Source organism: Panicum hallii, chromosome 1 (genome assembly GCF_002211085.1).
Source record: "Panicum hallii strain FIL2 chromosome 1, PHallii_v3.1, whole genome shotgun sequence".
Lineage (NCBI taxonomy): Eukaryota > Viridiplantae > Streptophyta > Magnoliopsida > Poales > Poaceae > Panicum > Panicum hallii.
In genome coordinates this window covers 56895605-56963901 of record NC_038042.1, presented here as the reverse complement: position 1 = coordinate 56963901, position 68297 = coordinate 56895605, and the positions used below count along the sequence as shown (strand labels likewise).

The window sequence follows — 68297 nt, the reverse complement described above, 5'->3', positions numbered from 1 at the left end:
TGTTGGCTTACTCGCATGCATACCCTACTTCTTTAGTACCTTTTCTAGGTATGCTTTCTGCGATAATCCTAAAAACCCCTTTGTTTCTGTCTCGGTGAATCTCAATTCCTAAAACGAATGAGGCTTCACCTAAATCTTTCATATCAAACTTCGAGGACAAAAATTTCTTTGTCTCTAATAGCAGATCAATATCGCTGCTAGCAAGCAGGATATCATCCACATATAAGATAAGGAAAACAAATTTTCCATTCTTAAATTTCGCATAAATGCAGTTGTCCTCCTCATTTTCTTTGAAACCAAATTTTCTTACGGTTTCATCGAATTTTAAATACCACTGTCTGGAGGCTTGCTTTAACCCATAAATGGATTTCTTTAGACGACATCCCATCCTTTCTTTTCCTTCCACGACAAAACCTTTCGGCTGTGCCATGTAAACGTTCTCATAAAGATCCCCATTGAGGAACGCCGTCTTTACATCCATCTGATGTAATTCTAAATTATAATGTGCCACTAACGCCATTATAATTTTGAAGGAATCCTTGCATGAAACAGGAGAAAATGTTTCATTATAATCTATCCCTTCTCTTTGCGTAAAACCTTTCGCCACAAGTCGCGCTTTATATCTTTCTATATTCCCTTTGGAGTCACATTTAGTCTTGTAGACCCATTTGCAGCCCACTGTTTTGGCTCCTTTAGGAATTTCTTCTAAATCCCAAACATCGTTGGTACTCATCGATTTCATTTCGTCTTTCATGGCTTCCAACCACTCAGACGAATGAACGCTTCTCATGGCTTCTTCAAACGAAGTGGGGTCACCCTCCATCTGAATTTCCTCGCTATTATAGATTTGATAATCACTCGAAATAGCGGGCTTTCTTATTCTTTGAGATCTTCTCGGTGCCTCAGCTATCGGCACTTCTTCCACTTGGGGCTGCTGTTGCTCCCCCTGATGCGCGGCTATCGGTTCTATCGGATCCTGAAGGACAGGTTCCTCGTTCTGACTCGTCGCCGTAGCTGGAGAACTAACAGCAGGTGCTGGCTCCGTAGGTGACGCAGCAACTGGTGAAAAAACTAGCAACAGATGCTGACACCGTAGGTGAAGCAGCAACAGGCAACACGAAAAATGGATCTTGGATCATCGGAGTAGGTACGAAAACCCGCTTCTCTTCAAGATCAATCTTCCGAGCTACCGTGCTCCCCCTCATCATCTGATCCTCCAAAAAGACAGCGTGTCTCGTTTCTACGAACTTTGTATATCCGTTAGGACAGTAGAAACGATAACCCTTCGACTTTTCCGGATAGCCAATAAAATGGCAACTTACTGTCTTAGGGTCTAACTTTCCGATATTTGGATTAAATACTTTCGCCTCAGCTGGACAGCCCCACACATGTAAATAGTTTAGTGTGGGTTTTCTCCCTGTCCATAACTCGTACGGTGTTTTGGGCACCGACTTACTCGGTACGCGATTAAGAATATGAATGGCGGTTTTTAACGCCTCCATCCACAAATTAATCGGTAACGTGGAGTAGCTTAGCATACTTCTCACCATATCCATTAAGGTACGGTTACGTCTTTCAGCGACTCCATTTTGCTGAGGCTCGCCCGGTGTAGAGTACTGAGCTACTATTCCATTTTCCTGTAGAAACCTTGCAAAAGGTCCAGGAACTTGGCCATACGGGGTGTGACGACCGTAGTACTCACCTCCACGGTCAGATCTTACTATTTTTATTTTAAGATTTTGCTGATTCTCTACTTCAGCCTTAAAAATCTTAAATTTATCTAACGCTTCCGATCTTTCTTTGATTGGATAAATATATCCATAACGCGAATAGTCATCCGTAAACGTTATGAACGAATCATAACCGTCCACGGACTTTATGGGAAATGGACCACAGATATCTGTGTGCACTATCTCCAAAACCCCTGAACTGCGTTAGCTCCTTTCTTTATTTTCTTAACGTACTTTCCTTTAACGCAATCGATGCAATATTCTTCATTTGAAAAATCTAACGGATGGAGAATATTTTCTTTAATTAATCTCTCAATTCTCCCCCTCGAAATATGGCCTAAACGACAGTGCCATAATTTCGCTGAATTTTCGTTGTCGCATCGTTTGCGCTTATGACTTGCGTCGTTAGACGTGCGTTCAATACTTGTGGTATTGCTTACAGAATTTACAGTCTCATGCATAGGCAACATATAAAGTTTGTCTTGTCGGATGGCAAGACCAACACACTGACTTTCAAATAAAATCTCACATTGTTCTTTGCCAAAATGGCACTTATAACCATCATCTGCCAAACATGATACTGAAATTAAATTCCTAGACAAAGAGGGTACATAAAGAACATTATGTAACTGGAGTTTAAAGCCGTTCTCTAATTCTAACGTGAGTTGACAAACTGCTTCAACGTCGGCTCTAACTCCATTGGCGACTTTCAGCCATCTATCCCCTCTTTGTAGCATCGTCTTTGTACTTATACCCTGCAAAGAATTAGCAACATGAACAGTTGCACCTGAGTCAATCCACCAAGTAGATTTAGAATAACTTACGTACAGGGTCTCATCGATAAATGTGATAACATCCTCACCTTTCTTAATTAAATGCCGTAGAAAATCTGGGCAATCTTTCTTGTAGTGTCCCGTCTTGTGACACCACATGCATTGATCCTTTTCAACGTGTGGTTGATCTTTCTTTGCACCCTTGCCCGGGTGAGTCGAAGAAGAAGAAGAAGAAGTGAAACCCCGTTTGAACTGAGGTTTCCCTTGTGGCCTCGTGTTTTTATCTGAAGAGTTGTTTCTTTTGTTGTGCCTAACATAGTTGAGCGTGTCACCATGCGAGGCTTTGAGTCTTTCCTCTTCTTGCACACACATCGCAATGAGCTTCTCTAAGTCCCATGTGTCTGGGCTGATGTTGTAGTTAACAACAAAAGTCTCAAACTCTTTCGGCAGAGAAGCCAGAACCAAATGGACAACAAAAGCATGAGGAAGCTCCATGTCCATAGGTTTTAGCTTAGATGCCATATTGCTCATTTTCAGTATGTGCTCTCTCACACCACCGCCTGTGTACTTATCATTGACTAACCTCTGAATCAGAGTCTGAGCATAAGCTTTTGAAGAGCCAACAAATTGACTCTCCACTTTCTTTAAGTACTCAACTGCGGTGGGGCAATCTGGGATTGCTCCCCTGATACTGTCTATGATGGAACTTTTGATAACCATCAAACACTTTCTGTTGGAAGAGATCCATTTTGCTTTCTCAAGATCAAATTTCATTTGAACACTTGCATGTTCTCTCTGACGAGCCTGCCAAGCGGCAGTCGTCTCTTCCGGGTCCCTCACCAGTTCCGCAGGACAAGCGGGAAACGGTGAGGTGATGGCGAAATCGATATCTGACAGTGCGAGTGCCACTTCTAGCTTCTGTGCCCATACCCCATAGTTGGAACCATCCAACGGCGGTATGGCATTAATGAATGTCATGGCATTAGATCCTGAAATTTAAATCAAGAAAGGTGAGAACTCCTTTTAAAAAACAATAATTGCATATCTCAATTTAACGTTAGTCAATATTAAGATATACAATTAACTAGCTGCATTAATTCGAAAACACCGTTGGGCAGAATTAGAGCAAATGCATGGAAAACTTACTTAAAAGATTATAATACTGCTATTATCAACGTTGGTCAGAAAATAACAATATTATAACTATAGAAAACTGAAAACTGACTTGAAAATTGTAATATTGCTATTATCAACGTTGGTCAGAAAATAACAATATTATAACTGAAGAAAAAATCTGAAAACTGACTCCTTTAATTATAATATCTCGTTGGGTCTAAAATAATTAAAGGATATAACTTAATTAAATTGGCAGCGGAAAAAAAAAATAAAAGTTCTAACTATCAGAAACATTCTTACTTCTTTCTCTCTATAGAAATTATCACGTTGGTGAAAACTAAATAGAGATTGAATCATGCATTAAGTGGTTAAATGTGTTTCTGAGAAAATAACCAAAAATCACTGTGCACCCGAGCCAAACCAGCACAAAAATTCGGCCCAAAACGGCCCTGCACGGCCCGGCCCAGCGCGGCCAACGCGCGCGCGCGGCGCCCACCCGCGCACCAGGCCGCAACCTGGGCCTGGGCCGGGAAAGTGGCGTCCGCCTGGGCCTAAAGAGGCCCGCGCGTCCACGGATCGACCGCGACCGTCCGATCAAGATCGACGGTCGCGCGTCGACTTCGGCGGGTCAAAACCCCCGCGCGCCCGCGTCTCTCGGAAAACCCTAGCCCATTTCGCGTTTTCCTCCGCTCGCTCCACCCCCGGCCGCTCCCCCTGCCTCCTCCTCGCGCCGACGACGGAGGCGATGGCGCCGCCGCAGGCCTCCTCGCCGGCGTGCGCGCTCGCCTGTGCGTGAGCGCGCCGCCGTCGAGTGGGCTCGAGGCGGCCAGCTAGCCCGCGCACCACGGCACGGTGGATATCCGCAAACTCGACGGCTCGGGATCTCGGTCCAGTCGACGGCGGTGGGGTGCCGGAGCCCCTGAGCGAGCGGCGGTGCTCTACCGTGGAGCAGGTAGCTCCCGGTGGCGAGGTAAGCCCTCTACTTTTCTTGATTTGGGGCTAGATCCAGGGTTAGGGTTAGGGTTAGGGTTCGGGGAATGCACTGTGCGTTCGGGTTCTTTCACCCCGAGGGGTTTGATCCGTTTGTCTGGCTTTCTTTCGAGTTGATGCAATTCCCCTCCTTCTACTTGCTCTTTCTCTCTTACCCGAAACTAATTCCGATTAGTGAGGCTAACTGATACCATTGTTAGGAACTTTGGATCTACTAATCGTGTATTAGCCCGGTAATTAACAATACAAGTAGCATTGATTACTATTCTAGGTAGAAACAGAGAGGGAGAGAGGGAAACAATGCCGTACCCCCAGTGGACGATCCGGCTTCGAGGTTGTTGGCCATGACGTCGAGGAGGAAGCCAAGCGGAGTCGTGGACGAGGGTGAGCGGGCGGCGGTGTAGTCGAACAGTGCCGGCGGTGATGATGCAGAGGAGCCGGCGTGGGTGCAGAGGCGGCGGCGGCGATGGAGCTTCCCGTCGCTTCAGCGCCCACCCTTCGGGATCGAATCAATTAGGGTTTTAGGTGGGGATTAGGCACGGCGACGAACTTCGTGTGCCGTGCCCCGGCCCCCACCCTTCTTTTATTGTGGCGCTGCGCGACGGGGGCCCACCCGCCATTGGGTTAGCGGTGCGCCCCCGATCGGGGCGCGTAACCAATTCCGGATCGGTCGTTGGACCGATCCGGGTTGAAATCAAACTAACAGTGGAATCTACTCAAAAGTGCACGCCTTAGCCCTCCTCATCCACTCATTTCCACCAACGAGAATCTCCTCTCAGATTTGCTCGGAGCTGGAAGAAGATGATGAGTCTGGCAAACCTCAAGTCAAATACTGGGATACTGTGGCTCGTCTAGTAACCGAAGCAGTTATTGTGACGGTACAGTGAACCCCTGGTACGGTTTTCATCACGACAGCTAATGGGGCAGGTGCTTGTGCTTCAATGCTTGATTGTTTCACGGAGCTTTTGCAGGACACTGATTGTTTCACCGCCTTCACTTTTGCACCACCTTTTTCCGGCGCTGCACGCGACGAAGCGTCCCCATCAGGTGGATTTTGTTTGGCACGTTATCTTGTAATCAATAGGCGTCTACTAGCCCATTAGATATGACTATGCATTAAAGAACTCTGAAGCTTCTACTCGAAAGAAGGAAATGGATGATTGCAGGTCCATCCTTCTCATCTGCTGAACCCACCTTGCTTCGAAAGTTCGAATGCCGGCACACGCGGAGCTGCAGACTCGCGGTAGCAGCCCAGGCCACAACAAGCTCTCAGTGCTGCAGTTTTCTAGTATATAGGCCGGCATCACGTCACTGGAATACAACGGGGACGAATCGTCTAGCACGATGCTCACGGTCCACCAGGAAATCATGGAATCCATGTAAAGCGCACGTCAGCCCGCCACATCCACTCATTTCCATCAACTAGATAGAGCCCATCCATGGATATCTAAACAGGAGTTAGAGCGGAAATGGGGATTCTTCAAATTAAAAAAACCAAAAAAACAAACAACAACAACAACAGAGAGCGAGAATGGGGAGATGTGCAGTTATTACTCACGGGCTTTGCCAACATTCAAGGCTTGGAGCCATGTGCCGAGCAACTAAACTATAGTCTATAAACCTCTGGCCGTTCAAATTGGCGTTCTAGCCTTTGTCCCCTGCTCCGCTGGTGGTAAAAGGCCAAATGCATGTGGCGCGTCTCACGCCCACACGCAGCCGAGCTGACCTTCACTTGGCACTACGCCCGGCACCGGCGCTGCCCAACTAACCACAGATGACAGACGACAGTGCCATGCACACGCCGAAGCACGAAGCCCCTGCATACCACAACTCCACAAGCAATGGCGTCCATCCAAAGTGAGTTCTCGCTGCTGGCAACCCAACCCAGCTCATTATTACTCCCGGGGCGTTCTGATCGCAGCTGGTTGGCACTTGGCATGCACGCACCACGCACCAGTCAGCAGTCACCAGTGCTCACGAGCACGCGTCCGCGAGTGACTCGCCGCCGTACCGTATGGAGTATGGACGCACGGTTCGGCTCGCTTGGCGGGCGCGCGGTCCCGGCGGCGGGGAAGGAAGCCGCCGAGCCCGTCCGCTGTCGGAAAACGACCGGGCGCGCGGATTCCGCAGCCGGACGCGCGCGCCCGCGGCGGTGCTTCCTCCGCCGGGCCGACGGGCCGTGTGCTGTCGCTGGCGCGGATTCGCTCTCGCTCGGCGGGTTCCGGCGCCCGATCTGTCGCGGGCGGAGCACGGCGACGCTGACGGCGACAGGAGATCGATCGGTAGCGCCTCGCAACGCAGAACTGACCTGTCGCGCATGCGTCGCGTACGGCGTACCCCTGGTAAACTTGGTTCGGTGAGTGGCTCCGTTTTCACAGTCGGGGAGCTCGATTTGTTTGTTGCTGCTCTGTTCAGGTCAGTTGCTCAGCGCGCTGGTGCTCGATTTCAATGGGCGGTTTATGCGAAGTCAGACTCGCGAGCAATATTCGTTTACGGACGTGTCAGCGTGTCAGAAGGTCTTTACGGGTCACTGAAACACTACTTTGCACTAACATGTTTCTCTAAGCTAGCAAAGATTCATACTCCTTTGACTGTTCCCATTTTTCTAAATAAAACTCATTCTCACTACATGGATGACCAAACTAAAACATGGTGCATTGTTCGTTTCGAACGACTATTCCAGTACAGCGACTGAACCAGCAGTATGGCTGACTGATAATAGCAACCCAACGACGAACGATTTTCAGATCCTTTAGCTAAAGCTCCAACAAAATTCGATGATTCTTCCTGCGCCTTCAAGCAAAACTTCCCTAAAAAATCAGTTGGATGAGGCCTACCGTCGCAACCGGGCAGCCAACCGCGAGACTCCAATCGACTTTGGTGAGTCAACACCTACTAACCAGTGTGCTGACCTGTCAGCGTCGTCGGGGCCCGCACGGCAGCGTCGCCGCCCGGTTTGCACTCACACCCCCTCCCGCTCCCTTCGGCCTCCGCTACCCAGTTGGCGAACGGGAAATAGGTGAAGCTGGTCGCGTCCGCGCTCTCTTTTCTTCCCCAACATCTTGCAGCGGCGGCAACCCCCGCATCGCTTCCGACGGAAGCAAAAAGGGGAAGCCATCCGAAAGGGGGACGAGCCGCCCCACGAGTGAGTGACCCAACCGGAAAGGGAGAAAAGCCCTAGAAGAAACCCGCGTAAAGTGACCGGATCCAATGGCGGGTGCCTCGTGCTGCTAGATCTCGCGCCCTGCAGGCAATGGCGACGCGGCCGGCGTCGCGGCAGCGGAAGACGGGGTCGGCATCGGCGGCGGCGGCGAAGGGTCCGCATCATCAGCAGCAGCCGCAGTCGGGCTCGCCGACGTCGACCAACACCACGACCACGTCCTCGTCGCGTCTCACGCCGGAGCTCTCGCTCGACGGGCCCGCGTCCCCGCTGTTCGCCGGATTAGATGAGGACCCGGCGCCCAAGGAGAATGTCACCGTCACCGTCCGCTTTCGCCCGCTCAGGTTCAGCTCGCTTTGGCTACTGCAGTGGTGGTCCGTTTTGTTGCGGTTGGATTGGGGGAATGTGGACTGATTTGAGTTTTGGTCTCGGTTGTGAAGCCCGCGGGAGATTCGGCAGGGGGAGGAGGTCGCGTGGTACGCAGATGGTGACACGGTCGTGCGGAGCGAGCAGAACCCCAACGTCGCATATGCTTACGGTATGTGCGCGGTTTTCGTGTGAATTTGTGGTTGCTGTGGCACTTGCGTGCTCCTTAATCATTGGCTTCTTAGATTCATATTTGCTACATGCGACACGCCTTTTAATCCATATTATCAGTTTTCCCATAAGGCAGGAGCAACTTAGGTGATTCAGCTCATTGGTAGGTAAACACTGAGAATAGCCTGCCCTTGAATAGCTCAAACTTGTACCCTCCAATAACTTGCCCCATCCACTGGGAGACTTGGGCTTTGGGACAATTTGTGGTCATGCATCTGATATGGTTGTCTTGAAACTCATGCTACTAAGTTTTCATTCGTTGTTCTTGATATTGGTAGAATGACTGTTTTACATCAGACCATCAATTCACAAGAAATTCGTGTTGTGACGTGGTAGTCTTGTCATACAATGCATTGGGGGATGAATTTCATGTACAGGTTGTGGCTCCTGTGCTTTATCATAATATATATGCTGGGTGACTGGCTCATAATGTGTGGTTCTATATGGGTTACGTAAAAAATAAATCTTGTCATGACAATCCATCTTTTTTCATCTGTATTTAAATGTATCAATGTTCTTACTACCTTTTAGCTGCTGAGGCCTCTAGGTGCCACTTAATTATCTCACTTTAGTCTCCAAAAACAATTTAAATAGACAGTGTCACATAAGTACAAGGAATTCCAATTTACTAAATATATTTCTTTATTACAGTATGCTCCCTCTTGTGGGAGTGAAATTGTCATTTCGAGGTTTGCGCACCAAAATTATTTGTTCCGAACAAAGAAACTTTGTAATACTGGTGTCACATGTCTCCTATCTATATAATAAGTCATTTAAGAGAATCATGTTGCATCGCTGCATGTAGCAAGTAGAAATTATTATTTGGGCTTTAGTTCTATGGAAATAGGCACATTTCGCAGGCTACCAATTTGCCATCATCTTAAACTCTAATTGTGAACACAGGCTAATATTGTTTGATATCCAGATCGGGTTTTTGCACCAACTACTACAACCCGTCATGTATATGACGTTGCAGCTCAACATGTCATTAGTGGTGCCATGGAGGGAGTAAATGGTAAATGATCTCCTGTTTTACTGATTATGTTTTCTTCGGTATTTTATGACTTAGATCATAGCAACACATTGCTCTTTCTTTTTTGGATATTCTCTTAAAATATAAAAACAAGTTGATCTCTATTTACAGAATGTCATGTTATTATGATCTATCTTCTTCTTCTATATATTATTGTATCATAACAATATTACATTTGGGCAACAGACAATATAATCCTTTGCCGTGTTCATTGGTTGAATGCAACAATGGATCCTGAGTTTCATTGCATGCATGTATCTTTAATTCTTAAAGTTAAATATGGTAATATGGTAAACTTATATTGTTGCAGGTACAATATTTGCATATGGTGTTACAAGCAGTGGGAAGACACACACGATGCATGTGAGAAAACTTACATCACATTAAGCTTTCATATCTTTGCTTTACGTTAGCTATCTCATTCTTAGTCTATCACTGACTCTGTGTGCAGTCCAAAATGTGAATTCAGGAAAAAATGTGGGTAGCTAAAATATGACCGCAGATTGTGGTTGAGTAGGTTTTCTTTTCTTATTCAGTTATCTAAGGCTTATGTATCCCTATACCAAGTCTGCCATCCCCATAAAAGGAGAGGAAATGAAATTGCTTCACTCGCTAAACTGCTGTCATGCATGGCCATAAGCAACTTTCATTTCTATGTTGAAGCATATGATTCGCAACTTACTGTTTCATGAGAACATCTATCTTCCCTTATTTACTAGACTAGACTAATATTGAACAACATTCATTAGTTTCTTCACATTTTTATAATTTTTGTTAGTGTCTTGATATACTTGTTCTTTTGAGTCAGGGAGACCAAAGATCCCCGGGGATTATACCTTTGGCTGTCAAAGATGCATTTAGCATTATACAGGAGGTATTCTTTAAACACGAACCAGTCTTGTATTATGATATGGTGAAATATGCATAGACATGATGCAGCCAAATCTCTTATACTACTGCTCTGTTTCTCTTTGTAGACACCGAATCGTGAGTTTCTCCTACGTGTGTCATACTTGGAAATTTATAATGAGGTTTGTCAATGTAATCATTTTTGTTATCATCATAATGTTTGTAATTTGATGTACTTATGCTTGTTCTATAAATGTCTCTCGATGAGAGTTTATTCTACAAAATGAACTGTAACTCTTGATTATACTGTTCTGATTGACGGCTCATTGGTTTGTAGGTTGTCAATGATCTACTAAACCCTGCTGGTCAGAATTTGCGAATTAGAGAGGATCCTCAGGTGCCAATATATCCACGTCATTATAACTCTTTCTACAAAACTCGCTAAGTTTTCAAGCTATAAGAAACCAATGATTTCCCCAGTGGATGAATACTGCGCCTTTTTCCGAAAATGTTATACCAAGATAATAGTGCCATCCAAAGGTTCAAAGTTGCTTGTTCCCATTTGTAATGTCTTTCAACATATGCTGAAAACTGATACATGTAGGGTCTTTGGTACTTGTATTAGGTTAAATGTTAGTACATTCTTCCCTGGAAGTCTGGAACAGGAGTCCCTGAAACATGATATTTTATGAAGAGTTTCAACTGGTAGAATAATTAAAATCCGCTCCTAAATCTGTTAGCATTTAGGATGGATGCAATGTGTTGTTTTTTTGACAGGAAGGTGCCACAGAAGCTAAAATATATGTTCTATAGGATGGCGAGTCGGCGATCAAACCTGCGATGTTGTATGGTGCAAAATGTTGGCCTACTAAAAGGCAACGTGTTTGATAGTTAAGTGCCGGAGAAATGCGTCTGTTGCATTGGATTTGTGGTCATACAAAAATGGACCAGGTCATGATAGGCATAGGTAGTCAGATGAAGAAAAGTTTGTCACCAACACTGGTCGAGAGGGTTTGGACATGTCCAACAGAGCCCCCAGAAGCACCAGTGCATAGCTAAATCCTAAGGCGTGACAATAATGTTAGGAGAGGTAGGGGTTGGCTGAACTTGGCATGGGAGGAGGCAGTAAAAAGGAACTTCAAAGGGTGGAATATACACAGGTTTTTCCTTGGATAGGAGCGCGTAAAATCAGTTACTCACCTGCCTGAACCATGAATGGGCATAGATCTCCTAATAGTATCACTATTATTGATGCTTTATATCTGTATATATATTCATTTTCTCTTCCTTTTTCCCTTTTTGTTGGTGTTGTTGCAGTGTATTGTTTTGTACAGTTTTCTGATGGTTCCTTGATCTACAATTCTGCATTAACATTCTCAGGGAACGTTTGTTGATGGTATCAAGGAAGAAGTTGTATTATCTCCTGCACATGCCCTGTCCCTTATTGCAGCTGGCGAAGGTGATTTCCAAAATCTTTACCTGGTGATTCTATTTCAGAATGATCTTCGTGATAGGTCTAAACTTTCATGTGCAAAATGGTGTTGTAGCATGACGTTGAACTATTATAAGTAAGATTTAGGGGCAATTCTTTTCAAGTTCCTGAAAAAGGATCCTGTAGAACTCTTTTTTTCTCTAACATGCAGGAGAGCTGCGCATCAATATATTAAGAAGAAAAGAGTCTGTAACGCACCCTTAAAACAACAAGATGACTCTTTCTAAGGACTAAGTAAACGATCCTGTAGAGCTCTGAAACTTACTGAAAATATCTTCATAAAGACTCTAGTAAGGTGAAAATCTATATGCCAGTTCATAGTGTAAACAAATGAGCAAAATGCCACTCTAAAATAGCCTCTTGGTTGCCATTGCAAAAAAATATTTATTGAGAAAATGCTTCTAAGATGAAATACTTCACATGCAACTAATTTGTACAGCTCTGTTACAACCAGGTGTTTGGCCCCTTTATTGATAAGTGAGCCACCACCCAAGTGATTAGCCATTTGATTTCCGGGTAAAGGAGTTGCAGAAATAGTTTGTACAGATAGCGACACTCATGATTATAAGAATGCTAGCTTTTCAAAAATTATAAGATTTTTAAACATTGACCAGGTTTGCAGTGGATCAGGTCTGCCAAGTCTTTCATGCTATATCCACCCTTATAATCTACTTTGTCAGCCACCTACCTAAACAAAATCAAACCTGCTGAAGGTGGTGTGGGTGTTGGCAGTGTCACAAGAAGATGAACTAGTGGTGTAACTCTTGCTTGTTTTGAATGGATACAATGCTACCCCTCTTATATGGATGATTTGACTTGATTCATAAGGAACTATAAGTTTCTACCTTAAGTAGGAAAACCAGATGAGTGCCTCCTTGAAGGAGGTATTTCTGAGGTCTCCCCACACTCTTAGTGACTCGAAGAAAGAGAGAAAACACCTCTAAATTAAGGTAGTTACCCCTAGCACATTGAATAAATCTAAAAATAATCCTGCAACTCCTTATCCAATACAATTCCAATTTCGAATTAGCCCATAACCTTCTAATAATGATGCTAAGCCTGCACATACAGTGCCTGTAGTTCTTAGTCTACTATTTTGTTCCACTGAATCACTGATTTTGTTTGTTGATCAACATGTTAAGAAATACTAATTACTGTGTCCATTTTGATTGCAGAGCATAGACATGTTGGATCCACCAACTTCAATCTACTAAGTAGCAGAAGTCATACTATTTTCACACTGGTAATGAGGTGTAACAATTCTGTGTAGAGTAAATTTGTGTCTATCTGCTATTTGAAGAACAATGAAGCACTAATATTTGGTTTTGCATTGGCATATTGCAAGTCATTAATTGTATCTTCAAAGCATACTTAAATTGGAAGAGCTGTTGATGCTAGGGATGAACTTTTATGTCTCCTTTCATTACATGACAGACTATAGAGAGCAGCCCTTGTGGTGAGGCTAATGAAGGGGAAGCTGTCACCTTCTCACAGCTGGTGAGTTTGTCTCCTGCTACTTTTTAACTGTAAAATTACCACCTTAGCACTTAGTTAAATATACTAGTGCATTATTTATCCATTTTATTTTGTTTTGCATCCAACATGTCTTGGTCCTGGAAGCCAGAGCATAAATTGATTCTCAAGTTGTCTCACTCAATTGCAGAACCTCATCGATCTGGCAGGTTCGGAGAGCTCAAGGGCGGAAACCACTGGACTACGGCGGAAAGAAGGATCTTATATCAACAAAAGCTTGCTAACTCTTGGAACGGTAGGATTTAATACTAAAACCTATCATTTTGGTTGTTTGTCATGGTATTTTGATACCCAAGCATCAGCACACATGTTTTATCCATTCTAAACATGACCTGATATGACAGGTTGACTGACTAGATTTTTCATGAGTGCATGTACTACACAGTTGGATGATTTAAAATGTTTACGTCATGGTGTGTTGGATCGTTGATCAATGGAGTCCATCTGAGCATTCTGAATCCTTCATATGGATGTGTGGCACAGTTTATTTACTTTACCACAAGTTATTCTTAGGCTAGTCTCATTGTTTCAGTAAATCACATTTTTATGAGGTAAATATTAGGTAATTGGCAAATGTTTTTAAATTAAGTTTGATGAAAGAAGATTGTCATTTGCCCTTTTATCCCCTTTACCTTCAAGAATCTAGTTAAGCAATGCTCTTAATTTTAGTATCAGCTCTGTGTGGATATATGCTGCCTGGTATCTCGAATTAGAAATGAGCCCATGCTTCGCCCTCTTCAGGTGATATCAAAGCTGACTGATGGAAAGGCTACACATATTCCGTATCGAGATTCAAAATTAACACGACTACTTCAGTCATCCCTCAGTGGTCAAGGGCGTGTTTCAGTAAGTTGCTCATTGCTTGCTGGGAGCTACTTGTTAATGTTATCAGGATTTCTCATAATTTTTTTTGCAGCTAATTTGCACAGTGACACCAGCATCAAGTAATTCTGAAGAGACCCACAATACACTAAAATTTGCCCACCGTGCGAAACGCATTGAGATCCAAGCATCACAGAACAAAGTAGGCCTAACATTTACTTGGCAATAATTCGTAGACTGTAGTTTGTCACTGATATATACGAAATTAGTTGTTTCTGATATATGCTTCTGGATCTTTCTTTATGTTTTGCAGATTATAGATGAGAAATCCTTGATAAAGAAGTACCAGACTGAGATTCGCAGATTAAAGGAAGAGCTAGAGCAGCTGAAAATGGGTATTATTACTGGCACACCCTCAAAAGATACTGGGGAAGATAATATCATCCTTTGGAAACAAAAGGTGCTATGTTGTTTTATTTCAGTTGAACCTCTGCTTATGACATTATATTGGATGTAATTATTATTTTTCTGGTGTGCTGTAGTTTTAGTATAGATTATATGTATTTATAATGCCACATATTTGCTTTGCTGGTGTATCCTCAAATCCTCCTAACTATTGTTTTTCCAACATTTGAAAAGCTAGAAGATGGTAACGTCAAGCTGCAGTCTAGGCTGGAACAAGAGGAGGAAGCTAAAGCTGCTTTGCTTGCAAGGATACAGCGTTTAACAAAACTTATACTGGTTTCTACTAAGGCAACCCCGACTTCTAGATTTTCTCCACATCCTGGACCAAGACGAAGACATTCTTTTGGTGAAGAAGAGGTCTGGCTACGTATGCAGTATGCTTATGAAATTATTATGATTGGCCATTCAACTACCTGCTATATTCATTTTATCTGTCCATCCTTCTTTGGAAAAATTGGACGAATCCCTTATCAGTGTTTCTGTATAAACACGGAGTTGCTTAAGTTTGCCTGCTAACATTGCAGCTGGCATATCTTCCATACAGAAGACGAGATATAGTGATGGATAATGAAAGCAATGAATTGCTTCTTCCTGTTGAAGGGTTTGGTGTATCACTTGAAGATTCTTCAAAGGAAGAAAAAAAGAATAGGAAAGGACTTCTCAACTGGTTTAAACTCCGGGTATGCCAGCTTTGCAAAACATTGCATCTTGGACTTAAAATGTCCGCAAGCCAATACTGCATTGACTCATTTTTTTTAGCTGCTCTTTTACATATTTGCAAGTGGAATACCAAAGAGATTCGAATGTTGAATCCTGGTGTCAAATTAAAGAAATAATGAATCCATGTGCTATATTGATTTCCAGAAACGTGATGGAGCTTCTATCCTGACAAGTTCAGAAGGTGACAAGTCCAGTTTGACTAAATCAACCGCCCCTTCAACACCTATTGGGGAAAGTGTCAATTTTCATGCAGAACCAAGAATTTCAAATTCTTTGGCCGGTGAAAATGTATCAGCTGATCTGTTTAGCATTGGCCATGGGGAATTTCCTTCTGGAAGCATTCACGGAGAAGAAATTCCTTTGGTACGTTTTCTTTTTTAGACAAATATTATCAGATTGTACATGCCATTCCAGAATAAGAATTGCTGCCTCACAAGTCTTCTACAGAAGAAAAGATGTTCAGAAGTACAGTTTTGTCTTGGAGAGGCTGATTCTCGCGATTTCTCAATTACTGTTCTATATGTAGGGCATATTTATCAGGATGATAATTTTACTACCACAGTAGTCGCTGTTTGTTCATTGCTATAGGCAGATCCTAGTCTTTGTAGGTACTGCACCACCTTAGGAGTTTATGCATAAATTAAAAAATGATAAATATTCTTACTGGCAACATTGTGATGGTGCCCCCCTGTTCAGGATCCAATAGGATCAGAGATGTATGCATTTTTTATTTTGTTTCAAGAGATCCCATTACTTACATGCTGTAATATGTGATCTGGTACCAGACAAGTGGGAAAATGATAGACCATGTTGATTTATTGAGAGAGCAGTTGAAGATTTTGTCAGGGGAGGTGGCACTTCAAACAAGTGTTCTTAAGCGCCTTACAGAGGAAGCTGGAAGAAGCCCACAGAGTGAGAACATTCAGGTACTCCCTTACCTTAATGTTCATTGTGTGCTTTTACGACCTTTCCAGGATTTTAACCTTTTACCTTTTGGTATCGAAGATGGAAATGAAGAAGATCAGTGATGAAATTAAGGGGAAGAAGCGGCAGATAGCATCTTTGGAAAGAGAGATAGCTCATGCAACATTGGGAAGTCAAGGAAAGGCTGACGAGTTAGAACTTTCACCGGTAATGTTCTATATTTGTTTTGGTTGTCTGCTATCTCTTTACTGAGCATTTCTGTATAACAATTGGATGGTTCTTATTGATTTTGCAGTCTTATCCTGAATTACTTGAGCAGCTCAATGAGAAATCGTTCGAACTTGAGGTATATAGACTTTTCCTTGATCAAGTACTTCTGGATTGTGTCCGGTGTCCCTTTCACTGGAAATCGGGTTGCAATAGGTCACAGGCAGAAAAGAAATACCAATCACCTTTTTTGAGAGATAGATGACATAACACAAGCATTTTAAGATTTTTAAAGAAATTTCATCACAAATTTCATGCTTGCATATCTGACATTTCACAGACACAAGACACCCACCTTCTCAAAATTGAAAATTAGTATGCCTTTCAAATGGATTTAATTTGAGTTTGATCCAACACTTATTCATTGTTAAATGGTTTCATTTGATTGTATAAAATGTGTGATTGTTTAGCGTATTTTTAATGACCACAATAATCCGATTATATTTCATGGTCTTTTCATTCATTAGTGTTTGGTTATCATTTAAGATTTCTTATTGCAGGTTAAGGCCGCAGATAATAGAGTAATACAAGAACAGCTAAATGAGAAGGTTAGATGCGTGAGATCTTTTAGGTGAATGGTGAAATGATTAGGAGCCAGTTATGACAATTCTTTGATTTACCTCTCAGATAAGTGAATGCATGGAATTACAAGCTGAAGTTACTCATCTCAAAGAACAGCTGTCCCAAGCTCTTGAAGCTAAGGCTTTGCTGTCAAATAGCATGATGCAGAATAATAGAGGAGTTAACCATGAAGTTGAACGCCATGCTGATCAAGGAAGTGCTGTTCCAAGGGAGGTCTCTACGGAACCACTACAAAAACAGCAGCAGGTTTGCTTTCTCTGCTCTAGCTTCCACTTTCTTTACAATTGCTTTCTGTGTTCTAAGAGAGGTCTCTTCCTAACCACTACAAAAACAGCAGCAGGGGTTATAAGCTGTATGCTAAGAAAAAAAAGACAACTTAACTTGCAATTAGCCATTGTGTTAGTGCCTGGGATGTATTAATGGCTTCATTGACATTCAATATTCAAAGTATACACGGGAGGACTATTAATCATAATTCATAAATGCTAATGACTTGTTAGCAGTAAATATTCAAACTTCCACGAATGCTGCTGTTAACAAGCAGCTATATATAAAAAAGTTGGATTTATGGTAGAAAACAAAAGCCAACTCATTTCCACTGAAAATTTCTGCTGTCTTGTATTCTGTGGTGGTGAAGGTATTTGAGGCGAATGAATTTGTTCAAATAGGCCGTCTTTCATCCATGTTGTGTGGTCATACACTTCATTGCAATTGCAACCTTTACCACATTTTAAACATATATTTTTCAAAAATAATCTTTGGCATTCTTATTTGAGATGTTCAAATATTGTTTGTGATTTACGTTCTTTATTACATTGCTATCATTTTATTATGTCATTCTTATTTTTACTTACCTTACTTTTCCATTTTTTTGGCACTATGGTCTTCAGTCAATTGAGGTTGATGAGCTGAAGCAAAAGGTGTCTGAACTCATTGAAATCAAAGCTCAACTTGAGGATCGCAACCAAAAGCTACTGGAGGAAAGTACGTATGCAAAAGGCTTGGCTTCAGCTGCAGGCGTCGAATTGAAAGCATTGTCAGAAGAAGTGACCAAGCTGATGAACCAAAATGAGAAGCTTGCAACTGAGTTGGCGTCACTGAGAAGTCCAACTCCACGCAGAGTTAGCAATGGACCAAGAGGTGCTAGGAGGGAAAGCATGAGCAGAAGACACGAGCCAGCTAGCAGAAGAGACACCAATGCAAGCCACGAAAGGGAAAAAGCTCTAGAGAATATGCTTATGGAGAAGGAACAGAAAGAAGCAGAGCTCCAAAGGAAAGTCGAGGAGTCAAAGCAGAAGGAAGCCTTCCTGGAAAGTGAGCTCGCCAATATGTGGGTTCTAGTAGCAAAACTGAAGAAGTCTCAGGGTTATGAACATGAGGATTCCGAAGCCAAACATAATGTCACGTGACTGACTTGTGACCTGTAAGTTAGAGTAGTCAATCATGAAAAGTCTGCTTGGCTTGGGTGTGGGTTTTCTGTATGTATGTAAGTTGTTCGTATCGGGTTTTCTGTTTCTTAGTGTGAGACTGTGTTAGTGTCTCATTCTGTATATTCTCCGCGTGATCAAATATGCCAGTAGTACTTCCCCTGACTAGTGTGCCTAGAGCTTTCTGTCGATGCTACAGCGGCATTTTGGGTTCTTCAGGCACGTAACCCGGCATTGCAGGAACATTGAACAGATATCTGGAAATCTGACGGGTTTCTGATGCCCACTCCAATATCTAACCTGTATTAGTTCTACTCATCCTGCTCTTAATATTGAAAGGATATCAAGTGTGAATATATCCTTAAGAGTGAATTCCATTGTATTATCACACTTGTTCTGATTACATCTTCAATAATGTGCATTGGCCGGATGTCTGATCTTCGTTTTCGCAGTTGTTATCTGCTTGATTGTACTGATCAGCTATGCAGTTTTTTTTTTACTAGTCATGTGATGATGCAATGCTGTAATACTACGTGCTGGGCCTTGTTCCCGCAGCTCGCCATGACTTCAGATTTCGTCATGGACATGTACCTGTTCGGGTGTTCCTCTGTCAGTCAACTCCAAAAGATGCATAACTGTATGATTTGGGATTTACAGGCTGCATGGCGCAAGCACTCTTGAATTTGACGGTTGTCTTCCTAGTAGATCTGAGTGCCCAGCAGCTTTTACAGAGTTCCATGATTGTCTTCCCAAGTTTTGCATTGAGATGGGTGGGCTGTTACTTTATCCTTCAGCTTCCAATTCTTCCAGTCCTCTCCACTGACGGCTTATATCTTCCAAATTGAATCCGACCAAATGGAAAATAGCATGCCAGTCCATATAACTCAAGCCCTCAAGGTCCTCGCCGTCCGCCGTGATTCCTCCAGACTTCGGGAAAAAAATTTGGTGCGGACTGGCCGCAAAATCTTCCCGTGCGAACTGTGCTGGATTACGGACGCGTGGGCATCCAATGGTCTGGCCGTTTGACGCATTTACACGCTGAGCTCGGCATAGAATGCGGAAACTTTTCTCGGCTCAGTAATTAAAAAGACCATGGCTCGGCTCGAGCTCGAAGAGAATCACGGCTCGACGCTTTGCTCCCTCACGGAAAAGGATGTGAACTTCGCACATACTCGCCGCGGGGGAGGCTGCCGTTGGCAAGGAAGATTGTCGCGGCGCTACCGCCGCCTGCATCCCTTAGTTCACAGACCTAGGCGGCCAGGCCTAATTCGCTTCAAACACAAGTTGCCGAGAAGTAGCATACACGCAGCCCAAATGTATCAGCTCATAGCAAACTAAACTATATAATGTCAGTGAACCATTGGAATACAAGTAAATAAACAGGATGCAGGAATCTCCAATTCCATCAGCTGATAATAAAAATGGTTCTGTCATATTACAAATACCAAAATAAGAGGCAAAGGTAAACATGAACTTGCATCATCATTTGAAATATGGAGTATGAGTCCTTATACAAAATAAAAGTCAAAGAGTACAATCATATATTTTCATTATGTAGCACTCCATCAAAGTGCAATTGTCTAATAGCTGACGCTGCATCTTTATCAACTCCAAATAAGAGACTTGTATATCCTCCTTGTATACCATGAGCATCCATTAGAGAAGAATTCATGTGCATATTAAAGTCCGACATTGTGGCATTAGCATAAACGCCCTGCATTGATGGAATTGCTACAGTTGAAGGTTGGCCATAAATATTGTTTGGCATGCTGCTGTTAGCTTCAGTTATATTGGCATCAAGGTCCTATATGTCACAATATATTAAATCGTACATCAAACTTACATGTATGTAAATACACAATATAAAAAAGATATAATATAATTAATACACGGTAGGTGTCTTACCAGGGTCTGTTTTGGATCATCGCCTTTGTTTTTGCTGGCACTTCTATTTTTCTTCCCCTTTCGCTTTTCAAGGGATGTGGTCGATCGTTTTTTCTTTGGGCCTTTTACTACACGAGAAACTCTAAACGATATTTTACCTGTTAATGTATCAGTAGAACAATAAGCTGAAACTGGAGGAACCTCATTGTCTTTTTCTTGCACATTCATTATAGCATTATCTGCATCCAAGTTCAGTTTATCTATGGCTTTCTCCAAATCATCAAGAAGCTCTTTTGACAAAGAACATTTTGTCCCGAAAGCTCAGCTTGAGAGAGTTGCTGTGCGGCCGCGAGTACTTCAGCGGAAGCATCTGGCACGCGGGAAGTCGATGCATACTGGATGGCTTCTTGGTTACAATCATAGGACTTCTTCAAGTCGCCTCGGAGCGTAAGCACACCGTTACGTCCTGGCATCTTGAGAAGCAAGTAGACATAATGTGGCACCGCCATGAACTTGGCGAGCGCCGGCCTCCCCAGTATGGCGTGGTAGGAAGATTCGAAGCTGGCCACCTCGAACTTGATGAACTCGGTACGATAATTCTCCCTCGTCCCGAAAGTGACCGGAAGAACAACTGTCCCAAGCGGATGCGCGGCATTGCCAGGAACAATACCGTAAAAAGGAGCTTTGCTCGGAGCAAGTTTGTTGGTGAGGTCCAGACCCATCTTCTTTAGTGTACTGGCGAAAATAAGATTGAGTCCGCTCCCGCCGTCGATAAGAACCCGAGTAAGCTTGACTTCTGCGACCACGGGATCCAGCACCAGTGGGAACTTCCCAGGCTCGGAGAAGCTAGTCCATTGATCGTCACGGGAAAATGATATGGGGACCTCCGACCATCGGAGTGGTCGTGGTACCGCTGGTTCAACTGACAGGATCTCTCGTAGCAGCAACTTCTGTTCCCGCTTGGAGCAAAAATCTTCGTCACCGCCAAAGATAACATTGACGGTCTTAGAGGCATCCTGCAACTTAGGCGTCTCAGATTTGTCTTCCTGTTCCTCGTCTTCGGGCTCTTTGCCCGTCGACTTGTTCTTCTTGCCGTTCCCAGGAGAGCCGAAGGTGCGCTTGAGCTGAAAGCAGTCGATCGCTGCGTGTTTGGAGTTGACACACCACGGGCACTTCTTCTGCAGGAGTTTTTCAAACTGCTCCTGTGTGGTCGACTTCTTGCCCCGCGAAGGACGGTCCACAGCCGCGACGAGATCGTCTGGCTTGCGCTTTCGGGAAGAACCCGAAAAATCCCGCTGGCCTTTGTCAGCCCGGTTGTCGTTGTTGCGCTTATGGTTGAGGTCGGTACGTCTTGGAAAGCTCTCGCGCATCTTTCCTTCTTGTTCAGACCAGTCGTGCATCATGTCGCGTAAACCTGCAACTGTCTTTGGCCTGTTACGCCCAAAATCATGATATATACCTAGGTCAGTGAGGCCGTTGTAGAAGCAGTCGATAATGTCCTCTTCTGAGATGTTGGCGATGGTGGCCCGCACATCGAAGAAACGGCGGGTGTAGGATCGGAGGAGTTCATTGCGCTCTTGCTTGCACTGGGCGAGGTCGTGCCGGGTTCCTGCTCGAGATATGGCCCCCTGGAAGTTATCGATGAAGACCTTCTTGAGGCCTTCCCAGGAGTCGATGGAATCGCTGGGGAGACTTTCCAGCCAAGTCAACGGTGCAGGTTCCAAAGCCATCGGAAAGTAGACGACCTTGGTAGTGTTGGAGCCGCCAGCCACCTCAATGGCAGTAGAATAACAGCGGAGCCATTGCTGGGGGGCCTGCTTGCCGTCATACTTGGTAATGCCAATTGGCTTGAAACCCTCCGGGTACTTGTAGTTGTTGAATCTCGCAGTGAACGCGGGGAAACGATCGCTGCAGTCAGCATCGTCTCGCTCGACTACCTCGCGCTCCCGTCGCCTCGAGTCGAGGACTGACCGGGAATCGCGCCCCTCATTGATCTTCTGACGAAGATCAGGTTGGTGACGTGGAGGATTGGGCTGCCTCGGGTTGTTTGCCGGAGGTGGCTGTCGCCTCCCACCGGTGATCTGGCTTCCACCCACGCCATCATTGTTGTTGCTGCGTTGGGGTCGCGGGCGATGACCCGTTGTTCGACTTGGGGCCTGGCTTCGGCTGTCTCCGACGTGTTCGTCCCTGACAAGCGATGCCGGAGCCTGCTGGTCCAACTGGACCCACGCCCGTTGGGCGTAGATGAGTGCTTGTCGGACGTTGGGGTCGTTGCTTCGCTCGAGTAGTGCTGTTACCCGAGCAATGTTGGCCACAGGAGTCCTGAAACCACGTTCATCTGCCGCGGCGAATTCGGCGTCGAGTTCGCGCTGTGCAGAACGTATGCGCTCGTTGGCGCGCCTTCTGCGAACCGCACGAGCTCTGTTCCTTGCACGTCGCGCGTCGCGCTCGGCGTCGTTCTCGTTCTCGGCTTCTGCGGTGTCTTCATCTTCCGATATGCCATCAAGTGCGCCAATGGGGATGAGGGCGTCGTCGTCCCCTTCTTCCGCCATCAGGACTTGGCGAGTTGCGAGTTCTTCGGAAGGGGCTTCGACTAGCTCAGTCGAGCCCTCGGATATGGCAGCCAACGCCCTGCCCTCCTGAAAAGGCAAAGGCTCCAGATGGGCTACCAATCGGTCTTCATGTCCGAGTGAGTCGGACAAGTTCATCCCCCTCCAATGAACGATTCGTCCTTCGGAGGTGGTGGTGATCATCAGCCCGCAAGCGGCCAGGTGATCTTCAGCCTCCCGACATGCGGTGGCCCAGGAACCTCCCGCCTGGAGCAAAGAGTTCAAGTCCTTTTCCAACGTGGAAAAAGGAACAGTAGAAACAGACGCTGCCTCGGTCTCCCTGGCAGAGTCAGAAAACGGCAACTCATCGAAATTATCGACAAAGTCGTCGAGCCTTGCGGCGAGTGTCTTTAGCTTGAAGGTGTCGTCGACGGTGTGCCGACGGGAACCGCCGGCGCCGTTGGCAACGCAGACCCACGAGCCAAAAACAAAGGTCGTGCCCTCAGGGAGCACGGGACTGGGGAACTTGAAAATCGCCATCGAGTTCTCCAGCGGATCTCTGATGCGCACCCCTACCTGGCGCGCCAGCTGTCGGGTTTTATCCGGCTGCCCACCAAGGGGTATACCCAAGGTGGTAGGTTTTAGGTTGGGATGCGCCGAGATCAGGAACTCGAAGGTGCAGACAACACAAGATTTAGACAGGTTCAGGCCGCAATATGCGTAATGCCCTACGTCCTGTATGATGGTTTGTATTGCCTTGGTGTTGATCTGGTGATCTTATGTTTTGAGGGGGTCCCTGCCCGCCCTTATATATCCGGGGGGACAGGGTTACATGAATCCTAGCCTGATACTAGCTTAGGAATCGTACTCAAGTACAACTCGAGTAGTTTCCTTCTGTATCGACTAGTTCTACTCCGCATGCGAGTAGAATACAACATAAATGAGGTACAGGACATGTCCTATCCCCTAGTCCAATACGGACTCCTTAATGTACACAGCCCCGTGGCCCCGGGTCTGACACATTTCAGTGCAACAGATGTCGCCTTTCGTGAGATACGTGCAGCTTGAGTTGTCAAATTCTCCTTATTGATCCCATGTTTCTCAACAAAAAATTCCCGCTTCGCATATTTCGTCCATCTATTCAGTATATATTTTGATGGCAAGACAAAAACATCCTTTATGTTGAAGATTTTGAGGGCATGCTTGCATAATATACCTAACAAATATATGGAAGGTGTTGTTGATCAAACTATTTTATAAAAAATATATTACAATTCAGAATTTTTATACATACCTATAGATTCAAACTTTCGGCATGAACATGAGATGGTTATATTTTCAATGTTGAACATAACTGTTGCCCCTTGGTCAGATTGTATATGCGTAACCATGTATGTCAAGATTGACCCCTCAGTTTTCAACAATTGACCAGTTAACACAAATTGATCTTTAAATTCTGTCTCAAACTCCACATACATTCTCCTTGTATATGATTCAGCTGCCATCTTCAACATAGGTAAATTTAGGATGTAAGTAATCGGGATCTTACGACGTGAATGAAAATCTGCATTGACCTCATTTTCACGAAGACTGGCACACACCTTCTCACATTCTACAAGGAGTTCTGAAAGACCCAGTTTTCTACGAAACCTTTTCTTGAAGATATTATTCATGCCTTCACTCCTTTGGGTAGAGGTCATGTCAGCTGTAAAAGAGTCACGGTAGATAATAGCCCATTTTCCCCTCAAGTTATAAAGGTTTGCCATCCAGTCATTGTCCTCAAGGTTGTACTCCCGCAATAAATCATGCCACTTTTTATTGAAGTAATACTCTGATCTATCCTCATAGACACAACTCTTAAAAGCAGGCAGAAACTCCTTATGCTTATTAATTATATGTCCGAGATGTTTAGCAGCATTAAGATAAATATGCCATATACAAAGACGATGGCTTGTGTTTGGAAATACATAAGCAATAGCACCTGCCATGGCTGCATCTTGATCAGTAAAAATTGTGCTTGGGTGCTTGCCTGACATTGCTGTTAAAAAAGTTTCAAAGAGCCATACAAACGATGGAATTGTTTCATCAAATAGCAATGCAGCTCTAAAAATTATGGTTTGCTTGTGATGGTTGGTACCTAGGATTGGAGCAAAAGGCATTTCAAACTTATTAGTTTGAAATGTGGTGTCGAATGACACAACATCACCAAAACATGTATAATCCATGATAGACTGACCATCTGCCCAAAAAAATTAGCTATACGGCCTTTATCGGGTCCATCTTCCTGATCTATATCAACTGCATAGAAAAATGTAGGATCCTCACGCTGCTTATTTTTCAAGTAGTTGCATAGTGATTGAGCATCATTGGATTCTAAGTACTTCTTGCGCTCACGACCAATCTCATTATTGCAATCCATCTTTGAATATGGCACTTTGTCGGCTCCTCCATAGAACTCCTTCATGAACTCATAGACTTGGGCAGGCCTCATTCCAGCTTCTCGTATGTGGCTGATTAGCTTTCTATCTGCTTCTGAGACACGTCGTTGGGACCTTAGATTTTTCTTCTTATTTGGACTAGCGAGATAATGATTGTGCTCAAGTACAACCTTATTCACTGTCCAAATCCCTTCTCTACTGACAACAAGCCGAATCCGAGCACCGCATTCTGTCCGTGTCATGCCCTTCGATGACTCAGATTTTGCATGTCCTTCGGCACTGCAAACTATATATTTTTGATATATAGTACCATCTGGTCGGTGCTTTGTGGTGCTCTTTCTAATACTAAATCCAATTTCACCGGCATACTTATTGTACATCTCATAAGCATAGTCCTCAGATTCGAAAGCCATTCCAATTTTAGGAGCAATTGAAGTGTGCCCAAATTTATCAGCCACCTGTTGTATAGTATAATCTCACGTCATGCATTATATACTACTTCTCCGCTATGCATTATCTACTACTTGACAAAAAAGATGATCAAACAAAGTATGTGACCTAACCTGAGTTGCTTGATCCCCTTCATCTACGTATTCCATGGTACGTGACTGTGTGTTGAAGTCAACATTCTCATGCCGGGCGACATCACGATCTTCAACCGGGGCAACGTCCTCATCATAAGATAAGCCAACCTCCATGACGGCTGCTAGGGGCTAAGAAGAGTAATAGATGATTAAGTAGGATCGTACGTACGTTTTACCAAGGATGTAGACTGCAGGCCTCACCAAGATGACGAAAGCGATCGAAGCAGTCGCCTAAACTGGAATCGCACGAGCTGCGGCGGCGCAGGATCCAGGATTTCCAGACTGGTAGACAAAGGCGGCGGTTTCTTTTCTGTTTCTGTACGAGAGGAACGCGGAGCCGTAAACGGAGCCAAGCCGTGCTGTGGTGCGGCTGCTTGCGTCGACCAGCCAAGCCCAAAGCTTTCCAAGCTCGTGGGCCTAATTCCGTCTACTAATCCAGCCAAGATTGCCACGCGTCAGACATCCAAGACAAGTTCGCACGGGAAGGTTTTGCGGCCAGTCCGCACCAAATTTTTTTCCAGACTTCGGCTGTCGCGGACACGTCCAGGGTCACTGTTTGGAGCACCCACCCCGGCCAGGCTTGGGGAATGAACCGCGCCGACGTGTGCGCAGCGCTTTCCAAGCCAGCAGCCATCCATTCGTCCCGAACAGCCGGTTCCATCCGTCGGCGGCTGGTGGACATGAGCGCCACGCTTTCCGAGCCATCCTGACGGCCAGCCAGCCCGGCTCGGCTCCGACCATCGCCGCATGATCGGGGGGCAGGCACGCGTCCCCGCGCGGTTGGCTCGCTGCCGCGCCGCGTTCACCCCCTCGTGAAGGAATGGCGGAATCCTCCCGTCCCAAGTAAAGCGCAGCTCTGTGCTGGACTCGAGTGGGTGTCCGTGTCCCTCTACCTCTCGCATCCTTTCCTTTTTCCTTCCCTTCCTCCGCCTATATAAACCGCTCCGATCCCTTCTCAGCTTGTTCACTGGCACAGCACGCGCGCGCGCATGAACAGCTGAGCTGAGCGACATGGCGAGCGGCGGCTACTACTACGACCAGGGCACAGTGACCTACTTGCCGGCGCCGGCGCCGAGGGCGACGTCCTTCCACCTCTGCGTGTTCCTGGCCACCGCCGCGCTGCTCGGCGCCACCACGTTCTACTCGCGCTACGAGTCCGCGGTGGAGAGCCTGGTCGACCAGGTCCGGTTCGCCGTCGTGCTGTCCCCGCTGCTGCTCCTGCTCGCGGTGCAGTACTGGGCGGCCACGTCCGGGTCGCGGACGCGGGGCGGCGGGGTCTCGTCGCTGCTCCTGGGGGACCAGCCCTCCTGGTACGGCGGCGGCTGGGGCCAGCAGCAGCGGGACGCCGCGGGGGCGTCATCTCCGTGGGGGGTGGCGCTCGCGCTCGCGCTCGTGCTGCTGCTCGTCTCCTACCAGTCATGCTTCCGCGACCTGTGGTTCCCGCTGGTCAGCCGCCGGTGAGCTTAGGCCAGAGCTTATCATATCGAAGGCTGCGCCCTGAAGTGCTGCTCGCCGGATGCGAGAAGAGCCGTCATCGATCGACAAGTTTCGTCCGTGCTTTTGCTTTGATCTGTTGCTATATCGAAGTGAACCGGTGGCATCGATATACTGACTAGGTACCTATAGGCGGAGCAGATTCCGATATGACTGGAGAATTATTGGAGCTTCGAAGAACATGAATTTGCTGTCTGGATTCTTGAAGCTGTAGTGTCAGACTGACAGTTAGCTCGGCTAGCTACTCCGGGATGTGATCAACAATATACGTGTAATTATTGCAATGATAGAATATCAAATATAATAAATTAAGGAAAGTTCGTGCATCTGTCAGCTGCTCTTCTTGAACTTCAGTATTACTGAGTAGATTCTGGCGCTAGCTAACTTGCTTTATTTGATTTCCGACTTGCAAGAATCTGAGCGTGTGAAGAACTGAAAAAAAAACAATTATTTGCACGCAACGTTATATCCACATGTGCCCATTTGCTTCATGAATAATACAGAACGCAAATTCCCCCGCTGCACCACACATCGCTGCTGAATATAGTGGCAAATAAGGTCGTTAAAAAGGCGAAAAGATAAAGCCAAACGAGAGTTGTTGGCATACATTAAGGTAACCATTTGCAACCATCTAACGAATCTAAATTTTAAGGCGTATAAAAAATGTGGATTCTGCTTAATTAGTATTCCTGACTTTCGGCAACAAGACAAGAATCTGGCACTTTCCTTCTGCGCTTTCGGCCACTGATGGGTGACTAAAGGAACTTTCTGAGATAATGACCGTGTGGGGCTTGATCCTTCAGCTACCACACTGCACACATGCCGCGCGCCCAAAAGCAAAAGACGCGACTATTCCAGATTCTTATTATTACCTGCTACTTGCAGGTCTCCCGTCCCCTCTACGATTGTTTTTCCTTACCTGTCTTCACATTATGATTGTTCACTACTCCGACCTCAGTATCAGAACTTGCATAATTATTCTATACTTCTAAGAGAACGAACAGCGGACCAACCACAAGAGTTCTACAAAAGTTCAACTCTTTATTATTTTCTTAAAAGGAATGCCCACCTTTTTTCCTTTAGTGAATTTCCCTTTTCCTTCACTGGAAGAAGTTCTCGCTTGAGTTTGAGTAGGTCCGCCCTTCCATTCCAATATTCCATCCCTTCATCAAAAGAGAGAGAAAGAAACAGAGAGTTTCACGTAGTACAAAAGGCTCATCAAGGCCGACATTACAAATGGGCTGGGCTATGGTCTAAGGCCTCCAAGGTCGTGCTCGAGCCCAAAGCTTGGCCTTCTTCGATATGGCGCGGCAGCACTCTGACACTCCTGAAGTTGCCAAGGTAGACAAGGGCGACGAGAGGGTTTCGAATTGGCGCCAACCATTCCCCACAATCCCGCCTTCCAGCTCTAGGGTTTCCACCCACTGCCATGGCGGGAGCCACCGCCGCCACTCCCATGGACATCGACGCCGCCGCGCCGCCCCCTCCGCCGGCCGGAGCGGCGCCGAAGGGCAAGGCGCCGCTTTGTGCCCCCGGGAGGGCCGCGCCATGGGTCGAGAAGTACCGGCCCCAGTCCCTCGCCGACGTCGCCGCCCACCGCGACATCGTCGACACCAGTAAGTGGCTGCTGCCTTTGCGCTCCTCCGATGCCTGGTACGAGGTTTAGCCGTTTAGGATTTTAGGAGGGATTGGATTGTGTCCTGGTGAAGGGATTTTTTTATTAGATTTGTGTTTCAGTTACCACTAATTCGTGGGTTGTGCTCGATCTGCTACCGTGTTTTTGTTTAATGCTTCAGTGACCTTATGCTACATATAACTTGTATGTTGGTGATTTTTGGCCCCAAACTTATGCCTGTCTATGATACCACAAATTCTGGGATTCCTGAGTTGTTTTGTTATTAGCTACTAATTCTTTTGCAACTGTGCTTATTGCAACTGTAACACATTGTTCTGCATAGTTAGCATGAGTTAAACTGATGATTTTGTCTTTAATGTTTTGTTGTAGTCGACAGGCTCACCAATGAGAATAGACTTCCACATTTGTTGCTGTATGGGCCACCTGGCACTGGGAAAACATCGACGATACTGGCGGTTGCAAGGAAGCTATATGGGTCTCAGTATAGCAACATGATTCTAGAACTCAACGCATCAGATGAACGTGGTATTGATGTTGTAAGGCAGCAGATCCAGGATTTTGCTGGCGCACGCAGCCTCTCTTTTGGGTATGCAGTACAAATCACACAGACTTGATATATGATCATTCAATTTTGTTTGTCATAATACCGTGAAGTAATACCCCTTTGCCTTCTATTTAACATTCTATAGGGCAAGGCCTTCTGTTAAGTTGGTCCTCTTGGATGAAGCAGATGCAATGACTAAGGATGCACAGTTTGCATTGCGAAGAGGTGTTTCTATCGTTAATAGTTTACTTGTTCCTTGCTGTAATATTCCTGTGGATTTTCTTCCTTACATCTATTTACTCTGCCCCTCCTTGCAGTCATTGAAAAGTATACAAGGAGCACAAGGTTTGCACTCATATGCAACCATGTCAACAAAATTATCCCTGCATTACAATCAAGGTGCACTAGGTTTAGATTTGCTCCACTTGATGGCAGTCATGTTAGAGAGCGTCTTCAGCATATAATAAAATCTGAGGGGTAAGCGCTTGTTTTCCTTCTAAGATTATTCAAGAATTTCTAAATAACTACTTTTTTGTTACTTGGGAACTTGGTTATGTTTGTTTTACATGATATCATGGTACACGATCTTCATGTGGTATTCTGGGATTTTTATCCTATCTGCAATGTTAAATTTTGCATGTACTTGCAGGCTCAGTGTAGATGAGGGTGGCTTGACAGCCCTAGTGCGGTTAAGCAATGGTGATATGAGGAAGGCTTTGAATATATTGCAGGTTATCCCTGATTCGTGCATTTGAACCCAACTATTTTTTACCATGTGGATGTGAGTTAAAAAAAGGGCATGAAAATGTTGCCCTTTTAGATATGGATGAATTGTACTTTCTGATTTGCTAACTGCGGTGGGTGCTTCAAGTATTTCACTAACGCCAATCTTTCAACGATACTTTTACTAAGTTCAACACTGATATGAACCATAAAACATAGCTTTTTTTATTGTCATGATATCCATTATTTTGTTCTGTATAAGCTGGTGCACCAATGACAACGGCTATGGTAATGACTTACCTTCTTTTTATGCACAGTCAACACACATGGCATCCCAACAAATCACAGAAGAAGCTGTCTATCTTTGCACAGGAAACCCCATGCCAAAAGATATTGAGGAGATAGCATTTTGGCTACTAAATGAGCCATTTTCAACCAGCTTCCAATGTAACCTTTGTTACCTTTATCAATATGATCCTTCTAATAATTCATTGTCTAATGTATGTTTCCTTATCTGTTTAGATATATCTGACATGAAGATGAGAAAAGGGCTGGCCTTGGTTGATATCATACGGGAGGTTACTATGTAAGCGCTACCTACTGCCTACAGTACCAGCTTTTCATTTCATAAATATTCTTAATCAACACTGAACTTTGAATCCTCTGTAGCATTGTTCTAATTTTCTGTATGTCTTTTATGCAGGTTTGTGTTCAAAATACAAATGCCATCCGGTGTTCGTGTAAAACTGATTAATGACCTGGCTGATATTGAGTATGTCCTGTATAAACTTTTACTACTGAATTGTGTGATTCTGTACATAAACTAGCTTACCATTAATGCACTAGATGCTTCTTTTCCATCAAATAATTATGTTTTGTTGCTAATTCTACTCACATTGGCATAAATATACCAATATAGTCATTTTAGTTAATATGATGGACGCAAGACCAGCAATGTGTGGCCAAGCTGCCTATTTACTTGATGTGACTATACCATTAGATCTTAGTTTACTAAGAAAAGCCTTAGAAGATGGTTAACTGAAAATGCTATGATATCATTAAATTAGCTCATTGGTATAGTTTAGGCCTTGCAACGGTGCAACACTGCAAAATGTTCTTTTTATTCAGCAAACTTCGGATGTAGTAGTAACCTATGGTTACTCTGTGAAGCAATTACTTAAAAGTTCACTGCAACGTCTCTGAGATATTGCAATAGGTCAGTAGTGACCTATGGTTACTCTCTGAGTTATTCCCATGGATTTGGGCTATGATCAGCTGGGAAACTGATATCTCTTTCTGGTATTTACTTTTTATTGGCTAGCAACAGTATTCATGTCATCTCTGTCTTTGATATACAGGTACAGGCTAAGCTTTGCATGCAATGACAAACTGCAGCTAGGCGCACTGATCTCAACTTTCACCAATGCTCGCACGGCTATGGTTGCCGCCGCCAGCTAATGCAGTAATGTGATGGATCTTTTTGTTGCCCTTTGCTGCCCCCACACTGGAACCTGGAGATGAAGCACAGCTACCTTTGTGGGTCACCATCTTGTCTGTAGTTAGCAAGCTGTGGGTCACCTTCTTGTCTGTAGTTAACAAGCTGAAAAGGGTGAGGGTTGTCTTAGATCTGTATGCTGCTGGGATGCGATGTCCTGGAACTTGGGAGTTTCCCATAACTGAATACTGTCGGGCGTTGTTGAGCTATGATGCATGTAATATTTTATCCAGTAGTGAAGTAACTATAACCGAAGTTCTTCATTGATAAAGTATGTGAAATTGCAAAGGCATTGGTGATTTATGGTGATCAGGATCAGTAAACCGGAAAGGTTAAATCCTGCATTACTCCAGTTAGACATCCGTGCTGCCCTTATTTTACAGGTGGAAAGGAAATTAAACTTTATCATTGAGTTTGTCGCTGAACCCCGGTGCCTTAAAAGAAAGCATAATGCTCTTAGTTAAATCTAACATTGTACACGAGTATGTGAAAGTCTCTCAAGGATCAGTAGCTGGCAGCTTGCTCCGGACTTTGTGTTCAGGCTTATGAGTGCTCTCAAAATCAACATGAACAAATGCCCGCTCGACTTCAGGCAGCTTCTCGATCTTTTCCTGCAGCGTTTCGCCGATGGTGTGCGCCTCTCGTAGCCGCATATCCTCTGAGAGTTCGATGTCAACCTAACGATGTCGCAAGAGTATATCATACCATAGGAACAAGATCACGCAACACTGGAGATGGGAGGAATGATAGGGACACAAAGTTTGCTAGTGTTCTTCTAACGCTAAGTTGTTAACTGACCTCGACGAAGTAGAGAGCTCCGAAGCTGTAAGCTCTAACAGTGTCAACCCGCTTGACGCGTGTATCGTGCTTCATGGCGAGGTAGGTCAGCATCTGCAGCATCTCTTGGGGGGCACATCGGCCCACTAGGGTAACTGGAGAAAGAAAAAACAGTCACAAGCTGGCAAGCTGATCAAGAACTCAGAGCGTTACTACTGATGCATGTCATCAGCTATCCTAGTCTCAGTGTTCCTAAATGGTGGGTGGGGGATAAAGCATTTCTGGAATTTCATGACACTTGGGAATGTAAAGAGTTTTGAAGGTACCTGCATTTTCTAACACAGTTTTGGACCAGTTCACAATGGTATATACAGCAAGCAGTACAGCCCCCGCAGGGTCAATCCACCATAAGAATTTGTCCCCAAGAACAGCAGCCACCAGACCGACAACATTGGTTATCACATCAAAATAGTGGTCCTGAATTGCACAAGTACAGCTGAATTTAAATGACAAAGTTGATATCAATTAAATTATGTACCCAACTAAACTAATTCCAAACAGTTAGTGTATGCTCATGTCGTATGGTCATGGCAGATATTCATACCTTTGCATAAGCCCGGACAATGCTGTTTCCTGAACTCTTGCAGTACAGCCAGAGAGCAAGTTTCACAGCAGTTGCTGAAAGCATGATGGAGTACAACCATATTAGCTGCTCTGAGGTCATCTTCTCCCCAGGTTTATTCTCCACCAATTGCTCAACAGCCGTGACCAAGACCTGGAAACCTAATACATTGACGAAGAAACTCATTCTAATTATTTCTACAGACACTTCAACACTGCATTTGTTTGAAAGATAGTAGTAAAATTTAAACATTTCTTGATACAGGAGTTCAGTCTTGGAGATCTGCCATAGCAAAGATGCCAATACCCAGAGTTGCCATGATGGCCGCAAAGACGATGATCCCAACCGGCTGAACACGCAACTTGCCAATTGGGTACTTGTAAATGTTCACTCTCTTCATCGAGAGGTGTGTGAACCAAAGGATGCCGCCGGCCATGAAATCCAGCAACGAGTCAAGCGTGGATGCTGCAATTGCCATGGACCCCGTCCTGATCGTAGCATACACCTTCCATTTTCGCGGCACAAGGGATTAGCATACAGTCTTCGCTTCTGATCGGTACCCATGTTCTACTGCAGTAGAATTGCACGGCCTGACTCGAGAAATTACCTTGAAAACCAGCAGCACAATATTGGCGTAGTTGGAAATCTTCATGGCGAACTCGTTCTGCTTCTGCTCCTTGTCCTCGAAGGCCCCATGGTCCGCCTCATCCGACTCGAATTCGCCGGGCATGCAGCGCACCTCCACCTCCTCGAAGGTTCTCAGGGTCGCGAGCTGCTTCTCGTAGTACTCTCTCTCCCCTACACCGACGCAGGTGAGGAATCAAAGCTCGCATCTCCCTGTGCCCCCATGGAAGTGGTGGCTACTGACTAGCTACAGATTGATCTCGCACCTTGGGAGAGGCCTTTAGCGCGGCCGAGGTCGACGTCGGCGGTGCGCTCGGGATCGAGCGCGGCGCGCACCTTATCGGGCAGCCGGGACAGGAAGCTACTGCGCAGCGACCGGGCCGAGTCCCGGCGCTGCAGAGACGGGGGACGGCCGCCGGCGCCCAGCAGCGGGGCCCTCCGGTCGTCGCCCTCCATAGTATCCGCGTCGGCGGGTCCAGCTACCTGAATTACCTCGTTCGTGCACAGCGGACAGCAGCGGTATGCTTTTCGCTGACCCGCTTTGGTAAATTCCCTTTTTGTAAGGTTCGTTCATGGAGGTTTTGGGTGTTTGGGATTGTAGTTTATCCTATTTTAGCGGTAATCTACAATGTTCTAGAAGCAAGTCATAAGTTCAGCAGCACCGAGGGAAAAACCTAGGGATGTTGATGAAACTACCTAGCTAGGCTGATCAGCTGATGCGGTATCCAATTTGCTAGCTCAAAACTGTGTTAGTCAACTCATGCTCCCGTAAAAGTGCTCAATGTGCCGGCAGCTATGTGCTAAGCACATATTTGATCAACTAACCTCAAATAGTTAAATTTGAGTGGGACCTCCCAAGGAATTGCTTTTTTTTTTGAAAAGATATTCCATTACTTAAAGGCACAGTACAGATATGGGACAAAACATGCCCCAATCAAAGTTCTGGAGTGCTTGTTCTACTCGATTCAGCTCGTAACGTCATCAACTATTTAGTCACGATTGCTTTAGTCGTTGACAATTTTAGTGGTTCACATGGAAGCAAACTGTATTGACTTCATCATCAATCGGAACGGGCCCAATCTGTGCCGCTGTGGCTTAACGTTTTTATTTTTTTTCTTTTCTTTTGAAAACCTTTGCTAGGCATCATCGATTTGCCATGTCAAACAAATATGATTTTTTTTGAAATAAAGTCAACCAGGAGTTTCGCCAGCAACCTTACGCGGATACGCTTCGTAGCTAACATCGATACGATCCCTCCGTTCCATCTCGTCCGTCAATTCCACGCATCCCCTTCTCCCCCGAACTCCGGGACTCAAACCCCACCTCTCCCCGTCGACGAACGCCGCCGGCAAGGCATCGCCGATGACCACCTCCGGTGCGCCCACGAGACCACGCTTCAAGCGCTCCTCCCCCAGGAAGAAGTCGCAGCTAAGGAGCCGCCGCCTCGCCGCCGGAGAGGCCGAGGCTGCTGGGGGCCCGGCGTTGGCGAGAGCGCCGCTTCCCTCACCGCTGGAGGTGGACGCGGTGCCGCGTATTGGGCACGCATTGCCGCGAGAGTTCTTCGAGGTGGATGCCCTCGACCTCGCCCCCCGCCTCCTCGGCAAGCTCCTGCGCCGCGACGAAGTCATCCTTCGCATCACCGAGGTTACTGTTCTTCAGAATCTCCCGCTAACGATTAAGATTATACTCTGTTACAAGCTTGCAATAGCGCCAAGGTTACATTTCCCTATCTATGTAGCTTCTCTCTTTGTTTGGTAAATGGCAAAATGTTCTTTCTCTGTGGTGCTAAATCTGCGAGTTATGTATGATATCCTGACGAAATTTCCTGCGTATGATTGATTCAGGTGGAGGCCTACAGGCCAAATGATTCCGCATGCCATGGCCGGTTCGGCATCACGGCGAGAACTGCTCCAGTGGTAGGATCAGTGCTTCCTTGCACCGTTCTTTCTCAGCAGGCAAATTTGGGAGGTCTGGAATTTGAGATTGGGCTAAAATTTGTGCTCCTTTTTTGCGTAGTTTGGACCGGGAGGCCATGCATATGTGTATCTATGCTATGGGCTCCACATGATGCTCAATATTGTTGCCGACATGGAGGGTGTTGGTGCTGCTGTTTTGATCCGGTCATGTTCTCCAGTTACTGGTACGCTCAATCTTTTTTTGATGCAGTTTGCTTGGACCATAAGATATGCTACAATTACAGTCTCACACGCTGGCTTGTAGAGTGGGAGATGTTAGGGCTTAGGACCATGTTGAAGTTTCTATATGGTTTCTGTTTGCTTGTGCTAGCTGCACAGCATCAGCAGCTGATCGGCTGCAGAGTCCGATGACTTGTTGCAGCAGCTGGCTGGCTGCAGTAGAGCTGCTGCTGCTGCAATGGCGGACTGGCTGCATCTGCAGCCCAGTCGCAGCAATCTCCCCGGCTCGAAAGGGAAAATGGAATTTGTACCACTGGATAGTTATGTGATCAGTAGGAATATAGGATATGTCGAGCATTTTTTCTCACTTGTCTCCCAACATTTCTTCTTCGTGTTGCTCCAAATTTGGGGCAGAAAAGTGGATTAAGTCTCGTTGGTTGGACAACTGGAATTCAACCTTTGTCCAAATTCCAACTCTACTAACTGAACGTTGCTCCCACTATAAGCTGTAGTTCCTCTATTTTTCAGCTATAAAGGTCTTTGTGTAGTCTCAGACTTTCAGCGTCTCGTGCCTTATCAGTGCAATCTTATACATAACAGTTTAAGCTGGACGTAAATTGATTTCATAAAATTGATGTAGGTCTTGAAACTATTCAGCGGCGCCGAGGTCAACAAACAGAGAAACCAATTCTACTTACAGGACCAGGAAAGGTATTCGTTAGCTACAAGCCTACAAGGTTAATGTTTTCCCGCTGTTCCCACACAACTAGTATGTAGTAAGATTTCTGTCCTCCGTATTCAGGTTGGACAAGCTCTGGGCTTATCCACTGATTGGTCGAACCATCCTCTTTACACACCTGGTATGCTTTGGTTGATCTCCCAACATCACCCAGAACCGCTGGATTGCTTCATTGCGTTCGCCTAGTAATGATCTGTTTACCCTTCTCAGGTGGGTTGGAAGTATTGGACGGGCCAGAGCCGGAGGCCATTCTGGTTGGTCCCCGCGTGGGCATCGATTACGCATCTCCCGAGCACGTCGCGGCGCCGTGGAGATTCGCCATTGCCGGCACTCCGTGGATTAGCGCCCCCAAAAATACCCTTTGGCCACGCTGAAGACCTGGAGGTAGTACGGGAAAAGCATGAGGATGAACGAACAGATGTCTCGCAAGAAACAGCTCGAGTCCAGTTTCCTTTTCCAAAACGTTCATGTGTTTGTATTTGTTCGAAAACAAAGGATTCCCTTTAATTGTACAGAAAGCAGCGAAACCATCTACCTTCCAATTGCCTATGAACGCTACACTGCCTTTAGACCAGGTTCTTTCCTTTTTTTTTTTACTCGGCACTACCAGGTTCAGAGACGCGTGTGTGTGTGCCCGGGCGGCTACCATCAGCACACAGCATGCACACGCAGCCATTCGGGGTGCAAAGAAAAAGGTAAAAAAAAAGGCACGACGCCTGAGAGATTCGAACTCTCGCGGGGAAACCCCATGTACTTAGCAGGCACACGCCTTAACCACTCGGCCAAAGCGTCGTTTGATGAGTGCGATACTTATAATCCTTTCTACCAGTATCCACTTACCCAAGAGCAAGGCCCGCCAAATTATCTTCCCGGTGCCTCTCTTCTCCTCCTACACGGTCGCGTTCCGTACCAAATGAAACCGCCACTTCCATCCCCAGCCGCGTCTCCAAGCCTTAACCCCGTACCACGGCCTCCGCCACGCGCCGATCGCCGTTCCGTTCCTGCTCCCCGGCGGATCCGTGCGGCCGCAACCTGTTCCCACCTCTCCGCGGCGGAGATGGGAGATCCCCAGCGCGTGGGGCCTTCAGCGCCGCGGAATCAGTCGGATTGCAGTCGCCGGTGAGAACTAGATGGGAGGGGACCGGGATGGGGATGTGAGGGCGGGCGTCAGAATCGAAGTCGGTGTGCGGAAAGAGGGGGAAGACCATGCGGTGTTGGGTTAGGGCTTCCGTTGTGTTGGTGGGTGCGAAGGGGGGATTAGGGGAGGTATAGGGGGCTAATCTAGGGTTCGGGTCCTGGAATTCCTTCGCGGCGCTTGCAAAATGTAGGGCTCAGTCTTGTGTTCATATCTTCAGACTATGAGAGGACTGAAGGTTCAGGCCTATGGGTTTGAAGGAGTGATGCACGTCTTACATATTGCAGCTAGGATTTGGTGCCTAAGGAGAAGTTGGGAAGATGGTTTATTACTTGTCGCATGTTTCTTCTCATTGGCCTTTACGTAGATGAAAAACATGTGCATCTGCAGGGTTTCATAGCTACTTGATTTCCCATTTTTCTTGCAATTTTGCAATTGATTATGCAATTGAGTGACTATGCATTCCGAATCATCTCCTGATTGAAGGAAATTGCTGGTTAGATGCGGCCTTTTTAGCCTTGCACTAGTTTGGTTTCTTGTATCTTGCAGTTTCATGAGTTTGTTATGCTTTGTCTCATATTCTTAGTTGAAGCATTGGTGATTAAATGTGTTCTATCTGAAGCTAAGAAATGAGGTTGCACTTTTTGGTTTGTGATGTTATCAGGATTATGGACTGGTATCTTGTGTTGAATATGTGCATTATGGTTTCAGTCTTAGCTTGTTATTATATTTTTCTCTCGGTGCTATGTGGAAGAAATGATAACATGTTGGTTAAGTTTTCCAAAACACATGTTTGACTAAAAATGCTTATTTCATCAAAATTTTCGGACTGTTTTGCTCTTTATTTTCAAAAAGGATTGTGGATGGTTAATATCTCACTGTCAAACGAGACACTAAGTCTTTATCTGCGTGTTTGTTGGCTATAACATAAACCACGGTGATGTGCAAGCCTACAAATAACCTGCTCTTTAGTTTAACACGTATACACCTTTTCTTCTTGTAGCTGTTTAAGGAAATTTGCAACATTTTTCAATGACAAAAGTGAAATTTCTGGTTGTTGGCAATCTCTATTAAGATTTTTTTTAGTTGGTAATTTTTGCTGGTTGCCTGGCCAATCCTTGTCCAGATTTGCTAGTTGGCTAGATAATCTTTAGTTTGTGTTGTACAGAGTATACCATTCTATTCAATTATAAACTGTATAATATAATATAAAAATGCCAGCTGTATTTTATCCTTTTTTGTTAGAATAACATGTTCCTGGGTTACTGCTTTTGCACAACAAAATGATGGCAGCCATTTTGTTATGTGCGGTTAATGAAATACTGCAGTTGATGCTGAGTGGGTGGTCATGGCATTTTTGTGTTCGACTCCCATTTCTCTTTTCGGTCTGTGGGGCATGCCTGTGTCTGGTCTTTTGTTATGATCTAGGTAGTTATCCTTGCTCGTGAAGGTCCCTTTTGGGCCGCTGGGTTTCAGCCCTGGGTGCTGTAAACTCAGCTGGCATACCTAGTAGTAATAGTAGTAGCAGATCATGTAGGTATTTGACGCCAACATATGCACATCCTATGGAATTGATCTCATAAACTATTTTGATTGTCACATTGTTGCACATTAATTTGATCCTTTCTCAATTTCAAGGTCTTTTTTGTAACATTTATAATATGACATTCATGCTTTATTTTGAGAAGTGAACATGTGGCAGACTTATGCTTGTGAATATCACTCTAATAGTTTACTCTTCGTGAAAAATCCATTCCACAGTAACATAATCATGCGCCTTTAAATTGAGCATAGATGGTAAATAAGCATACGCAGGATTATAGCTATCTGTGTTTTTAGTTGCTTATAGCAAGGATTGGAACTGCATGTAAATTAGACATTTTACTACATTTGTGAGTGCACATTATATTATTCAAACATCTCATATCACATGCCAAGCATGTTTAAGTATTCTTGTCGTCAAAATTGTGCTTAGAGTTGTAGCTTTTCATTGAACATGCAACTTTTTAGTTTACATTCATGTATTTAAGTTTTGCTTGATCTCAGTTAATAAAGGATTGTAGTTTTAAACGTATTAGTCTTTGAGCCAATAAATGTTGGTCACAATTAATGTGTCTTATGCTAATGTCAGAATTATGGCTTAATATCTTATATAGGTTATATGCATTGTTTTGACTCAGGCTAATCTTTTAAACTTGTAGCCCCATTTGAAATAGAAAGTATTCTGTGAGCATTTATTGTGGCCAGCTCATTAAAGCTGGGCTACTCATTTTATCTTTGCTGATTTGCATCAGGTATAAGTTACTGGAGGTGAAACAATATCTGATCTACTCTTTTGTGCACCCAGTTTTGATTTTGTTTTTGTAGTATGGTACCTATGGAAGGGAACCCTTATCAGTACACAACATTTACCATTATATTCATGCCATTATTTAAAGATAGTTTCTGTATTTTCCAATAAATGGTTGGAATTTCGTGATATTTCTGTACAAAATAAGTTTTTTGGTTTAATTTAAGTGACCTTTGGCGTAAGTCTATTTTTTGGGCAAAACCTTGGGCATAGATATAAGTAAAGACTTGTGCTGCCAATATTCCATATAGATAATGTTTTTATTAGTGTCTATGCCATCTTTCTACTTCATCAAATATTGTGATCTACTAATACGATCTAGGCAATTATGCAATCGGTGTATTGTAAATGGATCAAGCTGTGTCTCTAAAGCAACTAAGCTAGACAATAATGCTTGTGTGCTAGCAAGTGGGGATATTGTTGGCAAAGTTTGTGGCATGCATTGACCTGAAATGCCTTACCTTTTTCCACTCAAGCAATGTGTTTACATCATGTGTAAATTTTGTTTCCCAAACAGCACCGTATCATTTGTAAAAGAGCTTCTGGTTTCAAGTTTGCTACCTTATCCTGAATTCCTGTCATTTAGCTTGATCCTTTTTAATTAACCTACTACACTTAGTTATTTTGTATCTTTCAGCAATTTTTCACAATGATGATACCCAACGATGAACATTTATAGAACTTGTCACAACTTTATTCCATTTCCCTAACAGCAACATATCATTTGTAAAAGAGCTTCTGGTTTCTTTTTGTCCTTTTTGTGTAGGTCTCTTCTTATTCTCCTTGTTTGGCTACAGGTTTTTTGTTGTATCTATGTAAATTTGGACATTGGACTATTCTCTTTGTTTGGCTACAGGTTTTTTATTGTATCTATGGGCGTGATTGGATGGCTGCGTTCGGCCCTCTGTAAATTTGGACATTGGGCTGTTGTCCTTACCGACATATTGGGACATCGGCAAGGTTTCTTGTTACCTACTTTTACTATTCATGTTCCTAAGTTTTAGTGGTGCAATTAGCCAATTTTCTTGACTACTTAGAATTTTAATTTTGTTTGTAACCTGTTACGGTTACCGTGTTTAAGGGACTGGATGAAATAGCGCTTTTATCTGAGCCATTCTGATGTGATACTACTGCCTCGTAATTTTATTTATTTACTTGGGGGCGTGTTTTAAATTTTACGACTACAGTTGAGTTGCATTCCGTGGACCTGATATGTTCCTTGGTACTGAGCGTTGCTTGTTGGGCCAAAATTATCATGTGAAACTTCAATATGGGCTTTGAGTGTGATTAGGCCGCTAGTGGGTCTGATGCGTATGGGGATCTCAATGAGGCTGCTGGTATCTATATGGGCTTTTAGGGTGCCCGTTGGTGGGCTTAGGTCTTTGGAGGGTCGGGTTCCGTATGTCTAGTTGAGTCGGTACGGGCTGCTAGTGGGCCTGGTATCTTCCCTTTGTGCCATCAGTCGGCCTGATAGCATCTTGTTGGGCCGTTAATGGGCCTTCTCCATACGTCTGGGCTATCAATGGGCCTGGTTGCGTTCGTATGGGCCGTAAATGGCCCTAGAATCATTTGTTTGGGCTATCAATGGGCCTGGCTGAGTTTGTACGGGCCATTAGTGGGTCTAGCTTATCCGTTTTGGGCCATAAATGGGCCTAAATGCGTCGGCATGGGCAGTTAGTGGGCTTAATCTCACTTTTTGGGCCAACAATTGGCCTGGTAGAATCTGTTTGGGCCGTCGGTGGGCCTGGCTGCATCCGTTCGAGCTGTCAGTGGGCTTTCTGTCATTCTTTTGGGTCGTCGATGGGCCGAGTTTCGTTTGTTAGTGGGTCTGGTGGGCCACTGCCGGGCCTATCTTCTGCATTTGGGCCTTTTGTTGGCTTTGTGCGTCCTTTTGGGCATAAGTGTGTCTGCGGACATCCGATGTGTTCTGTTGAGCGTATTTGGTCCAAACGTTTAAAGTTCATGGGCCTTGGTGTATCATTTCACGTGCGTGACCGATGAATCCAAGCTCAAAACCTTGACAAAATTGGTTGTATAAACGTTACAAATGTCCATACTACAAGGCGTTCGTTAAGCTATTTTACTCTCTACCATTGAGCCGGCTGTATCATTTTACTATCTTCTGTTGAGCCTGCATAACAAAATATCTTGGTATCTGCACGTTACAAATGTCCATTCCATATGGCTTCGTTGCAAATGCCCATACTATTGATAAGACGTCGCTTCGGTACAACTCGTCCAGACCAATTCATACAATTTGTGGACGACAGATTCATCAGACAGGTTGCGTTTCATCACCTTCGAAACTCACAATCTGAACCTGTAAGATATTGCAGGAATGTCAAAACCCATACCAACATGGTTTTGCACATTGTGATTACATTCTAAATTTTGAAAAATGTTAGCTCAGTATAATGCAAAACCTTCAGAAGCTGGATCTTGATATCATACAGCGCCAAATGTTCTATTCAAACGTATTCACAGTTTAGGAAAGTTAACTCAGAATATGTGGGAACAACTACGAACATGGCTGCTGAACAAATTTCAGAGAGGCTACTTTGTTCCGTAAAAGTAAAGGGCAGGGTACTTCATGAGGGATATATGGAACAGAAGGAATAATACCTCAGTATCATAGCCCAGTACACAAGACAATAAGGTTGTAGGAGCACCATGTGGCAGATGATATCCAAAATGGTATTAGACCTTTTCAAATTTCCTACAGATCCTCACACTTTTAAGACTTCAACTGTCCACAACTTATTTCTGGTACATTAAATAGTACAGTTATATCAGCTATTAATTCCGAACTTTGGTCAGAAAATCCTATGGTACGTTTGGCCAACATAAATCACCATATCCTCTAAAAAAGCATAAATAACCATATACATGGAACTCAAATCATTGGCAATGAATAGTGGTGCTATTAACTAGAATATACTACCATGTACAGTGGTCATGCAGAGCATAAATTGTTGTGACTTGAATAATGCAAGATACATGAGCAATTTACTCCTTTTCGTATATTGAATGGGGTATCAGCATGCCAGTAAAACTATCAGTGCATCATAATGAAACTACAAGGTACAGTAACTAGTATCGTAGCTTTGGGATTAATTTTTAACTGACTAAACGATGTCATTGGCAGTTCACATACTCCCTCCGTCTGATATATAAGGCGTAACCACTTTTTACTCAAGTCTCATAGTATAAGGCGCTCTCTCTCTACGCACGTAGATCGATGCAGTAATACTAGCGTTGATAGAGAGAATTAAATATGTTCCTTGGTCTCTGAACTAGAGGTGGTTACGCCTTATATACTGGGACAGAGGGAGTAACTTTAACCGTGCAAAAACAACAACAATACTGTTTAAATGACAATCAATACTCAATTACTCAGTTAAATGATTATGCTGTAATGAAAGTAAGTTTTTACTTTTTGGCACCTTTCTTGGAAAAGCAGAAATATAACTTATTTGGTAGACTTGCTTGCCACTCAAATATAGTCACACCTGCCCTCAAAGCGCCCATAACTTTCTACCATGCACAACCAAAATTCAATGATAGCTCTTCGAGTCTTCCAAACAAGCAGATAAATTAATAGACGGAGAAATCAAAAGGCTCAGATATGCAGTAGATGACAAAAATAACAGAATAACCAGATGACCATTATACAGCGATACATAGCTAGTCTCAAACCATGTTTAGTTTAAGCTAATACAGAAAAGTAGTATAATGAGCCTGTTAATGGGCTTGGACCAATCCTGTCTGTTGAACATTTCTATAAGGGCAGGGTCGAAATAAAGTTTGCTCATGGGCTGTCTTTTTGTACTGGTAGGTGAGAGTAGCAGCCAACAACAGTACACCAGAGCAATAAACTTCTGTCAGGTAATGACCCAATAGAAACCCTTGCACCACCTCTAACCCCAGTTGCCATTCACTACTATTATGGATAAAATAGGACCTCGAAACTAGCACACTATAATGGTAGGAAAATATTATCCCTGAGGCTAATGTGTGCATGATATGTATGCACACTCGATAATGCTTCCAAATCATCAGTTCTTCCAAAAATGAAAGTACCTCCAAAATACGAAGGACCGAATACCCTAGATATAAATTCATCTCAATCCAGGCACTCATCTGGCCTTAGATTGGGTCTTTCTACACAACTCAGGTAGCATATAACAAACATTTCAATACACTTAGGCCGGCTTCACCCTGTTAGCACACTTTTAGCGCCTGAAATTGGAAAGCCCATCAAAAGCTCTGCTCTTAACTCTAAATATATAGCTAGCCTCCTAGGCCATCATTTGACTTAGAGCAACTCCAAAAGCCTCTGTATAACATCCTGGATCGGTAAATATAGAAAAAAAAGATCAAAACCGCATCCAATAGTGCCTCTTTCTTCCTCGCTATTTTCTCTCGCTCGGGATCCCATCCCCTCGCTCTGCATCTTTGCCGAGCTCGCGCAGCTCGCCATCGGCCTTCTCCCGCGCATCGGCCCCACTTACTGCATGCCGTCTCCCGTCCGCATCTCCCGCTGGGACAAGTCCCCCTCCCACCCCGCCGGCGAGCACGCGTACATCGACATGCTCCCCCTGGCCGCCTCCGACCATGGCGCTGGACTTCCGGTGGGCACTCTCGGCGTCCCTGAAGCTGCCGGCCAGCGCGGCATGGTTGATGGACAGCCGGTGGGCGTTCTCAGTAGCGCTCAGCCTGCTGCTGTTCCTGGCCGTCGCGCTCGCCGTGACATCCTTCTCCTCCTCCTTGTCGTCGCCGTACGTCTCCGCGTCGGCCTTCTCCTCCAACCCGGCCCACGTGCACGCTGCCGAATTGATGCAGGAGAACGTCCACGTGAGCCAGCAGCAGCAGCTGGAGTCCCTCGCCTCCGCGTGACGCTGCCGATGGACGCCTCGCCCCGCCGCATGAGGAGCGGTGGCCGCAGGATGCCGCGCTCCGTCCCCTGGCACGGCGGTTGCACCGCAGCGCTGTCGAGCAAGCACGACAAGCGAAGGAGATGAGGGGCCGGCCGGGATGGAGGTGGGGAGGGGAGGCCGGGGATGGAGAGAAGGGAGGCTAGAACGGGAGAGGAGAGGGTGGCCGGGGAGGATAAGAAGGGGAAAGGAAGGGGATGACGCATGGGACCCATGTGTCAGTGTGTGTGTGAAGGGGAGAGTTGAAGGAGCCGTTGGGATTTGGAGAGTGGGAAAGAAGAGTCTGTTGGAGTAAACAACTCAGTAGGGTGAGGAATCTTTTTAGAGAGTCAAATAGAGAGCCAAAAATAGCTACTCTCTTGGAGATGCTCTTAGAATGGAACAGTGCTACATGTTAATAGAATTTTTACGGGCTTGAGCAGGGTTTTGACCCATCAGCAGCCTAACCTACAGCCATAATAAGAGCTAGCTATTGCGCAACCATTGAATTGAACTTGTAAATGCCAAATATCCACAAATAAGGTAGAAACTATTTGATGGTTAAAGAATCTAAAGTCATAAGACTAAGATAATAACAGGACAAAATTATGGATGGACAAATTTCGGGTAAGCATCAGCAGCTACCACATTATAGGTAATCAGCAATACTCCCGCAGAAAGAGTAATCAGCAAAACTACAATCAGACAAATATCCATGATCAGTGGATAGGACCATTATCAAAGACCATTTGAGGTATGGAAATCATAGGGGGTTGCGCTGTAGTTTGTCACTCACCTCTTGTTCAATGATAGCCCAAAATATAGCATGATAGATCACAACTTTGGTAGGAATTTCTGTTGATGCCAACATACGTCTGCATAGATCACAATTCTGCCAGTCGCCTCATGTTCAATGACAGCCAAAAATGTAGCATGATAGATCACAAATTTGGTAGGAATTTCTGTTGATGCCAACGTAAGACAAACAATTGCCACTATCAACACATGTACTCCGCAAAAATGTATAGTTTAGTTCTTAGATATTGCAATTTGTTTAGGCATAAAATATGCCATCACATAAAACTCATATAATCATTGATAATGTATGAAGGCAGAAACAAGCAAGCCATCCTTGTATTATTCATCTAAATTGCAAGTTTACGTACTGAATAGCAATAAAACTCATCAACATGGCAATTTATCATAAAATAAGAAGCAGTAAGATATGAGCAGTAATTGGCACGAGTTTGATTAGTAGACCAAGGCATCATGTGCTTAGAAAGGCTCAATCCTGAAGGTGCATGTGAGAGATGTTTATGGCACGAATTAAGTTTCCCCGGACACTGTCACTCCCACTTTGCTATCCTTCTTGTTTTACAGTACCGAGCAAGGTCAACTAGATTATAATACGCTACAAAAATTGCACATATACACAAACCAAACCCTAGTTTAACCCAACCCAGTAGAAGAAGAAAATGATATCAATAATAGAAATCGAACAATTGATCGTACCAAATAGGCACGAGCACGAGGATACAGAAACGCACACATCAAAAGTCAAAACCCTGTATCTGATTTGCATACGAAATGGCACACGCACGCGAGCACCACAACCCAAGATTATCCATCCAAAACAACCAAACGCGAAACGCAACAGTTCCTGATTCTAAGAGATACAAAGTCACCAGCCAAACACGTTAACAAAACCAGAAAAAAAAAATTTGGATCAATGTAGCATCAATCCAGCAACAGATGCAAGAGATTACGAACACGCGCACGCAAATCCTAGACCCGCTAGCGTATCAAACGGGACCGGCACGCCTGCAGCATCAAACCCTAGATCGTCTCGAACAAAATCCAAACAATCCGGGTGCCACCAACTTCAATGGCGAGAGGGGAGACGCTCGAACTCGAAGCTGGGACCGACCAGGAAGGAGAGGCACCTGAAGAACACGACGACGGGGCCCCGGGAGCCGAGGAGGAGCGAGCTGTCGAGCACTGCCGTGTCGGAGACCGCGGGCGGCGCAGCTCTGCGGCTGCGGCCGGCCACGCTGCGGACGACGACGGCGAGGTTGGAGGGGGAAGCGGCATCTAGGGTTTCGCCAGAGGCCGCCGCCGCCTCCATCTCCACACGCGGATTGGGATGCCCCCGTCGCACGCTCGAGAAGGCGAGGCGCGGACCATTCCGGGGTGGGGATTGGCCGATTGGGGATGTCGGTTGCCGGCCGCTGCCCGTGGCGAGGAAGGAGCTTGAACCAATGAAGCGTAGGCCATGGGCCCAGAATCCAGAGAATCAAATTGACCTCCTGGTTTGTTTTGGGGGCCCACCCACCGCCAACGCTGATTTCTTCACCGTGTCATGGCCTCATGTTCTCCTCTTGCGCTGACGTGGCGTTTATGCTCAGAATATGACCTCGCCATAACACGACGGAATTTGATACTCAACTAAAGTTATCTGGAAATCGGTTGGTTAATCCTACTGACCATTTTCACACGACTCACGTGACGTTATCTCTTCGCTCCTCTCGACTCTCGTCGTGGATGAGCACCACCCCGGTGACCGGCCGGCGCCGGCCGCGCCGCAACGGATCGAGCCGCCACGCCCCCGCGCTTGCTTTTAGCGTTTCTGCTGGCACGCCTCGCGAGAAGGCAAGCAATCACATGGGCATCATGCCCCGCGCGCAACAGATTGGGCCCTGGCACGTTTGCTGGGCCTGCAAACCGCGTGAGGCCGCCGAACACAGGATACGTGGCGGGCTTGAGCTGGCGTATCCAGGCAAGCCGGTGGCGCTTTTCTTGGGCAGGCAGAGAAGTCGAGACCACGTTCTTGCCGGTGCAACCCGTTGAAAAATCCGAGCAAATCAAAGCGGCACATGGAATGCCAAGTCCAAGAAGGTTCTCACGACTATGAGGTTTTTCTTCGAGGGAATTGTTGAGTTCTGGAAGAAGGGGGGAATGCGAGATGGGTATTTTTCTTGTTTTCCGGTTACGCTCATTGTGAATCGGAATATCTCGAAATATATCGACGTGCACCGTTTTCTCGCTGGATCTGATTGTAAGTCAACTCAAATACTCTGGTCTTTTCCGCGCAAAAAAAAACTCTGATCTTTGATCAATGCGTTCTTTTCTATCCTTCCAAGATTAACCAATCAAAACCTTACGCCCTAAGTCAGGTGGTTAATCCGATTGGTTTCGTGAGTATATAAGAAACTGCTTCCAAGATAGCGACTGCTCAGAAAGGGGTGGATCAGATACGCCATCGTCTAGATGGAGAGAATAAGGATGCCACATCACCTCTCACTTTTGACAGATGTCAGGTCAAACCGCTCTGGTAAGCAAAGATGTCCACACACTTGCGCGGTCAATTGAGCAAGCAGAAAACGTGAACAGTTACGAGCATGGACCTCTTCTTCCTTGCAAAGCAAACTAATACTAGTATATCCCAGCTTCACAAAACGAAGATACCTACGAAACCGGAAACCCACACCACTTCACCGCTTGCGTGTACGGGCAAGGAAAAACAAGTTGCAAGCTGCAGCTGCAAGAGCACATGCTCCAAACCCACAAGCCAAGTGGCTCTATATAAAGCGAGCAAGCAGGAGAGGACTACCGCCACTGCACAACCGTGACATCTCTGCATCTCAAGGTCATACGCGCATCCACACGCCTCTCCATCCCTTTGCCAACAACCTCTGGTCCTCTGCTCTCCTCTCGCCGCCGATCGACCGTTAGCCATGGACGCCTCCTTCCTCTCGCTCTCGCCGGAGCTCCGCGACGCGCTCGTCAAGGTCGCCGTGTTCGTGCTCGTCCAGGGGCTGGTCTACCTCATCCTCCGCAACTCGTCCAACGTCTTCTCCAAGGACGGCGGGCTCAGGTCCCTCAGCTTCCGGCCGATGCGGTCCATGAGCATCAGGCGCGTGCTGGCGCCGCTCTCCGACGTCCCCGTCGGCACCGACGAGCCCTCGACGTCGCCGTCGCTGTCGTCCGCGGCGTCGCGCCGCAGGGTTAGCCGTGAGGATTGAGATGCCCCCGGAGCGGGTAGTTTGGTCACTCTGAATAGTAATTGGTTTGCTATACGGTTGCTTATGGAAATAGTATTTGAGTTCTGATGTAAGTGGGATAGATGTAATCTTGTAGATATATCGATTGAAAAGAATCGGAAGACTGGATTATTGATTCTTTATAACATGATTGCTCTTTCTTCTTGTGAATACACTGCTTGTTGGCTCTTGTTGGAAATGATCCAGAAGAACAGCAAAGTTGGAAGACTGGATTATTGGAAGATAGAAAGAGGCTTGACTAGCTCTGCTATGATAAGGAGCTGAAATATAGCGTGATTGATTAGTACAACTTAATGTCTTAAGCGATGATCTGGTTTATAGTACCAGTGTCAATGGCACGCCTAGGGTATTTGATCACCTGTTCTTCTGGGTCATTTCTCTAACCTCATCCTCTTAAGCATATGGCCTCCTAGTGCTTCTGCTTTCCCTTCTCCATACTTCAATAACTGGCTATGAATGTGTACTCTTGGATCAAAATTTATCTAATTCCAACGGTATAAAATTAGAATTGAGCAGTGGAATTGGGTAAGGAGAAATAAATTAGATAAAATGATGTCCCTGTGTCCCATCTTCCTGTGAATATAGTTGTTGGCTTCTGTGTTATAGGCAGAACATTTGTACATTTGAGCAATCCAATTGGAGATCAAAACAGTGTTGACCAGCTCTGCTGTGATAAGGAGCTGAAATATAGATTTATTGATTTGATTGCTGACTTAGCATATGAAGAGGTCAGCTGACATCTCTCTATATATACATTTTGCAGTACAATATCAATTGCACTGCTTGGGTGTTTAGTTATTTGTTCTTCTGGATCATTTCTCTAACCTCATCCATCACAAGCCAAGCTTTATGGCCTCCTATTACCTCTGCTTTCCATTCTCCATCCTTCCATAACTGGATATCAATGCGTAGTTTAGGATCAACAATTCAACGTTTTATGATTCCAATCATATAGGAATGGGAGTTAACTGATGGAATAATATGGTGGTACCTGAATTGTGGGCATTTTCTGAAGGTACACGTACAGGCCAATGGAAAAGCCGCATGCCCAGCACAGAGAAAGATAAAAGAGTCAGCTGCTTTCAGAGTCAATTGTTCCAAAGAAAATGAATCAGAAATCTTCAGAGTCACTCTAAATCAATTACAATCTTGTGAAGAAACGCTAGAATTTGCTGACTTACGGTTATATTTCCTCTTTTTACCACCGCTTGTGGAACTTTATTGACATCAACAAAGTAAAACCTGACTCTGCAACAGAAATTTGATGCAAGATTTAATCCAACAAATCATTAACACATTTCACAATATGTGATGAGTATATTCAGAGCTTGGCATCAGTTTACAGAATAACAGATCAATATACAGAATTGGAACTTGTGCCAATCTAACATTCCACAGTGGTGAATTTACACTAACCCTGGATATTCTCCTGCTATCTTCTCCAGTCTGGGCTTCAGGTAAATGCATTTCCGACACCAACTAGCCATCCTGGCAACAATAAACAATATCTCAGACCTTGGAAAAAATAAACAACATCTCAACTTCTGATGAAGTATTATAATATATCTAGAGCGGTTTAAGATTAGCACGTCGATTAAAGCGAGGAAGCTTCTCAGTTGTTTTATAATGACAATCAGTATCTGGATCATTGGCCACACACCAGACAGGTCCATGGAGACATGGAGTAATTTAATAAGCTGCAGCATTGTTAAGCCGGGCAGAACGGTGGTAGTAGTCGTACGTACCAGTCGATGATGACGGCCTGGTTGTTCTCGACGGACCACCTGAGCGCCTCGTCGAGCTTCTCCATGCTGTCGATCTCCTCCATCTCCACCGGCTTGGACACGTCCCAAAAGTAGGCCTCCGCCCTGACCCTCTCCCGGCGCTCCCTCCTCCTCCCCCTCCCGCCGCCGTTCCACACCCACAGGGCCCGCCCGGCCGCCCCGCCGCCGACGTTCGAGCAAGCGGCTGACGAGTGCGGGGGCGGCGCCGCCGCCGCCGCGACCTCCCGCACGCAGAGCGCGCGCGGGCTCGGCGCGAGGAGCGCCATTGGTGTCCGCTTCCGCCTGCGGGCTTGCGGCGGTGGTCAGGATTCAGAGATGGGGCTTCGGCGTTCGCGTGGACGGCGGAGCAGAGGAATCGGGGAACGCGAGGTGGCGGCGGGAGGCGAGTGTTGATCGGTGTGTGAGATCGGAAGCGGGAGCTTATCCGTAGTGAGAATGAGAAGATCCGAGTTGGGCGGGGACGGGGGCGTGGGGTCAAAAGCGTCGGCATCTGGGCCCAGCGGATCGTAAAATATCTCGAGATCTTTCGCGTGCTGACCTTTTTTTGGTGGACTGGTTCGAGCGGAATCTTATATATGGGCCGAAAGCCCTCGAATAAAAGTGTGGGCTGCGGCCCATCATAGGGTACAAGCGCGAGAATTTTTTTAAAAAAAGGTTAAAAAATTAAATTCGAAAAAGGTGCCGATTTGAAAAAATTCTAAAAATAGCGTGGGGCCGGATACCTTCCGCCCATTCAATGGGCGGGAGGTGCCTCTTCACGAATAAGAAACTTTTCTTATTTGTGAAGAAGCCCCTCCCGCGGTGGCAAAGGCTTCCCGCCCGCCCAACGGGCGGGATGTGCTCTTTTTCTTCTTTTTTCTTATTTTTTGTTTGAATTTGTATTTTACAAACTATTTAAAATTCATACTTTTTTAAATACAAAATTTATTCACCATACTCTTTTGTATACATATAAATTTTTTTAAAAAAATCGATAACAATATTACTCTGCTTCCCATTACTCATGCAGATCGATCTGATCCACTGCGCGGAGGTCGAAGCTGCATCTCAGATCATGTTGTTTGACCGTGAAGTACGTGTACCGGAGGCACAGTACAAAGAGAGCTTTCGTCGGATTCATGACAACTTAACGCGAGCGTTACGTACACTGACGTGTTGCAGCAAAGACGACGTGGGGGCCTCCAATTCATCTCATGCTTCCGCCCACGTGTACACAGCTGGCCCATCGACTTCTGCAGCACCGCACGCAGCGTCCAGCGGTACTGCTGCCAGTTCGAGCTGTAAGTCCTTTATAATTGCCATTTCGATCAACTTTGATTTACACGACTAATTTTGTTTATTTTTATAGTCATGCACTCGACGGCAATGGGGCCTCCTCCTGCAAGAATGGAGCCTCAGACGTTTGGCGGCTATGCTCCAGGAACATCTCTCCCGTCGGGTTTGACGCCAGCTGCTCCGTATTCTCAGGGCTATACTCAGCATTCGTGGTCGATGGGAGCTCCTGCACACGGTGGTCTATTCGGTGTGCCGGACTGGGACGGCAGCTCCGTCAGTTTGTCGGAGTTGGAGGGCGGCGGCCGCGGGCTAGACATCATTGGCTCCTTCCAGATGTATGACGCTCCACCTCTACAGTCCCAGGATGACCCGTTCACGCCGGCGCCTCCTCCGCCTCGTCCTCACCGTGCTTCAGATGCACTCACGTACTCGGAGGGGCACATACGCCGACGGTCTAGGACCAGGGGGAGGACCAAGAGAGCGCAAGGATCGGGACAGGCGGAGCAGATACTCCTGATTCGATGGACTCTGAATATTTAACTATTTTTTTGTATCATACTATTTTATTTTCATGGCTTGATGTATCGTACTATCGTAATATTTGGATTCTACGTTGCAAAACGTTAACGCTTAACCATCTTCGTACGAGTTTCAGATACCGTAATCTTCTTCGTAAAATTGAACTAATATAAAATGTATATAAAAAAGTATGACGAATAAATCTTGTATTTGAAAAAAGTATGAATTTTAAATAGTTTGTAAAATATAAATTTGAATAAAAATATAAGAAAAAGGGCACATCCCGCACGTTGGGCGGGCGGGATGCCTTTGCCGCCGCGGGAGGGGCCTGTTCACGAATAAGAAAAATTTCTTATTCGTGAAGAGGCACCTCCTGCCCGTTGAATGGGCGTGAGGTGTCCGGCCCCACGCCTCCCGCCCGTTGATCGGGAGGTATCCGTTTTTGGAAATTTTTCAAAGTGGCACCCCTTTTTCGAATTTAATTTTTTAACCTTTTTTATGAAAAATTCCAAGCACGAGACCAGGCCCTCGAACAAAGGGTTTAGGTTTAAACTTTCTTGCTCGTTCATGTTGGTAGCAGCCGGCAGCCGGCAGACAAAATCGACGGAAATCTTGGCTTGTGGTGGGCCCTAATTCTGGCACTTCCCCTCTAGTTATTAGTCTCTACCCTTCCAGTCTTCCACTCACTGCACGGCGGTCATTGGCAGCGTCGCGTCGGCGAGGGCCCATAAGCCGGAGGTGATCGTCGTAGGCTTTTTTTTTTGGCGAGCACGTGTTTCATTAAGAGAAAAAATTACAATAACATTTTCAGAATCCTCGAAACGTAGAGTTATAAAACTACCACACAGGTGGTGGCACACGAGTACACGCGATCTAAAACTAAAACAACAGCAACAGCATGAAAGAATCCACATGCACCGTACCCACACCAAACGACCTACTGTAGCCTTGTGCATACAAAGAAACCATGATCACCCATTAAGAAAAAGATTCAGATCACCGAAAGCAAAGAGTGGACGACCATGCAAGATGACGCTTTCAAGAAGGCCACGATGCTAAGAACGCCGCCGTCGTCGGTCCGTTCAGAAACGGACCGATTTACATTTGGCAAGACCAACAGGTTTGGTAAGCACGACAACACCCCCCCCCCCAGCAGGGTATGCTACACCTGAGAATGTATCCGTTGTCAGCACCGGTATAGAAGTTGGGTAGAGCATTCGCTTGTGGCACCCGACCCAACACCGCACAATACTCCACAGAGATCCAGCAGTTGAACCAGCAGGCGGACCATGGTCACGATTGAGGAGCACACACGCACGGCACAGAACCTCTCTCCAGAGCAAGAGCAGCGAAGATGATGGCGGCCCGGAGACGAGAGACCGCGGGCAGAAGCGACCAGCGTCGGCCGCAACCCCAATACAACATCCTGCCCACGCCGACGACCCCACGACGGAAGCGACCTAACAGTCAGTGGCAGGCAACCACCACCATCAGCAACAAAATCCTAGTGCCCAGAACAGTGAAGATCCAGGGCCACGCCGGTGGGCACAACCAGTACCGCATCAGCGGCGAGCAACGACGAGCGCAGCGGTGAGCAGCAGCAGCCGTCATAAGCAGTAGGGAAAAACGAAAGATCCAGCCCGGGAGATCAAAGATCCGAGGCCGGAGCAAGGAGATCCAGGGTCGGAACAAGCAGATCCGGTGGTAGAGGATCCATACCAGCGAGCAGACAACGACCTTGGAGAGGAAGAGCGGAGATCCGACCCGGGTGTTGTGGTTGGCGAGGGGGAGGGAGAGAGGGAAAGAAGAGGAGGGAGAGTGGCAGAGCGCGCACGGACACCGGCTTCAGGCCGCTGCTGGCCGCCGCTGCCGCCGGCTGGGCAAGGTTTGCTGGGGGGCGGTGGTGGGCAGGTTGGCCGGCCGCCCACGCCCCCCCCCCCCCCCCCCCCCCCCCGAGTCGCTCGCGAGAGCGACGCGAGGGGAGAGAAGCTCTCTCTCCCGTAGGCTTTTCTTTCATCCCTGCATTCCTTGCATGGCTTTACCGGCGGCCCGGCTTATCGTCGTTGTGTTTCATGGTCCCGCACCACGGTAACGAAAGCTCCAAAGCTGCGAATCCTTGCTCGAGGCGCACTCCATGGATCTTCCGATCTTCCGAGTACTTCACAACTTTCATGTCTCATCTGAGTTTTGGGAAAGATGCGCTCGCATTGCATTGGTTCTGATCATTGCATTGTACTGATACACTCATGGCATAAGTCTTTACTTATGTCATATCTAAGTTTGATTTATATCATGGGTAATTAAGCTATGCATGAATCTAATTAGCACAGTGACAAAAATGATTTTCTTCAGAAGAAACCATGCGGGCTAGCATACAATTGGGCCATGACCGTAGTGTTTATGATGATGCTAAGGCACGGTCCGGTCTATCTCAATCGAAACGGTGGCGTCTGGGGCCCAATTGCCATGGGGAGAATGACTCCAATTCTGAACCAATCCTATCGTTCCATGTGGAAGCTTATTTGCTTTCAACTGCATCTCCAGATAGGCCAGACCGCGAATACCTCCTATTTCATTCGTCCACTGTTCGTCGCACAATCTTCCAATGCGAAGCAGTATAGAATCACAGTAAAAAATATGTGCAATCGGCGCATTGCCATCTTGAGCGAGGTGAAATTGGATGGGGCGCCGGAGCTGTGTGATCTCCAGCGATGCGGAGCCGGCATCCAAATTCACGGCCGCGGTTTTGATGCATCGGCTGCAGCGGTCCGAGGACGAGACGAAGGCGTGCTTGCCACGGACAAAGCCGCCGCCATGGACGCCCGATCTCGCGAGCTTCAGACGCACGGATGGTGGCTGCCCAGCCTCGGTTTGGTCGAATCGTTAGCGCCTCGTCAGGTCCTTGGCTCCATCCTGGGGGAGTGGAGAGCTGGTGGTAGGTGCTTCAGGGACGGGTATTGTGCGCTTCCGGTTGCGGTGGCAGGTCGGTGGCCGGCGGCGGCAGCAAACACCGGCGGACGGGCCGGAGAAGGAGCCGATGCGAACCGGCGGCCTATTTGTAAAACCTGGATGGAAACCACGGGGTTATTTCATAAATACTAATTATGCAGCCGTGAAAAAAATTTACTATAATCCTATATTCGGATGTCAAAGTTCTCAAAATTTTACATTCGTCGCAAAATCTACATTGGCGGTCCACGATCTCGGAGCCAGTACCATAGTGCCTTGATTGCGCGATGTAATGCACAATGCCTTGGTTGCGTGATGTAATGCACGATGTAATTGATACTGACATATTCTTAACTGTCCACGCTAATTTTCTATGTGCCATTTCATCTCGGGACACGAGTGGGTCCACACATCTTCGTTTGTTGGAATTGCAAGATTTCAACGATACAAATGCTGCTTTGTGGTCTATAACAAGTGAATATTATAAAAATTTATAGGGGCCCACTTTTCCAATTCAAATTCTATAACGCTGAGTCCAGTGGTGGGGGGAGATATCTCCCCGCCACGTTAGCTCTCACCCCCACTCTCACTCCACTCTCACCCCACCCCTCCAATGCACAGGCTATAGTGCCAGCTCTCATTTCTCTCTCCTCCACGTCAGCTTTTCTTTTCCAGATTTAATTATTTCAACCTCCTTTGTTCGAATACGCAAAAGAATTCAATAAATAAATTTTATTCAACTTAAAAAAATTACCGCTTACATAATAAATAAAAAAATTATATAATAAATAAAAAATTACATAATAAATAAAAAAATTACATAAATTTAAGGATGACTATGTGCCCACACATGCTCAACCAAATCCTGCTGGAGCTGTGCATACATCGGTGAGTCCCTCATCTCGATATCCATCTGAATTCTGGCAGCTAGGCTTGGTGGTGCATCATTGTGGATCGCCGGACCGATATTGGATGCAACTATCTCATAGATCTCGTCCAAATCGGTATCACGCTCTGTCATCGATGATCATGTTGTGTAGGATGACACATGCACACATGATCAACCCAAGAGTACGCTGTGAGTAAGAGCGTCCGGGAACTGCTATAATATTGAACCTAGACTTGAGCACCCTCACGATCACGCCTGATGTAGCATCGACGACGTCGCCTTCTGCTTAAATCCTCTTCAAGATTGAGCATCGCCTCCTCATACTCCGCTTCGAACGCATCGATCATTTCAGCCTCCATTCCTTCACTCGAATTCGTGGTAGATGAAGACATGGCGTCGAGAAGAGTGAAATTGAAGTGTGGATGGGAGAAAGGAGCTCAAATGGGGTGGGGAAGGAGTGAAACCCGGGTGGGGTATTTATAGGGGGGTTAGGGATAAAATTTGGAATTTTTTTACAATTTTTTTGAATTTTTTGGAGTTCAGACGGTCAAATAACGGCTAATTCAACGGATAGTCCGCGTGGACCAATAGAAACGCGCCACGTCACTCCCGCCCCATCCCTCTCGCCCACGCACGCCGACGCCAGCGCGCCGCCTCGCTCCCGCCCGCCTCCCGCGTCCCGCCCCGCGCGCCTGCCAACGCAGGTGAGAGCGGGGCGATAGCGCCCGCTCCCGTCCGGCGGGATCCATCCCGCCCTCTCTCTCCCACTCGACCGCCTCCTGCCCGCGCCGCGCCGATAGGGGGGCGGTACCGCCCCCCATTGGCACCAGCCTAAGTTGAGGCCTATAATTCTGCAGCCGTGAAAAAAATCTAGCATGATCCAATATCCAAAAGGCAAAATTCTCAAGCTTTTACATTCCCAACAAAATCTGCATCGACAGTGGACGGTGTCAGGGTCACCAAGGTACTTAACGCCTTGGTTGCACGGTGTAATTGATGCTAACATCTTGTAATATTTCTAGTTTTTCCAATTCAGGTTGTTTAGGATAAGGCCTGTAATTTTGCAGCTATGGAAAAAACCTAACATAATCCCATATCCAGATGACAAAGTTCTCAAGGTTTTACATTCGCCACGAAATCTGCATCGGCAGACGATGGTAACAAGGCCACCAAGGTATCTTTACACCTTGGTTGTGCGATATAATTTATACTGAACATCTTCTAAACTGTCCACGCAAACTTACTATGTGCCATTCCTGCCGTAACCAACTCGTCTCGGAACACGGGTCGGTCCAGTCATCTTCGTCGGAATTGCAAGAAAGGCCCACCTTTTCCAATTTAGATTCTTTAGGGTGAGGCCTATAATTCTGCAGCCATGGAAAAAACCTAGCATGATCCCATATCCAGATGGCAAAGTTCCCAAGGTTTTATATTCGTCACGAAATTTGCATCGCAGTCCACGGTGTCGGGGTCACCAAGGTACCTTAACACCTTGGTTGCGTGATGTAATTGATACCGATATCTTCTAAACTGTCCACACTAATTTTCAATGTGCCATTCCTAGTGCAACCAACTCATCTCGGAATAGGGTCGGTCTAGACATCTTCGTCAGAATTGCAAGATTTCAGCGATACAAACGCTGCTTTGTGGCATATGATAAGCAAGTTTTATGAGAATATAAAGGAGCCTACTTTTCCCGGTTCAGATTTTCTATGATGAGGCCTGTAATTCTGTAGCCGTGAGAAAAACTCTAACATGATCCCATGTCTAGATGGCAAAGTTCTCAAGGTTTTACATTCGTCACAAAATCTGCATCGTAAGTCCACGGTGTCGGGGCCACCAAGGTATCCTAACACCTTGGTTGCACAATGTAATTGATACTATCATCTTCTAAACTATCCATGCTAATTTTCTATGTGCCATTCCTGCTGCAATCAATTCATCTCGGAACACAGGTGGGTCCAGACATCTTCATCGGAATTGCAAGATTTCAACGATATAAACGATGCTTTGTGGCCTATGATAAATGAATTTTATAAAAATCTACAGGGCCTCACTTTTTCCAATTTAGGTTCTTTAGGATGAGGCCTATAATTCTGCAGTCTTGAAAAAACCTAGCATGATCCTATGTCCAGATGGAAAAGTTCTAAAGGTTTTACATTCACAACAAAATCTGCAACGGCAGTGCACGGTGTCGGGGCCACCAAGGTACCTTAATGCCTTGGTTGTGCGATGTAATTGATGCTGAAATCTTATAAACCGTCCACGCTAACTTTCTATGTGCCATTCCTGCCGCAACCAACGCATCTCGGAACACGAGTGGGTCTAGACATCTTTGTCGGAATTGAAAGACTTTATCGATACAAACACTACTTTGTGGCCTATGATAAGTGAATTTTATAAAAATCTACAAGGGCCGACCTTTTCTGATTCAAGTTATCTAGGGTGAGTCCTGTAATTCTGTGGCCGTGGAAAAAAACTTGCTCAATTCCATATCCAGATACAAAGTTCTCAAGTTTTACATTTGCCACGAAATCTGCATCAGTAGTGCACAGTGTCGGGGCCATCAAGGGCCTTGGTTGCGTGATGTAATTTATACTGACATCTTCTAAACTATCCACGCTAACTTTATATGTGCAATTCCTACTGCAACCAACTCATCTCGGGACACGGGTGGGTCCAGACATATTCGTCTGAATTGCAAGATTTGAGCTATACAAACGCTGCTTTATGGCCTATGATAAGTGGACTTTATGAAAATCTACAAGAGACCACTTTTTTGAATTTAGGTTCTCTAGGGTGAGACTTGTAATTTTGCAGTCATGGAAAAAAAAATCTGCTCAATTCCATATTCAGATAGCAAAGTTGTCAAGGTTTTACATTCGCCATGAAATCTGCATCGGCAGTCCACGGTGTCGGGCCACCAAGGTACCTTAACGCCTTAGTTGCACGATGTAATTGACACTGACATCTTCTAAACTGTCCATGTTAACTTCCTATGTGCCATTCCTGGTGCAACCAACTCATCTTGGAACACAGGTGGGTCCATACATATTCGTCGGAATTTCAAGATTTCAGCGATACAAATGCAGCTGCTTTGTGGCCTATGTTATGTGAACTTTGTGAAAATCTAAAGAGGCCCACGTTTTCCAATTTAGGTTCTCAAGCGTGAGGCTTGTAATTCTATAGCTATGGAAAAAAACATGCTCGATTCCATATCTAGATAGCAAAGTTCTCAAGGTTTTAAATTCGCCACAAAATTTGCATCAGCAGTCCACGGTGTTGGGGCCACCAAGGTATCTTAACGCCTTGGTTGCACAATGTAAATGATACTTACATCTTCTAAATTGTACATGCTAACTTCCTATATGCCATTCCTGCCGCAACCAACTCATCTCGTAACATGTATGGGTCTAGACATATTCGTTGGACTTGCTAGATTTCAGAGATACACACGCTGCTTTGTGGCCTATGGTAAGTGAATTTTATAAAAATCAATATGGGCCAACCATTTCCAATTTAGTTTCTCTAGGGTGAGTCCTGTAATTCTGCAGCCGTGAAAAAATCATAGCATGATCCCATGTTCAGATGGCAAAGTCTCAAGGTTTTACATTCTCCACGCAATCTGCATCGGCAGTTCACGGTGTTGGGGCCACCAACATACCTTAACATCTTGGTTGCGCGATATAACTAATACTGACATCTTCTAAACAGCCCACGCTAACTTCCTATGTGCCATCTCATCTCGAAACACGGGTGGATCCAGACATATTCGTCGGAATTGCAAGATTTCAGCGACACAAACGCTGCTTTGTGGCCTATATTAAGTGAACTTTATGAAAATCTACAGGAGCCTACTTTTTAAAATTTAGGTTCTCAAGAATGAGGCCTCTAATTCTATAGCCGTGGAAAAAAACCTGCTCGATTCCATGTATAGATAGCAAAGTTCTTAAGGTTTTACATTTGCCAAAAAATTTGCATCGGCAGTCCATGGTGTCGGGGCCACCAAGGTATCTTAACGCCTTGGTTGCATGATGTAACTGATACTGATATCTTCTAAACTGTCCACGCTAACTTCCTATATGCCATTCCTGCTGCAACCAACAACACGGGTGGGTCAAGACATATTTGTCGGAACTGCAAGATTTCAGCGATACAAACGCTTCTTTGTAGCCTATGATAAGTGAACTTTATGAAAATCTACAGGAGCCCAATTTTCCAAATTCAGGTTCTGTAAGGTAAGGCCTGTAATTTTGCAGCCGTGGAAAAAAACCTGGTCAATTCCATGTCCGGATAGCATGGGAATCTTAGATGGGAATGTAATTTCTTTCATTGAGGACCTCCGTGTTCTTGTCGACGAGTCTTATTTGATTTATAGTCACACACGTAAGAAAGGCCCGAATGACTCTTTGATTTTCTTCTCCTTGGGCTATGCAAATGAGATTCCGTTACCAAACGTGGGGTACCATTTGTATAACTGCCAGTCACTAACCATCTCTCTCGTCCCACAAGAGGTGAACCGTAGACATAGTGTCTTTAGTTTGCCTGGCAGGATGACACGGAGTATGGCCAGAACAGAAACAGCACCGAATCCACCACCTCCACAGCCTCAGCCATCATATCCACATGAGGCAGGTGGGTTGTTATGGCATAGCGCGAGTACCGACGAGTGGGCACGGCAAGCCCAGCTTGCCGGTCCACCAGCTCCAGCTCCAGCGAGGTCTCACACCTTGCACAATGCACGACTTCGAGTCGAGGATTCAGCTCCGTCACTCAGCAGCTCGGCGAGCTGAGGGTCCAAGCCAACAACACTGAGGAGTCCCTAGACCAACACATCCAGACCAACCAAGCATAGCAGCAACACACCGACAAGAGGATCCACGCTATGGAGCACAGGCGGCAGCAGCAGGAGGAGTGGAGGGCTTACTTTCGTTGGAGGGGGTACAACTCCGACCAACAGCAGTCAAACCTTATGCATGAAACAAAATAAAAATTTGCAAAATCTAAAATAAAATAAAAATTGGCAAAACTTAGAAAAGATCAAAAATAATTTCTTACTTTTTTCATATGCATAGTAAGCATGGTTTAGTTTCCTTGTTGAGATGATAAATAGTTCGCTCTGTTAATTTTCTTCATATGCCTAGTTACAACTGAGTGCTCTACCTAGTTTTGAGTTTGTTGGCTAAATATTCAAATCTTAAGCTTGAAACTCATGGATCACAAAAAGCATGATCCAAATCTAGGTTGTTGAGAGTTATGATATGGTTGAAGTAGAGCTGCTATGATCTTAACCTGCGTGATGCTTGATATCCAGAGTATTTATTTTCAAAAATGAAAAAACAAATAAAGTTCCTCGATGATATAAAATTTCTATCCAAACCCATATGATGATCTTATTGCAAACCTTCCATATATGCAACTTGTTATTTCATTGAGCTTCGTCAAACTGTTGTGACCCTTTGTGAGATTCATTTTATACTCTCATGATCAAGATCATGTACACGTTTCCACCACATGCTATGCTTACACCGGAAGTAGCAAACCCTTCATCCATCCATCCACAAAATAAGACTTCATATTGTTTCATGACCACTCTCTCTCTCTTCAAAGTTACCATAAGAAAAAGGATATGTGCTATGAAAAAAGAAATAAAGGACATGCCCAAGAAAGCATGAAAAGAAAAGGAAAGAATTGGACACATGAAGGTCCAAGAAGAAAAAAGAAGAGAAGAAAAGAGAGAGAGAAAGAAAGATAGTCTATATCCACGAAAAAGACTGAAGGAGAGATGGTTCGTGAAAAGAAATTTGCAAATATTCAGATCGCGACTATCAACCGCGATCCGAATTAGAAGGTATTTTGAAAACTTTAAGGGTATATATAAATTTTTTTATCGAGATTAGGGGGTATTTTGCAAATACTAGCGCCGGCGACATGGTACACCCGCGGAGTCGCGCTGCCGCCGGCGACCCCCGCAAGCCCGCCGACCGCCGCGATGTGCCCCTAGAGTCCCTTTTTGGATTCAAACACGTCATCCTCTGCTCCAGAATGGCCCCCGCGCTGCCGCCACCGCTCATGGACGACGGACCAGCTGCCGCGGCCCCACGGCGGCGGCGCGTCGAGCGAGAGAGAACGGCGCCCTTACGCTGCCGCTGTCCGAGCTCCGCGTTGAGACGGGTGACACGCATGTTCGCGGGTCGGATCAAGAGGCACCATACCCAGACTCCGAGTGCCTGATGGGCTGCCTGACGCGGGCACAACTCCATGAGCGGCGCCGTAAGTGCGCGCGCGCGTCAGCTGCTCCGTGCCGGGCTGCCGGCCGCTCGGCTTCGGCGGACCGAGAAGAAAGCGAAATGACGGTGGCCGGGCCAACTATGCCGGCCGGCAAGGGGATGAGAGGCAGGAGAACAAGCACGGCGGCTCTGAATCAAATAGGGTATGCGCGATTCAAGCGGAACGAAGGCCGCCGTGCAGGCACGGGGAAGACGGATGAATTGGTGTCCTTGGTGATGTGGCCGCCGGCACTGATCATGAGCTCGCGCGGCTCGCCGTTGATTCTCGGTCCTCGGCTCGCCCGACGAACTCATGATCAACGGTTAGGTTCTGGACATCCTGGTGTATTGGTTTAATGATAAATACGTTTAATGATAGATACCCCAGCTGACCTTTTAGCACTTCTGCAGATGATTTGGGGAGGATGCAGTTGATGTCAATTATCTGAATGTGACCACTGCAGCTCCTGCACAGTGCAGATGAGAACTTTTATCTGCTAATGCACTTGCTCTTCGGCCCGCGTTGCTCTCTGGTCCCCCTTCCCTTCCACTCACGGCGGTCCTTTGCCAGCGTCGGTAAGGGCCCAGAATGAGAAGGTGGTGTTCGTTGTAGACTTGTAGCCTTGTTTGTAGGCTTTTTCTTCCAGCCCGGCCTGTGCTGCGTACCAATCCATATCCATGTCCTTTGCATTGCTGCATCTACATGCTGCCTGCATTCCTTGCGTGGCTTTACTGGTCCCCCGGCCTGGATGTTTCGCTAGCTTCTGGCAGCCTTTGTGTTTGTGGTCCCACGCCACGGTAACGAAACCTCCAAAGCTACGAAACCTTGCTTAAGGCGTACTCCACGGATCTTTCGAGTACTTCACAACTTTCATGTCTCGTCTGAGCTTTGGGAAAGATCCGCTTGCATTGCATGGTTCTGATCATTACATTAGACACTGATAGGCTGTACCTAGGTCATATCTATGTTTAATCTACTTAGGTATGATGGCACATGCAATTATTCTTCGTTTTCAACAAGATTATATTATGAGTAAGCTATGCATGAATCTAATTAATTAGCACGACAACAAAATGATTTTTTTCGAAAAAATTGCGACAACAAAATGATTTTGTTCGAAAGAAACCACGCACCAGCATACAATTGGGCCATGCATGATCGTAGTAGTGTTCATGATGATGCTATGGTACGGTATATCTCGACACTCGCTACTACGAAAATGATTGTTAGGGCCGCGTAAAAATATATTTTTAAGGGCGGGTTCGATATCCGTCTCTAGTTCTCGCAGCTACAAATGCTGTTTGCATGGACGGATAACGCGACCGCCCCTGAAAACACATCTATAGGACAGGTCACCCCTTCACCTGCCCCTGGAAACTGATTTAAAGAAACAAAAAAAGCAAAAGAGCACCGTGGTCCAGGCGTTCCAGCTATAAGGGTACGACGCCCACGGGTCCAGCCGACGAGCGTGGGGCCCGCGTCGCGGGCTAGATCCTAGCGGAGGAGGACGCCGGCATGGAGCCCGGGCAGGTGGAAGGCGGATACGAGGATGAAGCACGCCCCTCGACGGAGTTGCAGAGGACGCCGAGCAGGGGCGGCGCGCGATGGAGCTCCCGGAACCCTCAAGCTCCGCCGCCCCCCGCCTCGCCGCGGCGTTTCACCAAACACCTCACGCGCAATGGCCAACGCTGGCACGGCCACTGAGGCGGAGGCCGTCCACACGGAGGCTGCGGAGATTATGCTCGTCGACCACAATGGCGACATGGACGCGTCGCTCGCCCACGCCCACGACCTCGTGCTCGTGCACCCGGGCTCGGTGGTCGCATACCGCCTCCTGGGCGAGCTCTAATACCCCGCCTCCGTGCGTGCGGCCTGCGGCGAAGGCAGCTCGGAGGACCACCTTTCTGCGGCGGTGCCGCACCTCTGCGTCGCCCTAGAAGTGCTCACGGCAGCGCGCTGCCTCGCCCTGGACTGCATTGACGTCGGCCCTCCCTTCTCTTCCCCCACCGTCCTCCCTTCTCTTCCCCCACCGTCCTCCCTTCTCTTCCCCCGTGGCCGATGCGGGGAGCGGGGCGGCGGCTCGGCGATGGGCCGGGATGGCGGCGCAACGCGCAGGTGGCTACCGGCAACGACGCGGCTCGTGGCAGCCAGCGCCTGGGCGTAGATCTACGCGGCTTGCGAGGCCACGGTGGCCGGCGGCGCAACGAGCGTGCCGGCAGCGTGGCTCGTGGCGGTCGACGCGACCAGTAGGCGCAGCGAGTAGGCCGGCGGGGGAAGAGAAGGGAGGGCGGCGGAGGAGAGAAGGAAGAGGTGACACAGCGAGAGAGGAGGGGATCGACAGAGGAGGGAAGGGGATAAGAGGGAGAGGGAAGGACCGGGGATAGAGAAGGAACCGGATGATGTAGTGGCTATGGCGGCGCGCGATTGGTGGAGGGTGAGGGAGCGCGGATCAATGATGTGGATGCCGCCGGATCGAGGAACGCGGGCGATCATGGGTCTGATTTTTAGGGGCAGGTGGTGGCATTTCTAGGAGCGGGTGACGCTACCACCCGCCCTTGAAAATATTTTTCTATTTTATTCTAAAAATTTATTTAAATCTTTAAATATAGAAGAATAAATTAAAAAAAGTGAAACTTCTACATTATTGTGAACTATAGATATAGAAAAAAATATGCCAACTATATTTCAGTGTATATAAAGGGTTAAGATTATGGGAACTTGAAAATATAACTTGAGTTATATGAGATACTATATAATCATAGTCATATGTAGGCACAACTACTAAATGATTCTGTGATCGTAAATGGTCTTAAATGAATAATGTATAAAATATAAAATTTTAGATCTTACCACTACAACTCTAATATGGAACTAATCTACGTATGAGGTTGTTTAAAAACAAATCAAACTAGTAGATTTTGAAACTAGAGAACTTATAATAATTTTTTAGACTATAAAATAAATTAAATGAAAAATTTATCAGCTACAAAATTGTAAATCTCATCAAGCTCTATAATTTTGATATAAAATTTGCCTTTGTTCGAGATTATATGAAAAAGTTATGAATTTTTTTACGTGACACCATTTGTAGGGGCGGGTCATGCCATCACCCGCCCAAAACATGCATTTTCAAAAGCGGATCGGTTGCTACAGTAGTCCCGCTCCTTTTGCAACAACGGTTACATTTTAACCCGCACCAAAAAAAAAAGAGTGTGGTGCTACACATCATTTTTTATAGTGACTGTCGCGTGGGCCTCATTTGCCATGGAGAGAGTGATTCCAGATCCGAACCAATCCGATCTTTCCACGTCGAAGCTTTTAATATGCTCATTGCTTTCAACTGGATCTCCACCCAGATAGACCAAGACCGTATTGATCGACCAACCTCTCCAGCTAGTGGACCTTTCCGTCGCGCGTGGCGAACATGATAAGTCAAAAGGAGCAGAGAAACAGACTGGTTTACCAAAGCAACAAAGAGGGGGCTCGATCGCAAGTGCAACATCGACACGACGGATTCCTCTGAGCCAAACAAGTGAACGGAGACCTAACCAACCCCTCTTCATATCTTCTCTTTCAGAGTCAAGTTCACAACAACGCAAGTATGGATGCATTCCCTGTAGCTCCATTTCTGAATGTGTTAGGCTCAGCTTCACTATTTGGCAACCCACCCACTTTTTGCCGGAATCTTTCCCTCGCTTTCCTGCTTGCCGCGTCGATTATATTAGTAGCGACTAATCTGGATTATTTATTTATAGATTTGGCACCGATCCAATCAGTCAACAAGAAATCGGAGCTTATTATTAGGCTGCTCCCAATCCAGCCGGACGAGTATAGTTTGTTTTTTAAAGAGCTGGTGTGGTTTGTGTTGATGTTCCAATCTAACCACCGATATCGTTATTCTATCCAGTCTGGGTTTTCCTTCTTTTTAATATAATCAGCAGCTTTTTTGTCTGATTCGTTTTTAAAAAATATTATTAGACTGCTCCCAGCTAATTCCTTTTGATAACACTCACCTGGCAACAGTTTTAAAATAAGATAAACCAATCCTATATATGTTTTGGAGTTAGGCAGAGATACAGAGAGCTGCGTCCTTCAATCATATTTTGCAACCTCTTGCAGGTTTCGACTTATGCGGATGGTCCAGCTGCTTAGAAATGGCTAATAACCTCGTATAGCCTGCATGAACCACTGACCTAGCTTTCCATACACAATTGTGAATTATATATGCAAAGTATATAGCAGCTAGAAATCAGTTCAGATTCAGACTACCTAAATTTAACTGGCACACTTATCATATCTCTCTGTTCACCTAGTTGCTCTCTCTCTCTCATGCAAACTTCCATATTACTATAGTGTTGGGGGGAAGCTCAAATTTATTTTGTAAATCTATGTGCCAGATTGGCCCAGATCGAAACTGTTGTTCCTCATCGGATCTACGCACTCGTATCATCTATCCGAGTCCGCTACCAAAGCCTGATGTTCCTATATCGTTGTTTAGAAAAGCTTTCTATTAGCTATGAGCAAATAAGGCCAGTCTCAATGGAGGGTTTTATAAGAGTTTGATGAGCATTAAATTGTATGCCACATCAGCAAATTTGCTTGATTAACTGGTTCTAAGTTATGGTATCTATATAGGAGTATGTAACGAGACTGCCTAAAGAAATGATGCTGATGGTGATGCTGCTCTTTGAAGTTATAAATACACAACGGCGTCGTTGGCGTGTGTGTCGGAACGCAACGACCGGACGGCCAGGTGTACCGTACGGACTTGCATTGGAGGGCCGGGTCGCACTATGTACGGGCAGATAGATGCACACGATAGGCGTGTGTTGTGTGCCAACCGGCCAAAAGAGCACTTCCATAATCCATATGTGCACAAACACCCACAACCACTAGCCTAGAGAGGGCAAGTCAATGGTGCAGCCGTGCAGGAACTAGAGTTTGGCTAAAAGAAATGAGCTTGTCACTACATGCTCTGCTTTTGTAAAGATTACCCCGTGCGTAGGAACTACGAAGCGCCCAAATATAACATAATTAGAGTGCGAATGATCTTGTCTAAGAGTTCACCAAAAAATATTTTGGTACGTGGATGGAACTTTGTTGGAGCACATCCTATTACCAAAAGAATATTTTTAGGAGTTCACCAAGCGTCCAAACAAGATTCCTAAACGGCATAGTTGGCAAAATCCATGGAACTAATGCATGATGTTTAAAAATCCTCAACTATCACATAGACCATTAGGTTCCTCAAAAGTGGCTCATTTGCGGGTTTGCGAGCTAGCACACTTGCATCGCTAAACTCAATAATCAATTCATTATAGATCATGTATCTTCTGAGCGTTGGCAGCCAAACACAAGGCGGTGTTAACAAATACCATGAAATCAAACGCATTACGTTTAAAAATCCCCAAAGGTCATGAGCCTATTC

The 68297-nt window shown here is 45.8% G+C and overlaps 8 protein-coding genes and 1 non-coding gene across 18 annotated transcripts; 5 read left to right on the top strand and 4 right to left on the bottom strand.

Annotated features, from left to right (window-relative positions):
- Positions 1-7620: 7620 nt before the first annotated feature.
- LOC112891225 (kinesin-like protein KIN-7D, chloroplastic) lies at positions 7621-18911 on the top strand. Its single transcript, XM_025958167.1, has 23 exons — positions 7621-8113; positions 8210-8307; positions 9292-9381; positions 9710-9762; positions 10208-10273; positions 10377-10430; positions 10586-10645; positions 11629-11707; positions 12916-12983; positions 13175-13237; positions 13404-13508; positions 14015-14119; positions 14190-14297; positions 14409-14555; positions 14735-14917; positions 15085-15240; positions 15425-15643; positions 16066-16206; positions 16286-16411; positions 16500-16550; positions 16972-17019; positions 17099-17299; positions 17944-18911. The coding sequence occupies exons 1-23, from the start codon at positions 7863-7865 to the stop codon at positions 18460-18462; spliced, it is 2991 nt and encodes a 996-aa protein (XP_025813952.1). The 5' UTR covers positions 7621-7862; the 3' UTR covers positions 18463-18911.
- Positions 18912-26865: 7954 nt separating this feature from the next.
- LOC112900759 lies at positions 26866-27758 on the top strand. Its single transcript, XM_025969567.1, has one exon. The coding sequence runs from the start codon at positions 26947-26949 to the stop codon at positions 27394-27396; it is 450 nt and encodes a 149-aa protein (XP_025825352.1). The 5' UTR covers positions 26866-26946; the 3' UTR covers positions 27397-27758.
- Positions 27759-28743: 985 nt separating this feature from the next.
- Positions 28744-32094, top strand: LOC112878925 (replication factor C subunit 3). 2 transcript variants are annotated; one of them, XM_025943197.1, is made up of 9 exons: positions 28747-29045; positions 29435-29651; positions 29755-29834; positions 29927-30086; positions 30259-30340; positions 30650-30779; positions 30855-30918; positions 31036-31104; positions 31691-32094. In XM_025943197.1, the coding sequence occupies exons 1-9, from the start codon at positions 28859-28861 to the stop codon at positions 31788-31790; spliced, it is 1089 nt and encodes a 362-aa protein (XP_025798982.1). In that variant the 5' UTR covers positions 28747-28858; the 3' UTR covers positions 31791-32094. The 2 variants fall into 2 exon arrangements, with proteins under 2 accessions (XP_025798981.1, XP_025798982.1); XM_025943196.1 differs by having other exon boundaries at positions 28744-29045; positions 30650-30918.
- A 5-nt stretch (positions 32095-32099) lies between these two features.
- Positions 32100-34583, bottom strand: LOC112878924 (metal tolerance protein 3-like). The gene is made up of 7 exons (XM_025943195.1): positions 34117-34583; positions 33834-34024; positions 33533-33731; positions 33209-33387; positions 32931-33081; positions 32626-32759; positions 32100-32504 (listed from the first exon to the last, which is right to left on the bottom strand). Exons 1-7 carry the CDS (start codon positions 34304-34306, stop codon positions 32325-32327), a joined length of 1224 nt encoding a protein of 407 aa, XP_025798980.1. The 5' UTR covers positions 34307-34583; the 3' UTR covers positions 32100-32324.
- LOC112878927 (DNA-3-methyladenine glycosylase) lies at positions 34234-37266 on the top strand. Its single transcript, XM_025943198.1, has 7 exons — positions 34234-34369; positions 35041-35494; positions 35695-35766; positions 35867-35990; positions 36626-36696; positions 36788-36845; positions 36935-37266. The coding sequence occupies exons 2-7, from the start codon at positions 35213-35215 to the stop codon at positions 37096-37098; spliced, it is 771 nt and encodes a 256-aa protein (XP_025798983.1). The 5' UTR covers positions 34234-34369; positions 35041-35212; the 3' UTR covers positions 37099-37266.
- Positions 37267-37434: 168 nt separating this feature from the next.
- TRNAS-GCU lies at positions 37435-37516 on the bottom strand. The gene has a single exon. It is a non-coding gene; the product is annotated as a tRNA-Ser (tRNA).
- A 4710-nt stretch (positions 37517-42226) lies between these two features.
- LOC112894995 lies at positions 42227-47712 on the bottom strand. Of its 8 annotated transcripts, none has more exons than XR_003229122.1 (5): positions 47066-47712; positions 45919-46084; positions 42832-45817; positions 42633-42673; positions 42227-42529 (listed from the first exon to the last, which is right to left on the bottom strand). XR_003229122.1 is itself a non-coding variant. In XM_025962855.1 (3 exons), exons 2-3 carry the CDS (start codon positions 45948-45950, stop codon positions 44622-44624), a joined length of 837 nt encoding a protein of 278 aa, XP_025818640.1. In that variant the 5' UTR covers positions 45951-46028; positions 47066-47706; the 3' UTR covers positions 44005-44621. The 8 variants fall into 8 exon arrangements, 1 of the variants encoding a protein (XP_025818640.1); XR_003229124.1 differs by lacking the exon at positions 42633-42673 and having other exon boundaries at positions 42832-42972; positions 43643-45817; positions 47066-47710; XR_003229123.1 differs by lacking the exon at positions 42633-42673 and having other exon boundaries at positions 42832-42972; positions 43653-45817; positions 47066-47710.
- A 912-nt stretch (positions 47713-48624) lies between these two features.
- Positions 48625-49469, top strand: LOC112878343. The gene has a single exon (XM_025942803.1). The coding sequence runs from the start codon at positions 48857-48859 to the stop codon at positions 49142-49144; it is 288 nt and encodes a 95-aa protein (XP_025798588.1). The 5' UTR covers positions 48625-48856; the 3' UTR covers positions 49145-49469.
- Positions 49470-49819: 350 nt separating this feature from the next.
- On the bottom strand, positions 49820-51380 carry LOC112878331 (thioredoxin-like 3-1, chloroplastic). 2 transcript variants are annotated; one of them, XM_025942785.1, is made up of 5 exons: positions 50929-51380; positions 50600-50671; positions 50365-50431; positions 50175-50259; positions 49820-50077 (listed from the first exon to the last, which is right to left on the bottom strand). In XM_025942785.1, the coding sequence occupies exons 1-5, from the start codon at positions 51231-51233 to the stop codon at positions 50031-50033; spliced, it is 576 nt and encodes a 191-aa protein (XP_025798570.1). In that variant the 5' UTR covers positions 51234-51380; the 3' UTR covers positions 49820-50030. The 2 variants fall into 2 exon arrangements, with proteins under 2 accessions (XP_025798570.1, XP_025798577.1); XM_025942792.1 differs by having other exon boundaries at positions 49825-50077; positions 50175-50192; positions 50929-51360.
- Positions 51381-68297: the final 16917 nt, after the last annotated feature.

Excerpts from the sequence above, each read along its gene's own strand:
- LOC112900759 (XM_025969567.1), top strand. The coding sequence starts at position 26,947 with ATGGCGAGCGGCGGCTACTACTACGACCAGGGCACAGTGACCTACTTG.
- LOC112878924 (XM_025943195.1), bottom strand. The coding sequence starts at position 34,306 with ATGGAGGGCGACGACCGGAGGGCCCCGCTGCTGGGCGCCGGCGGCCGT. Across the intron at positions 33,732-33,833 it reads TTGTGCTGCTGGTTTTCAAG|GTGTATGCTACGATCAGGAC; the intron begins GTAATTTCTCGA and ends CGAAAATGGAAG. Across the intron at positions 32,505-32,625 it reads GAGCTCTCTACTTCGTCGAG|GTTGACATCGAACTCTCAGA; the intron begins GTCAGTTAACAA and ends CGACATCGTTAG.
- LOC112878925 (XM_025943196.1), top strand. The coding sequence starts at position 28,859 with ATGGCGGGAGCCACCGCCGCCACTCCCATGGACATCGACGCCGCCGCG. Across the intron at positions 29,046-29,434 it reads CCGCGACATCGTCGACACCA|TCGACAGGCTCACCAATGAG; the intron begins GTAAGTGGCTGC and ends GTTTTGTTGTAG. Across the intron at positions 30,919-31,035 it reads ATCATACGGGAGGTTACTAT|GTTTGTGTTCAAAATACAAA; the intron begins GTAAGCGCTACC and ends TCTTTTATGCAG.
- LOC112878343 (XM_025942803.1), top strand. The coding sequence starts at position 48,857 with ATGGACGCCTCCTTCCTCTCGCTCTCGCCGGAGCTCCGCGACGCGCTC.
- LOC112878331 (XM_025942785.1), bottom strand. The coding sequence starts at position 51,233 with ATGGCGCTCCTCGCGCCGAGCCCGCGCGCGCTCTGCGTGCGGGAGGTC. Across the intron at positions 50,672-50,928 it reads CAGGCCGTCATCATCGACTG|GATGGCTAGTTGGTGTCGGA; the intron begins GTACGTACGACT and ends TATTGTTGCCAG. Across the intron at positions 50,260-50,364 it reads TAAAAAGAGGAAATATAACC|CTGACTCTTTTATCTTTCTC; the intron begins GTAAGTCAGCAA and ends CTCTGAAAGCAG.
- LOC112878927 (XM_025943198.1), top strand. The coding sequence starts at position 35,213 with ATGACCACCTCCGGTGCGCCCACGAGACCACGCTTCAAGCGCTCCTCC. Across the intron at positions 35,495-35,694 it reads TCATCCTTCGCATCACCGAG|GTGGAGGCCTACAGGCCAAA; the intron begins GTTACTGTTCTT and ends TGATTGATTCAG. Across the intron at positions 36,846-36,934 it reads CCATCCTCTTTACACACCTG|GTGGGTTGGAAGTATTGGAC; the intron begins GTATGCTTTGGT and ends TACCCTTCTCAG.
- LOC112891225 (XM_025958167.1), top strand. The coding sequence starts at position 7,863 with ATGGCGACGCGGCCGGCGTCGCGGCAGCGGAAGACGGGGTCGGCATCG. Across the intron at positions 13,509-14,014 it reads GCTTGCTAACTCTTGGAACG|GTGATATCAAAGCTGACTGA; the intron begins GTAGGATTTAAT and ends CGCCCTCTTCAG. Across the intron at positions 14,298-14,408 it reads TCCAAGCATCACAGAACAAA|ATTATAGATGAGAAATCCTT; the intron begins GTAGGCCTAACA and ends TATGTTTTGCAG.
- LOC112894995 (XM_025962855.1), bottom strand. The coding sequence starts at position 45,950 with ATGCTATATTTTGGGCTATCATTGAACAAGAG. Across the intron at positions 45,427-45,918 it reads GGGCTATCATTGAACAAGAG|ACTCTTCTTTCCCACTCTCC; the intron begins GTGAGTGACAAA and ends TTACTCCAACAG.